Raw genomic sequence first — 72,089 nt, forward strand, 5'->3', positions numbered from 1 at the left:
ACTTATGTTTCCTGTATAAATTAAGACTGAAAACTCCTCAGGGCAGGGCCTTGTCTGTATAGCATTATCCGTAAATCATTATCCATACCTGTGATGCTACATGTATAATAATAAAAATAGGTATTATAGTAATAGTTTTTGGTAACAACTCTCTATGGTTTCCTGATGTATTTCTGCTTGCACTGGGAACTATAACAGCTAAATTAGGATTGGTTTCTTCCTATTAGTACAACCTTAAAAGGGAATGGTCCATTAATTAAAAAAAAAAAAACACCACAACACAACAAGGCCCTGGTTGTGTTATACTACAAACCATGTGTCACAATCAGCCCTGAATCTCAAGTATGTCTTCATTCACCAGTACTGTTTCACCTACCAAGTTTTACCAAAAGTTTTGCCGAAAGTCAAATGAATATGTTTGCCCAGTACATCTAGCATGTGTAAGAAGGGAGCCATCGTGAATCACAACTCATTGGGGCTTTGCATGGTTCTGTGGACATCCTGCCCTCAGATCCCTCAGAGTCCACTTGCACCCAGAGCCTTTAAATAATATTCCCTTCTCCTGGGGTCCAATTTACATAGTTCAAATCAGCTTCTGCCCAGAAAGCTCCATTTTAGATTTTAGGATCTTCCCAGACCTCTTTCTGGGGCAGAGGGGATTTCCTGTGAGGCTTCTCCCTCCTTGGCACAGGTGGCCCACAGCCCATTTGCTGGAGCTGGGTTATCATGTAATAAACTCTCACTCCCCAGATAAGGAGTCCTTGTCTGTCCCCCTGGAACTGGATTATGCTTCAAGCTAGCTGTAGCCCTTAGACAGCTTCTCCCTTAGCTGGCCCCTTTCAAATTCAGTCCTCTAACCTGTCAGGTTGGAGAGGTTAACCGTGACAGTTGTGCAGCTGCTGTTGCTGTCATCTCTGGGAGCTCCTTTCCCTTAGGGGAGCTCCTCTCTAGGAGCACCTCACATCACAAATAGAGGTCAGGAACTCAAAAGGTTCACACCCTGCCACCTCCTGTGACTCTAGGCTTTTTGTCAGTCCCAGTTCTCCTTCAGACTGGAGGGCTCTCAGGCTTCCCCCCAAAGTCCCTTACTAGAGAGTTCAGAAGCCACAAATGAAACAACAACACAAAGTCTACTTGCCTTAGTCTCATGAAAGTCTCATGTGCCTCCTAGGCTTTCCCAGCTCCCTGCCCTTGTAAGGGACAGTGGCCACAGGACCACTCCCCTGGGCCTTCTTCTTGCTCCTGATTTCCTCCTCTCACTACTGGAGCCTCCTGGCTTCTGGCCTGTCTCCTTCTTCCCAGAGAGCACCCACAGAGCTTCCTGCTCTCTGCAGTCTTTCTCCCACTCAGGCAGTGAGAGTCCCACATCTGTTCTCTCGGCACCTTTTCTAACTGACTCTCAGGCCTGGCTCACCAAGTCTATCTCATCTGCTGATCTCCCTCTAGGAGCCAGGTGCCTTCTCTTAAGCCAAGGGTCAGTTGACCAGTAACAGGTACACTGCCTCTTCCCTGTTAAAGGGTCCGTGCCATCATGTGACAGTGTGAAAACATATCCCAGAGCTGGTTGAAAATGTTCTAATGGAAAAGTTTTCCATTAAAGATGCCTTGATTTTTGGTGAGATTACATGTCACACGAATGTGTCGATTTCAATAAAATACGATGGGAAAAGTCTAAACAAAATATTTCAACATTGTCAAAATTAAATGCTTTTACTTTCTTTTGATTCATTTTATTCTGCCTTATATAAAATCTGTTTTAATAGATGTTATAGTTATTACACAATAGATAATAAACATGAAATTAATCAAGAGATAAAATAAAACAAATATTATAACATTGTCAAAACAGAACAAATCCAAGATCCCAAACTGAAATTTTTTAGACTTTGGTCTTTTCTTTTCCCTTAGGAACAAAAAATTTGAGATATCAACATTTCTCACAAAACAGATATTCTAGTTTCCAACCAGTTCTACTTAACACAGTATTGATAAAACAAAGTGTTTGTAGGGGAATAGATTTTATTTTATTCAGCACATATAGGAAACATGGCCCAGGGCCAAATACCATCTATGGAGTGACATGTGGCCCAGAAATTCAAGGTTCAACCAGTGAAACTTACTGTTTCCAGGATGCATTTTCCATATTGATCTAACTCAAAAGGTCAATCAGATCAAAAAGGAATATTGCATGTTGGGACTGCAGTTTTCATGGGTTATATCTCAGGATTAGAAGATTAGATTATTATTAGGATTAGAACATTTACAATGTTACAGTACTTGGCAGTTGCGAGAAAGCCACATGGCCCACAGCTGTACAAATTTTGGTGGCTCCTAATGTACAGTATTTTTTAGTTCTGACATTAACTATGAAGCACATCTCTTCAGGTGGCCAATCACCCATACCTCAGTGAGGAGCAATAAAGAAAACTCACCAGCTGATAATGCTCTTTATCCCATCAGTAAATCTCTCAGTTCTAAACTGCTATTTCTAAGAGCTTTGCACTGCACATGGTAAGTGGGTTTCACTGTTCCTTCCAACACTCTAAACAATTATATTAATAATGGTTACATTTATAGAGCTCTTTATAGCTTTCACAATGCTTAGTTAATATTAATCACATCACAATGGCTGGGCTGCTTATCGTTCCCGTTCTTTACAAAGCCATGAATAATCTGATATATTATTTCTTTAGCTCATATAAACAACTTTCACACTTTTAGAAACATTTTCTGTTTCCTAAGCTATAAAATGTAATATTACCAACAAGCACTATGAAGTTTATTAACCTCTTTTTATCTGAAGTATATGATTACATTTATATTCATGCTGGGGGTGGGGAAACAGAAGCAAGCTTTACTGCAAGCCCTCTCTTCCCCTACCTACTGTACTTTCTAAGCAAATGTAGTCATTACTTAATTTATGGGTGTCTGCTAAGAAATAGGCTTCCATGACTGATAAGATGTGAACTAATTTGTCTGAAACTCCTGCTTCTAATTATTAAAAGGCATCCTGCTTTTATTATTTTAATTGTTAAATATCGAGTGTGTTTGGCATCATACATAGAAGACCGATTCCCTGGCTTAAAGAGCTTACAGGTATGTCTACACTGCAATTAGACACCCGCAGCTGTCCATGCCAGCTGACTCATGCCTTCTCCCCCCCGCAGGGTCCAGAGCTTAGGCCTCCAGTCTGAGACTGAATGTCTACACCACAATTAAATAGTCCCTTAGCCCTAATTAGCTGGCATAGGCCAGCAGCTGTGCTTTTTAATTGTAATGTAGACATACTATCTACTGAGGAGTAGAGCCTAAAAGTCCTAATCTCCATTAGACAGATCAGCAGTGATCCTATTCTTTGCAGGGATCCATCTCCCACTTTGTCTCCAGAGCTAAATCTCTTTCCTCTATTGGTACCAATATTAGGAAAGATGGGCGTGAGCGCTAAGACATAGGCATGATAGTTAGGAGATTTATCTCCATTTCTAGCATTGCAAGAGACTTCTCAGACAAGTGATATCATCTCTCAGTGCCATCACAGTGATCATCACCATCTACAGTAGGGATACTCATACTGAAACTACCTCCTAAGGTATGATGGTTCATTAGTGTTTGCTAAGTGCTTGAGATTTTCAGGTAGACATGAGAAAAGAAAGGATTCATATCATTCACCTTTATCTGGTTTCTATTTTAGGATTTAAGTACTTTCTAAACTTTCATACTAGCTCATCAACATGCTAAAAACTCCCACCATCAGCCCCCCAACCTTATCTAAGAGAGACCCACCCACTGTCACAACAGAAATGCAAAGTTGCTGTTACTATAGTATACAACAGAACCAGTTGTCCCTGGCCTTACTACTGAACCCCCAAGACACAGAACTCATTACTTTGTAATACTGTCCCATGAGTGTGCATGGTGCTTGGTAAGTAGAGGATCACTGCTCCAAAAGATCTTACAATATGAATTAGACATGGCACATGGGATGATAACAAGATTAATGGATTCTAAGGCAGAAGGGACCATTGTGATCATCTAGTTTGACCTCCTGTATAAAACACAGGCCATAGAACTGCCTCCAAAATAATTCGAGAGCATATCTTTTAGAAAAAAATCCAATCTTGATTTAAAAAATTGTCAGTGATGGAGAAGCCACCATAACCATTGGTAAGCAGTCCCAATGGTTAATTACCCTACTGTCAAAAGGTTATTCCTCGTTAGAGTCTGAATTTGTCCAGCTTCAGCTTCCAGCCACTAGATTAGTATTTTTTGGAGTGTGTTTCTTGTTAGATTGAAGAGCCCATTATTGAATACTTGCTCCCATGTAGATACTCACAGACTTAATCAAGTCACTGCGTTGGCCTTCTCTTACTTAAGCTAAATAGATTGACTCGTTGAGACTATTACTATTAGACATGTTTTCTGATCTTTTAATCATCATTCTCATGGCTCTTCTCTGAAACCCTCTTCAATTTATCATCATCCTTGTTGAATTGTGGGCACCAGAATTGCACACAGTATTCCATCAGCATTTACACCAGTGCCAAATAGAGGTAATATCACATCTCTACTCCTATTCAAGATGCTGCTGTTTATGCATCCCAGGGTCACATTTCCTCTTTTTAGCTACAGCATCACACTAGGAGCCCTGTTCGCTGATTATTCACCGCAACCACCACAAATCTTTTTTCAGAGTCACTCTTTCCAGGATAGAGTTCCCCATTTCTGTAAGTATGGCCTACATTCTTATTCCTAGATGCATGCATTTATATACTGGATGAGTGAATACAAGCAAGTGAGTGTTACAGCAATGAAATATCTGAAGATACAAATATAATAAACTTTTCTTTAGTCCAAAAGGGTAAAATTTAAAAAACAAAAAAAAACAAGAGAACTGGGCTGAGAACGTGGAGCAGAGCCATCAATACTGCAACATGAACTGCTTGACAAGTATTCACTGGAACTCGCCAACAGTACCATTGTCAATATGAACTTTATTTTAAAGACAATGCTGTATTTTGCCAATACATGTACATTGCCACCAAAGCAAATATTCATTATTATCTCCGCATGTACCCAATCCCACCCCTAATCCTAATACACTAGAAGAAGATAGCAGCAGACAATTCTCCAAGACAAAGTTTTCTAAAAATACAGGTCACCCAAGTATGCCTGTGAACTTCCTCCAGTAGCCATGTGTGGATTTGTGAACCGACAGCCTCACTCACATTAGCATGGCATAACCATGCTATTGAACCCATCGGCAGCAAAGCTCTAGGCTGTGAGTGAAATGGGATGGGTGGGATCCCAGTAAACACCATGTACTGTGGCTCCAATTTCTCTCCTTTGGCCTATGCAGCATTGCAAAGGGCACCCATTTGAAAGGAAACATACACCAAACATACAAGGCTAATGCTGTGCCTCCACAGTATGCTCAAAGGGGCATCAAGGTACATTAGCACCATCTAGTGATACAAGTAACCATTACAGGTTTCAGAGTAGCAGCCGTGTTAGTCTGTATTCGCAAAAAGAAAAGGAGTACTTGTGGCACCTTAGAGACTAACAAATTTATTAGAGCATAAGCTTTCGTGAGCTACAGCTCACTTCATCGGATGCATTTGGTGGAAAAAACAGAGGAGAGATTTATATACACACACACAGAGAACATGAAACAATGGGTTTATCATACACACTGTAAGGAGAAAGAAAAGGAGTACTTGTGGCACCTTAGAGACTAACAAATTTATTAGAGCATAAGCTTTCGTGAGCTACAGCTCACTTCATCGGATGCATTTGGTGGAAGGAGAGTGATCACTTAAGATAAGCCATCACCAACAGCAGGGGGGGGAAAGGAGGAAAACCTTTCATGGTGACAAGCAGGTAGGCTAATTCCAGCAGTTAACAAGAATATCAGAGGAACAGTGGGGGGTGGGGTGGGAGGAGAAATACCATGGTATTTCATGGTACTATTTCCCCATGGTATTTCTCCCTCCCACCCCACCCCCCACTGTTCCTCTGATATTCTTGTTAACTGCTGGAATTAGCCTACCTGCTTGTCACCATGAAAGGTTTTCCTCCTTTCCCCCCCTGCTGTTGGTGATGGCTTATCTTAAGTGATCACTCTCCTTACAGTGTGTATGATAAACCCATTGTTTCATGTTCTCTGTGTGTGTGTATATAACTCTCTCCTCTGTTTTTTCCACCAAATGCATCCGATGAAGTGAGCTGTAGCTCACGAAAGCTTATGCTCTAAGTAACCATTAAAAAACCACAGTGGAAGACTACAGAATTTTTAGTCTACGTAGCAACAACGAATTATTTCATGAAATCTGTCCTCATTTTAGCCATCATAACTGTACGTTCTCAATAGGATGAATACATATGTCCATATATGGACTTGCCTCTTTAAATATTTTCAGTACACAGTAAAGTCAGGATTCAATGTATTTTAATCCCACAGTGTCTTTGGTCATCACTGGCAGACAGTTGGCCATAAAAACGTTTTGTAGGAAATAATCACTAGATGTACATAAATACTATAGGAGTTAAGAACAGGATAAAGCCATTATTACTTGGAAATGGGGAGGTTTAACCTTATTTATCATGGCTACAATCCTCTTTAATTAAAGGAGAGAGACTTTTAGACATGAGTGGAGGAAGAGAAAAGGGAGTAAGAAGGGATCGTGTCACTCTTGGATGTTCTGGTTCATGCATTACAGTGTTTTTATTGTAAACAAACAGGTACTTTGCAACTTCCTGCAACACTATTAGTTTAGGGGCACATAGTGGCTACCAAAGATGGGAAGGCCAGACTCTCAACAAGAGCAGAAAAGTTGAATAGTGGAAACGCAGGAACAACACTAAGACATGCAAGAAAGACATGAGACAGCCTTCTGTATTTTCTCTACAAGACCTGGACTAAATTCAGCCCATGATGAGCATGGTTGAAGTGTAAGCACAGTGTGTTTGTCCCTTTCTGGATAAGAATCAATATGCTAGACAGTCCAGCATTAAGCAGAGTGTTTTTTTTCAGGACCACCCTGTCTGTTTAGAATAGCACTCACAGAAACCTGAACCAGAAAGCTACTGTAGAAAACAAAGAGAATGCTGTGACTCTTTCAGGAAAGGCTGGTTGCTCTGAAGTATAGGAAGCACTAGCTAATTAGCCATGTGGTTATTTTGTGTACCTACATTGCCACACTCTGACAATTCAAGGAGTACTTGTGGCACCTTAGAGACTAACAATTTATTAGAGCATAAGCTTTCGTGAGCTACAGCTCACTTCATCGGATGCATTTGGTGGAAAAAGCAGAGGAGAGATTTATATACACACACAGAGAACATGAAACAATGGGTTTATCATACACACTGTAAGGAGAGTGATCACTTAAGATGAGCCATCACCAGCAGCAGGGGGGGGGAAGGAGGAAAACCTTTCATGGTGACAAGCAGGTAGGCTAATTCCAGCAGTTAACAAGAATATCAGAGGAACAGGGGGGTGGGGTGGGAGGGAGAAATACCATGGGGAAATAGTTTTACTTTGTGTAATGACTCATCCATTCCCAGTCTCTATTCAAGCCTAAGTTAATTGTATCCAGTTTGCAAATTAATTCCAATTCAGCAGTCTCTCGTTGGAGTCTGTTTTTGAAGCTTTTTTGTTGAAGTATAGCCACTCTTAGGTCTGTGATCGAGTGACCAGAGAGATTGAAGTGTTCTCCAACTGGTTTTTGAATGTTATAATTCTTGACGTCTGATTTGTGTCCATTCATTCTTTTACGTAGAGACTGTCCAGTTTGGCCAATGTACATGGCAGGGGGCATTGCTGGCACATGATGGCATATATCACATTGGTAGATGCACAGGTGAACGAGCCTCTGATGGTGTGGCTGATGTGATTAGGCCCTATGATGGTATCCCTTAATAGATATGTGGACAGAGTTGGCAACGGGCTTTGTTGCAAGGATAGGTTCCTGGGTTAGTGGTTCTGTTGTGTGGTGTGTGGTTGCTGGTGAGTATTTGCTTCAGATTGGGGGGCTGTCTGTAAGCAAGGACTGGTCTGTCTCCCAAGATCTGAGAGAGCGATGGCTCGTCCTTCAGGATAGGTTGTAGATCCTTGATGATGCGTTGGAGGGGTTTTAGTTGGGGGCTGAAGGTGATGGCTAGTGGCGTTCTGTTGTTTTCTTTGTTGGGCCTGTCCTGTAGTAGGTGACTTCTGGGTACTCTTCTGGCTCTGTCAATCTGTTTCTTCACTTCAGCAGGTGGGTACTGTAGTTGTAGGAATGCATGATAGAGATCTTGTAGGTGTTTGTCTCTGTCTGAGGGGTTGGAGCAAATGCGGTTATATCGTAGCACTTGGCTGTAGACAATGGATCGAGTGGTATGATCTGGATGAAAGCTAGAGGCATGTAGGTAGGAATAGCGGTCAGTAGGTTTCCGATATAGGGTGGTGTTTATGTGACCATCGCTTATTAGCACCGTAGTGTCCAGGAAGTGGATCTCTTGTGTGGACTGGTCCAGGCTGAGGTTGATGGTGGGATGGAAATTGTTGAAATCATGGTGGAATTCCTCAAGAGCTTCTTTTCCATGGGTCCAGATGATGAAGATGTCATCAATGTAGCGCAAGTAGAGTAGGGGCATTAGGGAACGAGAGCTGAGGAAGCGTTGTTCTAAGTCAGCCATAAAAATGGCATACTGTGGGGCCATGCGGGTACCCATCGCAGTGCCGCTGATTTGAAGGTATACATTGTCACCAAATGTGAAATAGTTATGGGTCAGGACAAAGTCACAAAGTTCTGCCACCAGGTTAGCCGTGTCCACACAAACTTCCTCGTGGCTGGACTTTACAAAAACTAGACAAGCCATTTACAAAACACACTTTGCTTCTCTACAAAAGAAAAAGGACACTAAGCTATCTAAACTACTATATGCCACAAGGGGCCACAACAATGGTTCCCGTAACCCACCCAGCAATATTGTTAATCTATACAACTATACTCTTAGCCCAGCGGAAGAATCTGTCCTATCTCGGGGCCTCTCCTTTTGCCCCTCCACCCCCACGAACATGATACAGTTCTGTGGTGACCTAGAATCCTATTTCGACGTCTCAGACTCAAGGAATATTTCCAACACACCTCTGACCAACATATTAACCCACAGAGACCTTCCTGCCAACACTACAAAAAGAAGGATTCTAGGTGGACTCCTCCTGAAGGTCGAAACAGCAGCCTGGATTTCTACATAGACTGCTTCCGCCGACGTGCACGAGCTGAAATTGTGGAAAAGCAGCATCGCTTACCCCATAACCTCAGCCATGCAGAACACAGTGCCATCCACAGCCTCAGAAACAACTCTGACATCATAATCAAAAAGGCTGACAAAGGAGGTGCTGTCGTCATCATGAATAGGTCAGAGTATGAACAAGAGGCTACTAGGCAGCTCTCCAACACCACTTTCTACAAGCCATTACCCTCTGATCCCACTGAGAGTTACCAAAAGAAACTACAGCATTTGCTCAAGAAACTCCCTGAAAAAGCACAAGAACAAATCCGCACAGACACACCCTGGAGCCAGGACCTGGGGTATTCTATCTGCTACCCAAGATCCATAAACCTGGAAATCCTGGACGCCCCATCATCTCAGGCATTGGCACCCTGACAGCAGGATTGTCTGGCTATGTAGACTCCCTCCTCAGGCCCTTCGTTACCAGCACTCCCAGCTATCTTCGAGACACCACCGATTTCCTGAGGAAACTACAGTCCATTGGTGATCTTCCTAAAAACACCATCCTAGCCACTATGGATGTAGAAGCCCTCTACACCAACATTCCACACAAAGATGGACTACAAGCCGTCAGGAACAGTATCCCCGATACTGTCACGGCTAACTTGGTGGCAGAACTTTGTGACTTTGTCCTGACCCATAACTATTTCACATTTGGTGACAATGTATACCTTCAATCAGCGGCACTGCGATGGGTACCCGCATGGCCCCACAGTATGCCAACATTTTTATGGCTGACTTAGAACAACGCTTCCTCAGCTCTCGTTCCCTAATGCCCCTACTCTACTTGCGCTACATTGATGACATCTTCATCATCTGGACCCATGGAAAAGAAGCTCTTGAGGAATTCCACCATGATTTCAACAATTTCCATCCACCATCAACCTCAGCCTGGACCAGTCCACACAAGAGATCCACTTCCTGGACACTACGGTGCTAATAAGCGATGGTCACATAAACACCACCCTATATCGGAAACCTACTGACCGCTATTCCTACCTACATGCCTCTAGCTTTCATCCAGATCTACCACTCGATCCATTGTCTACAGCCAAGCGCTACGATATAACCGCATTTGCTCCAACCCCTCAGACAGAGACAAACACCTACAAGATCTCTATCATGCATTCCTACAACTACAGTACCCACCTGCTGAAGTGAAGAAACAGATTGACAGAGCCAGAAGAGTACCCAGAAGTCACCTACTACAGGACAGGCCCACACAAGAAAACAACAGAACGCCACGAGCCATCACCTTCAGCCCCCAACTAAAACCCCTCCAACGCATCATCAAGGATCTACAACCTATCCTGAAGGACGAGCCATCGCTCTCTCAGATCTTGGGAGACAGACCAGTCCTTGCTTACAGACAGCCCCCCAATCTGAAGCAAATACTCACCAGCAACCACACACCACACAACAGAACCACTAACCCAGGAACCTATCCTTGCAACAAAGCCCGTTGCCAACTCTGTCCACATATCTATTCAGGGGATACCATCATAGGGCCTAATCACATCAGCCACACCATCAGAGGCTCGTTCACCTGTGCATCTACCAATGTGATATATGCCATCATGTGCCAGCAATGCCCCTCTGCCATGTACATTGGCCAAACTGGACAGTCTCTACGTAAAAGAATGAATGGACACAAATCAGACGTCAAGAATTATAACATTCAAAAACCAGTTGGAGAACACTTCAATCTCTCTGGTCACTCGATCACAGACCTAAGAGTGGCTATACTTCAACAAAAAAGCTTCAAAAACAGACTCCAACGAGAGACTGCTGAATTGGAATTAATTTGCAAACTGGATACAATTAACTTAGGCTTGAATAGAGACTGGGAATGGATGAGTCATTACACAAAGTAAAACTATTTCCCCATGGTATTTCTCCCTCCCACCCCACCCCCACTGTTCCTCTGATATTCTTGTTAACTGCTGGAATTAGCCTACCTGCTTGTCACCATGAAAGGTTTTCCTCCTTCCCCCCCCTGCTGCTGAGGGCTCATCTTAAGTGATCACTCTCCTTACAGTGTGTATGATAAACCCATTGTTTCATGTTCTCTGTGTGTGTGTATATAAATCTCTCCTCTGCTTTTTCCACCAAATGCATCCGATGAAGTGAGCTGTAGCTCACGAAAGCTTATGCTCTAATAAATTTGTTAGTCTCTAAGGTGCCACAAGTACTCCTTTTCTTTTTGCGAATACAGACTAACACGGCTGCTACTCTGAAACCTCTGACAATTCAGTGGATTAAAATATTACCAGTCATTAAAGGACAACTGACATTTAAGAAAAAAAGTGTTTTATACAGTATTAGACTGTATACAACTTAAATTGTTATTGACGTGACTTTGGTTTGATTTTAATCTCTTTTCACACCTTTGCTTTTTGCATATGTCCTTTAATGAAGCCCTGTACCCTGCCCCTGTTACCCCACCAGATATGTAGCAAGCCTGTTTTTTGAAAGGCTTATCTGATGATATACAGTGGAGCTGGAATTCATCCTACTTCACAGGACCTAAGCAAGGCTCTCAGTGTGCCTTTTCAGCCACCTCCACAGCTACATGAACTCCACTTATCATGCATGCTGTGGAATTCTATTCTACATAGGGTTCTTATACCATGCTCATCACTGTAGTATCTGAGAGACTTCCAATAGTGCATTAAGCAACATGATTACAGATCTGGCAGACGATTGTTCTCTTCACTGGCTACAACAGGTCATGCAGAGAGCAGCAATGATGTCCAGTAAAGGCAAGACCCCAGAAATTATGGCTCTTGACACTAGAGCCAGTTGAAACTCAGAATTTCTACAGTGTGGGAAATTTTGACACAATGAAAATTGTTTTCTTTCTGAATCAGAACAAAAGCAAAATTTTCACACCATGAAATGAATTAGCAAAAAAAAGTGGGTATTCAGAAAAAATTGTTTTGAAATTTTGTTTCCACATTGCTAAGTCAAATTTTTGGTTTCAAAACATTCCACCTCGCACAGGAATTTGTTGATCACCTTTTGTAAAGTCTTTTGATTTCAACAAAACCTGCATTTTTCATCAAAAAAGTGTTTTGATCAAAAATTCCAACCATCTCTACTTAACACCCAGTAAAAGTGGCACAGAGATGCTGTCATGGCTACTTGATGCACAGGCTGGAATAACTGCTTCAGGTGGGCTATTCTGATTCCCTGCCCTCATGTTGGGTGAGCCATTTAGTGTACTCAATCCATGCCCTCCCCCCCCCAAACCTCCAGTCTATAACTTTCCCTTGAAAAAGCCCAATTGTGCTAGTTTTATGCAGTGAAGTGTTTTTCACCCAGGGGGCATAAAATGAAAAGGGGTCAAATAAATGTCAATTTACATGTTCTATAAAATTAAGAATTGTATTAACTATATCTTCATTCAACATCACCTGTATCTTGGGGAATGCTGTCCCATTTTCTACTATTGGATAATTGTCTATCAATTATGACTATATTTTTGAGTAGTAATCTATGTCATCAAAATGACAGGAGGAATTCTTGCAGGAATTGTTTAACTTCCCTTCCAGTCTATTTGGCCTCACCCTCTAGTTATGGATGGTATTTTTACTTCGTACCTTCTGATCTACCCTTTGGCCATCCAGATTATGGTCTACAAACCCTAACAGACTTTCCACTAGTCCTGGGCAAATTGGGCATGGTGACCCTGATTCAAGGGGAGCAGAGGAATCGCTCTTCAGTTATGACCATGGAGTATGCTTACTGTCAGGGAATCTCAACAAGATATGGAGCTTCTGGAGCAGATGTCAAGCTTTTGCTATCCAGCTGGAACTAAACAGATCTCACAGCATGGTCTGTGGGCAAAGTCAAAGCCAGGAAATAAAAATCCCCTCCAGAAATGAGGTTTCTTACCCTGGTGAGGAAGAAAGTCAGGAGACAATAACGCTACTATCACTAATAAAAGCTATGCTTCTGCATTGGATTCCATCTTCCCTTAGGTAACTAGAACCACAGAGTTTAGCATGCTAGTCAAAGAGGACACCCTTGCCAGAGGACTGATGCTCGTGTATTAATATTCCCCAGAGCAGTTCTGTTTGCTGAATTTTTTGGTGTCATTTGAGAGCTCCTCTTGCAGCATCAACTATCCCAGTGGACACTAGATGAAGAAACATCCCAAAGGACATGAATTCCTCCTGTTGGGAATATATGTTACTCTGCTTAGTTTATCATAGATGAATACAATCCAGGAGACTGTTTTTCACGACCAGACGAGAATACATATTGAAAAAAATCTTTTGGTAGGAGGACAAAGCAGGTCCTGCAAACCTGTAAAATCTAACAAGGACCTGGATTAAGTAGGTACTTACACATCTGCAAGTGTCCTAGTACTGAGCCTACTCCAAAGATACAGCTGCTTTTACAGCAGTGTTCCAGGGCAATGGGCCCCTTCATGGAGAGTCAGGACCTGGTCTGCCCATGACTGCCGTCTGAAGGCCCACCTGAGAGTAACTGACTTTCCCAGGTGTCTGATTAAGGGTGATTAGCAAATCAGCACCTAGACTTAATAAATGTTACCCAAGCTCAGTCAGAAAAAGACTCCCAAGGAAACAGGAGGCACCTGTGGAGCAGAGCTCAAAGGAGGGCTGAGCAGGAAGCCTAGAGGCAGTGATCCCATAGACAGAAAGATAATGGGGACCTGGAGGTGGTGCTCCTAGAAAGACAGCTGCAGTGGGCAGGCATCCAGAAGGGCCTAGTCTCAGCCAGGGGATCTCCCAGACACCAGCAGGACACTCAGCCTGAAAGGAACCATGTGCTGTCCCTGGAGAAGAGTGGCAGTGGACGGGCTTCCAAAGACCCCTGACTCCAGAGAAGGATCTTATACTGATAGTGACAAGAGGCCTAACTCAAGGGACAGAGACCTGGGCTGAGAAAAGCCATAGTGAAGCGCCTGGATGAAACTGAGCCCTGGATTCAGGTTGGGAGACAGATGGACTAAGAATGACTTGGTCATTCAGCTAAGATGCTGAGGTGAAAGTTTTGTTTATGTTCTGCATTGACCCTTCCAGTAATAAATAAGACACTCCAACAGGGGATGTTCATTAGTATCTAAATGTTTGTCTGGGCTTATCGATACCCTGGGTGAGGGAAAATCAAGGCAAGGATCATCCACAACACCTGTCTTCAAGGGAGTGCAGTGGAATAGCCTGGATGATGACAAGCAGTCAGCAAGGAATTCATAGTCCCTACTGTGTTTCCTGCTGGTCTGGGGACAGAATTTTTATACCTTGTCACCCCTGATCACCTCAAGACTGGATTACCACAATGCATTCTATCTGGTGCACAATAAGGCAACCTGTTTGTCCAAGAGCAGGGCTCAGTGGCAGCTTGTATTACTAATCCTACATGGACTGTTGGTTTCTGGGTAGAGATTAGTCCTTTGTTGGTCCAAAACACCAACAGTTTGTAACCTTCCAGAATGAGGGACCTCCTCTCCCCCGTTGCCATACTGGTACAATTGCAATCAGAGACCCGAGCTTGATCTTCCACAATATAGATGGGAACAGGCTGGTGGCAGATGTTCTACCTAAAGCCTTTTCCCCTGAAATCCTCTGCCCCCGCTCCCACCTTCCCAAACCTCTGAAGTAGCCCAGATCTGTTAATCTGTTTGATTGGACTATGGGAGGAGTGCTGAGACGGTTGGTGGTGGGATTTGTGCCTACTGGAAGAATTGCGGGGAGAAACTGAAGCAGCCATGTGACTGATGATCAGTGAGATGTGGTGGTGGATGAGAATGCTGCTGCTTTTTGCTCTGTATCTTCTATTCTGGACTCTTTTTTTTTTAAGTATGTAAAGGGCCTCTGCAGCTTTCAATGAGCAACCATTGGTATGGCGTTTGTGTGAGACTACAATCTGAATTAATGGAGAGACTTAGATAAGATCAAGCATAAAATGCCCTATGGTAGTCTAGAAAGCAACACATCCTAGCAGTAAAAAATAAAATGTGGCATTATACTGAAAAAATAGTTGATTTCCTTTGATTGTAAAAATAAGCATTTGTTTTTTGAGGGGAATAAGGACTCCATATTTGTACACTGTGCTCATCACTGTAGTAACTGAGCACCTAAAGCTGAGTGAGTAGTTGGAAATATTCAAATATTTTTGTGAATTCTACATCACATTTGCCCAGTCAAGCAGATTTACTTGATAATATTGTATATATAAAATATGCCTTACAGATTTGTTCTTTATATATATAAAAAGAACAAATCTGTAAGAACCTGTATGAACAAATCTTTAGGCATATTATATATAGTGACAAAGTTCCTCCTATACCTTGGTGGGTCTTGCGCTTATTGGCGGATTTGCTTACCTTGGAGCTTCACGGCAGCCCTTAGCTTAGCCGTTTTCCTGAACCCCAGTCCAGGTCGAGTGTCTGTGTCTGACCAGGAGTTGGGAGGATTTGGGGGAAATCCGGGTCCGCCCTCTACTCTGGGTTCCAGCCAGGGCCCTGTGGAATGCAGCTGTCTAGAGTGCCTCCTGGAACAGCTGTGAGACAACTACAATTCCCTGGGCTACTTCCCTATGGCCTCCTTCCAACACCTTCTTTATCCTCACCATAGGACCTTCCTCCTGGTGTCTGATAATGCTTGTACATCTCAGTCCTCCAACAGTCTGCATTCTCACTCTCAGATCCTAGTACCTATTGCTCTCAGGTCCACCCTCATCCTCATCCTCACCCTCACCCTCACCCTCACACACACACACACCACAAACTGAAGTGAGCTCTTTTTTAAAACCCAGGTGCCCTGATTAGCCTGCCTTAATTGATTATAGCAGCTTCTTTATTGGCTGCAGGTGTTTTAATTGTCTCCAAAAGGTTCCTGATTGTTCTGGAACCTTCCCTGTTACTTTACCCAGGGAAAAGGGAACTTCTTAGCCTGGGGCTAATATATCTGCCTTCTATTACTCTCCTATAGCTGGAAGGTGAGATACCATGATCACGAAGGTAGTTTTCCCAGAGTGAGGCTCATCCATTGCACTGCGGGTGTGCTGACCCCTGCGATTTCCCCAAATGCAGGGAAATTGACTGCATAATTTGTGGTAGTGGGGGACTGCATTTGCGCTCTCCCCTGAAAAAAAAAATTACTCTCCTAGAGCCATCTGGCCCAACACTGTCACTATATAAAGATTTGTTCTTACAGATGTGTACAACCCTTCCCTCCACAATTTTGAGATCCTTGAAATAAAATTAATCTTCTGACTAAAATATATTGTTTTTTAGTGGAATGACCAAAACTCTAATCAGGAAACAGAGAATAGCTTGTTCTAGGTGACCACTGACAGTTTGAACAAGCTCCAAATCAATAATTAAACAAATCCCTGTTCTGAACAGTTGGTGGCCCATCCATAGGGTAAAAATTATACACAGAGTTTGAGGGACAATTTAAAAACAAATCAAGATCTGTTTGTGGATGCAGCAAGCACATCTATAGTTAAAAACTGACTGAGCAATATAATAGAAGTTAGAGTTTCACTCCTAATCACTTTTCAGACAGAAAAGTATATTGTTGTTCAGAAGAGTGAGCTATTAAGATACATTCCCCTCCCCCCCATTCTGGTAATGTGTACAATGTAGCTGTGGGGAATATCTGCATTTCCTGGTTTTAGCTGTGCAGATTTAATATTGTATTCACAAACTTTTAAATCCCCACAGTCAAAAAGTGGTGGAAGAGGGCTGGGGGTGCTAGGGTTGGGAGCAGAGGGGAGGGGAAAAGAACAGTGGGCTGATGACTCAGAACTTTCTCCTGTCAATTCAGGATTGCTCCATATACATATTGATGAGGTAAGCCAACATCAGATGTAACCACTACTTTAGTCTCCCTCTCACTAATTGCTTTGGTTTGGTTTGCCCATCAAAGTAAATTAAGATTCCATTCCTTCCAGGGTAGCAAAGACCCAAATTCTGACGGAAAAACCAGTCCTTCCCCCTCCGCCAACCACAGTCTTCTTCAAAAAATAGTTCCAACCAGCCACTCTTCACCCTTTCTAGGCCACAGCCCTCCTTTGAGGCCTGAGCAATCATCTTCCCTTCATGCAGGGCAGTGAAGCTGGGCTTTCTCACACTCTTTACCAGAAGCCAGAACTCAGACTCATATTTTTCAAGGCCAGAAGGGAACATTGTGATCTAATCTAATCTCCATTATAACATAGGGCATAGAACTTTCCCAATAAATTCCTAGAACAGATCTTTCCAAAAAACATCCAATCTTGATTTTAAAATAGTCAGTGATGGAGAATCCACCACGACCCTTGGTAAATTGCTCCAATGACTAAATTACTCACTGTTAAAAATGTACACCTTACTTCCACTCTAAATGTGTCTGTCTCCAACTTCCAGTCATTGGATTGAGTTACTCCTTTCTCTGCTAGACTGAAAAACGCATTATTTATTCCCCATGTAGAGACAGACTCCTTAATCTTCTCTTTGATAAGATAAATAGATTGAACTCCTTGAGTTTATCACTATAAAGGCACGTTTTCTACTCCTTTGATCATTCTCATAGCTCTACTCTAAACCCTCTCCAATTTATCAACATAGTATTCCAGCAACAATCACACCAGTGCCAAATCCAGACGTAAAATAATCTCATTACTTGACTCAAGATACCTGTTTATGCATCCAAGAGTAGAAATAGTCTTTTTGGACACAGCACTGGACTGAGATCTCATGTTCATCTAATTATCCACCATGACCCCCCAAAGCAGTGACTTTTTCAGAGTCACTGCTTCCCAGGACAGAGTCCCCCATTCTGTGGGTATGTCTACACTGGCAGAATTACATTGCCGGCAGTTACAGTGCCACTGAGAGAGCGCTGAAGGGAAATTGCTGTTGTGTGTGCACACTGTCAGCTGCCTGCGCAATAGCATGTTCACACTTGCAGCACTTGGAGCGGTATTCAGAGCGGTGCACTCTGGGCAGCTATCCCACAGACCACCTCTTCCTCTTCTGCTACTAAGCATTGTGGGAAGGCAGAGGGGGTTGCGGGGCATCCTGGGTCCTGTCCCAGTGCCTCATGATGCATTGCTTTGCATCCCAGAAATCCCGGTGTTTCCATCCGCATTTGGAGTCGTCTTTCAATGGTCTGTGTACTGTGCACTCTGCCTCTTCGGTCTGCAGGAATGGATCCCGAACTGTTGACCAAAGTGCTGCTTGCTCCAACTAACACGTCATGAGTGGCAGTGGAGTTATTCCTTAAACTACAAAGGCGAGAGAAGTGTGACATTGATCTCACCACTCTTAGTAGCTATGACACAAGATTGCTTGTGGCATTCATGGAGGTGCTGACCACAGTGGAACACCACTTTTGGGCTCTGGAAACAAGCACTGAGTGATGGGATCACATAGTCATGCACATCTGGGATGACTAGCAGTGGCTGCAGAATTTTTGGATGAGGAAAGCCATATTCATGGGAGTGTGTGATGAGCTCGCCCCAGCCCTGTGGTGCAAGAACACGAGAATGCGAGCTGCCCTGTCATTGGAGAAGTGCATGGCAATTGCACCGTGGAAGATGGCTACACCAGACAGCTACCAATCAGTCGCTAACCAGTTCGGAGTGGGAAAGTCAACCACTGGACGCATGTTGAAGGAAGTTTGCAGAGCCATTAATTGCATCCTGTTCTGAAAGACCATAACTCTGGGCAACGTGTGTGACATTGTGGATAGCTTTGCACAAATGGGCTTCCCTAACTGTGGAGGGGCGATTCATGCCACGCATATTCCAATTCTGGCACCAGACCACCTAGCCACCGAGTACATTAATTGAAAGGGGTATTTCTTTATGGTTCCCCAGATGCTTGTGGATCATCGTGGGCATTTCACAGACATTAACTCAGGCTGGTCCGGAAAGGTGCATGACCTGCACATATTTCAGAACACTGACCTGTTCAGGAAGCTGCAAGCAGGGACTTTCTTCCTGGACCAGAAGATCACCGTAGGGGAAGTCAAAATGCCCATTGTGATCCTAGGAGACCCCGCCTACCCCTTAATGCTGTGGCTTATGAAGCCAAACATGGGGCACCTTGACAGCAGCAAAGAGTAGTTCAACAACAGGCTGAGCAAGTGCAGAATGACTGTTGAGTGTGCTTTTGGCCATTTAAAGGCCCACTGGCATTGCCTCTATGGGAAGCTGGACCTGGCCAATGACAATATTCCTTTGCTTATAGCCGCATGCTGTATACTCCATAATATTTGTGATGGGAAGGGTGAAAGCTTCACTCAGGGCTGGACCACTGAGTCTCAGCACCTGGAGGCTGAATTTGAACAGCCAGAGACCAGGGCTATTAGAGGAGTGCAGCACAGGGCCATAAGGATCAGGGATGCCTTGAGGCAGCAATTTGAAGCTGAAATCCACCAATATTTGTTGCTGTGCTCAGGAGTGCCGTGCTTGTAATGCTAGAAGGTGATTGTGATTGGTGCAGATGATGCATCATGAAGGTTTAAGAAAATTGCCTGTTGCTTTCCAGGACTCTGTTTGCTTTGAATTAATGGAATAAAGATTGCTTTCAAACCAACACAATTCTTTTATGAAAAAAACAACCACCGGAGGAGAGAGACAAACAAAAAACACATCAGCGCTGTCAGGGATGGAGGAAGGGAGGGTCCCAGGAGGTGGGGTCCTGGGACAGTTAAAGATTTGTGTATGTCCAGGTATCATATAGAACCTTGTCCTTTGGAGCACAGTGCGGTGGGTACTCTGCTTCAGCAGGGCTAAACTGCAGAGGGACGGGTGCTGAGAGCAGTGAGTCCTGGGAGTCCGCAGGGCTGGACTGTGACAGGGCAGGAGTGGAACGCAGCAGGTACAGACTGGAGCCAAGAGGTTGATAAGAGTGTATTGGCGGTGTCTGGGGGCCACATGGGAAAGAGTTTTGTGACAGCGAGGTGCTGCTCGGTTTGCAGTGCTAGTGGCGCCTGTAGTGTCTGTTTTGCGCTCCATAACTTTTAAGAGCCCCTCTGTGGCTTCATTCTGGTGCGCCGTGTTCTCCTTTCGGTCCCTCTTCTCGCTATCCCGCCATGCCTTCAATTCTTATTTTTCAGCTGCAGAGTGCATCATGACATCATGCAGAAAGTCCTCTTTAGTTCTTCGTGGCTGCTTTCTAATTCTGCGCAGCTGTTCAGGCAATGATAACAAAGAGGGAGGCTGGGCTCTCAAGGTCATCTCTGTGAAGCCAAAATGCAACATTTTACAGAAGCAGTATTGTTTGCAACATAGAAACCACTGATTCAGTACTTTAAAAACACAGCCACTCTTCACATACCTGTCACTAACTGACTGACCACAGGCAAGCACACATGAGCCACAAGACCCCCAAAATGGTGAGTAACCACAGGGGCAGAGGAAATCAATGTTCCAGACCATACTGTACACTGGGCATGTGACTCATGGGGAGAGCCAGCACTATGGGGGGGGGTTATAATCATTACTGTCCCCACATTTTCCACAGGCTGTGTTCATTATGGAAGATATCTCACTGCTGAGGGTGAGCAGGGAATCAAGGGAGGGTCTTCTCCAAGATTGTGGCTTCGCCCTGGCCCTTATGCAGCTCACCTGTGTGCAGCAATGGTCCCCCCACCCTCCACAGTGATGGCAGAGTGGTGCGGGAAAGTTACCCTCAATGGGGCAAGAAAGCAGCTCTGCCAAAGAACCTGTGGCAGCGGATTGCCCAGTATCTCCAGGAGAGTTTCATGGAGATCTCGAAGGCAGATACCCGTGAATTGAGGGAGTCAATCAACACCCTGTTCTGCCGCTCACAGTAGGCATGTGGTGGTACGTGCATCATGCAGACACAAGCCTGCTTTCTGCAACCCTCCTGCCCCCAACAACTCACTTCAGCGATTCCCAAAAATCAAAGCCACTTACCAGGGGCCTTCTCTCCTGTTTGCACTTCACCAAGCTCCGACAGCTGTGAATGGCTAGCCTCCTCCGGGGTAGGAAAGAGCTACTGGCTGCATGCATCTCTGACCTCTGAGTAGTCTTCTGCCTCTGGGTCCCACTCCACATCCTCGTCCAAGGTTTCCTACTCCTGGCTCGGTCGACTCTTGACCGACATGTGAGCCACCGAAGTATCCACAGTGTCCTTCGCAGTGGAGGTGGGGTTGCCACAGAGTATCGCATCCAGCTCTTTGTAGAACCGGCAGCTCGTGGGCGCAGCACCGGAGCGGCAGTTTGCCTCCCTCCCCTTGTGTTAGGTGTTCTCCCTGTCCCCCAACCCCCGGAAATAATTTACCTCAAAGAGAGACTCATCTTGGCAAAATAGTGCACAATCTTCAAACTTTGGAAAGCGACAGGCATGAAAAAACAGAGATTTTAATAGAAGCTGTTTTACAACACAGTAGTCACAGCTAATGTGTGCTCTAATACACAGATGTCCCATACAAATACTTCTAAAGTAGCAATATCATCATGCTAAAAATCACATGTAACTCATCCAAATGCCATCTATGTTTTCATTTCAAACATTGCACAGTTCTAACAATAGTTCCAAGATGGTAAATGATGGGTGTATACAAAAGGTGTATACAAAGCAGTTTCCTGTTTTGGATAGTATTTGACTGATGTTAAAAATTAACACTCTGGTTAGGAAGGGTAATTTTCTTCTGAAGTCTCCAAAGCCCATAATCAAGGAAGAGGGTGAAATGTTGATTTTAATTAAGTTAAAAGCTAAAATATGTGCCAACCATCAACCATTTGGAAATGGTTTATCCTCCCTTTCCAGAATGGGCACTCTTCCAACCTCTGAATCAAGATCCAGAAAAACCTACATAGAAAGCCAGCTCAAATCAGTGCATATTCACCTGCCTCTTCACCAAACTTTCCCAGTCAATTTGAAGCCCCAACAGTCTCCCAGTCATTCCCAGACAGTAACCTTCTAAATATATTAGTAATAGTAGTGTTGTGGAAGTGCCTTTTGGGCCCTCATCAGGAATAATGTTGGTTGGGGAAGTGGTTTTCCCATCCCACACATATCTGAGTTTGGAATTTTTTCTTTGTTCCACACTGGGATGAAACTGGGACCTTTCAAGGGTTTTTTTTCCCTCCTCCTTTTTTGGACACAAAAAAGCCAACCCAACAAAACCTCCAGAGAGCCAGCTGCTCCAGAACAGCCATAGGGTTAGGGCACTCACACAGGACACGGGAGACCTGACTAAATCAGACAGCACAGGGACTTGAATGCAGATCTCCAACATATTAGGGGAAGCACCCTGAGCTCCAGGTGATTGGCTAAGCTGGGCTCTTTTGACAAAGCTGGTACAGCTGGAGAAGCTGGTACATCTCAGTGAACAATTTCAGTTTTGACAAATCGGCATTTTTTGATAGAAGATGTTTAGTCAAAAAATTCCTGACCAGCTCTGATCATGGCCTCATTGTGGAAACATGCTACAAGCAACAAAGAGATAATCCCTGGCCCAAAAAGCTGCAATCCAAGTATGACAAGAGTCTGATACCCCTTAAAAATACCACAGAAAGCTTAACAGAAGCAGGAACTCTAGATAGAGTGGGAGAGAGGTCAGGCAGCACCATTCCTCTAGTGCCTCTAATACTGGTGAGGTATGTGTCAAGCCCCCCTATATTGGCTGGAAAAAGATAACAGCTGCCTACTGCTTACAGGTACATATCTGTGCTTTGGGAGCTGAAGGTCCTGGGTTCAGGCCCCACTGATAACCCATGCAGGTTTAATTTGTTTTTCTCCCCACCTCCATCAAATTCCAGCAGCCTCCCGGTCATTCACACCAAAGCATGTAAAAACAGCCATACTGGGTCAGACTAATTGTCCATTTAGCCTAGTATCCTGTCTCTAAACAGTGGCCTGTAACAGAGCTTCAGGGGGCATGTACAGAACAGGATAATTTTGGAGAGATCCACCCCATCTTCGCCTCTGGGCTTCTGGCAGTCAGAGGTTTAGGGTCCCGCTGAGCATGGGGTTACATCCCTGACCATCTTGACTAATAGCCATTGATGGACCATTCCTCCATGAACTTATTGAATTCTTTTTAAACCCAGTTATACTTTTGATTACCATAACAGCCTGTGGCAATGAGTTCCATAGATTAATTATGTGTTTCGTGAAAAAGTATTTCCTCTTATTTTATTAAACCTGAGGCCTATTAATTTCATTGAGTGACCCTTGGTTTTTGTATTGTGGGAAGGGGTAAATAACACTTTCTTATTCACTTTTTCAACATCAGATCTCTATCATTCCCCCCCCCCCCCCGCCAATCTCTTGGGGGAAGGACCCCGTCAGTCTGCCAGGTGAAGCACTTAAAGAGGCTTATACCAGCATGGCTTGCCCCAAGGGCTGGAGAACCTGGAGTTAAACCAACCTTGATTACAGAATGAGCCCCACCTGAGAGAAACCAGGTGATTTCAGTATAAAAGATGCAGGAAGTTACATGAAGGCAGGAAAATTAGAAAATGGCAGCTATGTCTGTAGACATTGCAGGGAGCAGTCAGAAAGCTCCTTTTCAGGGCCCTCAGTCAGCAGAGGGAAGGCAGAAGCTGAGAAAGCCTATGGAGAAGGTTGAGCTCCAGGCCGGAGGTGCTAGAAGCTGACCAACAGACCTTCTGAGAGGAGAGGCTGTGCCCAGCTAAAGCTGTGTTGAAGACAGAGATTGTGTTCTATTTTTTAAAGACGGTGGTATTTAAGACTACTGAGAGAGAGACTGAACTAGAGTTGAGACCTGGAGAGCCATTGTGTACCCAGAGGGCTAAATAAATTGGATACCTTGTGGGGATTGTTTGAATTACCTATGGACTGTGGAGTTCTTCAGGGGCCCTGAAAAGGGCGAACAAAGGGAGAGTGCTGCACAGGCAACTCTCACCATGAGGGGGGCACTCAGAATGCAGCTGCCATATTACAAGGCCCAGCTGACTAGGAAGGTACAGCAGGATTAGTCAGAGCTTCTGGGAGCCAGAGCCCTACCCATGTCCTCACAAAGTCTGAGCACATTTTCACAGTACCTTTTTATCCTAGTGCTCTGGTAACCTAGAAGTCTATTGCCATCAGCGGTCTTCACTGTGCATCGATGAAACACATAGGCAGGGGTTATGGAAGGAAAGGTAAGCAAGTGTTCAAAAAAAAAAAAAAGGAAGTTGTTCCAAAAGGTTAGGATTACCCAGTTATACTGGGTCAAAATGTGACAGGAACACTCATTGGGAGTGTGGAAGGGGATAGAGATGTAAGGCTGAAATAGAAAGTAGCAAGTACGAAAGATGAAAAAATAGAGCACAGTCAAAAACAAACAGCATGTACAAAAGAGGAGACATACAAAATAAGGAAAGCCATAGTGATTTAGAGACACAACCAAGTGTTACAAACAAACAACAGAGGCAGACTGAGATCTCTTCTTCTACTTTCTAATAGCTCTCCATCTGCAACTATAGAGGGAAAAGGATATGATAACCACAGTGCTTTGTCAGGTTTTTAATTAATAGATTATATTTGACAAGCCTGACAGGAACATCAGATCAAACGACTACTGCATATCTGGGAGAATTCAGTTCCATATGTGACCTCACACGATGGAGCCTTCCGGATTGTGGTTGGATCACAAGGCTGTTCTATTGGATGGGAGTGCAAGTCCCACTCCCATAGAAACAGAGAATCTGTGAGGTAATGTTGTGGAATATTCTTTTCCTGACCCCCACACCCCCTGCCACACAAAATAGAATTTCTGTAGGAGAGGGGCAATCCACTCACTATTTTTTAGAGTATACTTTATGGTCCTCCTCCTTTCAATATGAATACATTGTAGTTTCCTTGGTGAAAGTCTCAGAGAAGCAGTACTTTTTATCTGCAATGTGAAAACATCATTCTCTGGATCTCTGCATGTTCCAAACAAGTATTTGCACCAACTGTACATCACATCTATGTTGGCCCCTGAAAGGGGTGATTACACTCTTGGAAAAACCTTAGCTTGGAGACCCCTGTTCTGACACCAGCTGGAATGAGGCTTGTTGGAGCACAAATATATGTCAAGTCCATGAGATGAATACCTGATGCAGAGCAAGAGCGGGATGAAGACCTAAGCCAGGGCAACTGGGGGATGCATATGACAGCCTCACTGCATTCTTTGCTGGTGAAATGGAGCTACTATCCGCAGAACTCTAAGCTGCCCCTTACACTTCATAGGTCCTGAGAAAGCATGGTGGTAGAAACAAGGGCCACTGGGGCATTAATGCACAGTTAAACTATTGTTCTACAGCTGGAAAGTGAGTTCCATTGTCTTCAAGTTTGGGATGCTACAAGGAGCACAGCAGTCTACACTGGCACAGCCACTGGTGGGGTGAATTTGGCTCCTCATGCTATATCCATAAAGTAGCTAGATATCATTTATCTAAAGAATTGCTATCATGCTGTTGCTTGTCTCAAACTAAAAACAGAAGAGCTAAATTTTAGAAAAGTCAGACAGAGCTCTACAGTTGGATAAACCACATTGGGTGCCTTAAGAACAGGAGTATTGATTCATCTGAGCATAAGCTTTCATGGGCTACAGCCCACTTGATCGGATGCATAGAATGGTACATATAGTAAGAAGATATTTATACACACAGAGAACATGAAAAGGTGGAAGTACCCATACCAACTGTAAGAGGCTAATTAAGTAAGAGGAGCTATTATCAGCGGGGGGGGGGGGAAACTTTTGAAGCGATAATCAAGATGGCCCATTTCGGACAGTTGACAAGAAGGTGTGAGGATACTTAACATTGGGAAAGAGAGTCAATATGTGTAATGACCAAGCCATTCCCAGTCTCTGTTCAAACCTAAGTTAATGGTATCTAGTTGCATATTAATTCAAGTTCAGCAGCTTCTTGTTGGAGTCTGTTTTTGAAGCTTTTCTGTTGCAAAATTGCCACCTTTAAGTCTGTCACTGAGTGATGAGAGATTGAAGTGTTCTCCTACTGGTTTTTGAATGTTATGATTCCTGATGTCAGATTTGTGTCTGTTTATTCTTTTTCATAGAGACTGTCCAGTTTGTCCAATATACATGGCAGAGGGGCATTGCTGGCACATATCACATTGGTAGATGTGCAGGTGAACGAGCCCCTGATGGCGTGGCTGATGTGATTAGGTCTTATGATGGTATCACTTGAATAGATATGTGGACAGAGATGGAATCAGGCTTTGTTGCAAGGATAGGTTCTTGGGTTAGTGTTTTTGTTGTATGATATGTGGTTGCTGGTGAGTATTTGCTTCAGGTTGGGGGGGCTGTCTGTAAGTGAGGACTGGTCTGTGTCCCAAGATCTGTGAGGGTGGGGGATCATCTTTCAGGATAGGTTGTAGATCTCTGATGATGCGCTGGAGGGGTTTTAGTTGGGGGCTGAAGGTGATGGCTAGTGGCGTTCTATTATTCTCTTTGTTGGGCCTGTCCTGTAGTAGGTGACTTCTGGATACTCTTCTGGCTCTGTCAATTTGTTTTTTCACTTCAGCAGGTGGGTATTGTAGTTTTCAGAATGCTTGATAGAGATCTTGTAGATGTTTGTCTCTGTCTGAGGAATTGGAGCACATGCAGTTGTATCTTAGAGCTTGGCTGTAGACAATGGATCGTGTGGTTTGTCCTGGCTGGAAGCTGGAGGCATGTAGGTAAGTATAACAGTCAGTAGGTTTCTGGTATAGGGTGGTGTTTGTGACCATCGCTTATTAGCACAGTAGTGTCCAGGAAATGGACCGTTTGTGTGGACTGGTTTAGGCTGAGGTTGATGGTGTGATGGAAATTGTTGAAATCACTGTGGAATTCCTCAAGGGCTTTTTTTCCATGGGTCCAGATGATGAAGATGTCATCAATGTAGCGCAAGTAGAGTAGGGATGTTAGGGGACAAGAGCTAAGGAAGCATTGTTCTAAGTCAGCCATAAAATTGTTGGCATACTGTGGATCCATCTGTTCATTGTCCAAGTTGTGGATCATAATATTTGACACCTTCTAAGTCATCAGTTGTTGGGGAAGGTTTTGGTCATCCTGGAGCTTCTTTAGAAAGATAGGGGAAATAATCCATAAAGCTAGCGAGCATCCGGTTTGCAGTGTCCAATACCCCTCAAGAAAAGCTGCATGTAAGAGAGGCCTTTGTGTCACTGAACTGAAGAGCGAATTTAGAGCACCTTTAACTACCAGATGAAGAGATTATAGGTAGTAAAGATACACAAGGTAGTATGTGCCATTTTAGGGAGGGTGATGGTGGGCAGCCTTTACCGTCCAGAGACAGAAGGACCACATGGAGGTCAGCTCTAGTCCCACAAAGAAGAGTTCAAAGTGGAGAGTCCCTTTGCCTGGTATGAAGAGTGGCTCCTCCCCAATCTAGATAATCCTCTGCCACCCCCACATACTTAGGAAACTCCTGCCCTACACTGAGATACCAGTGCAACAAAACAAAGACCTGGTCCCAACAATCTGAGACGCCAAGTCACCTCAAAGAGCAGTTCCCTAGTCTGAGACAATATGATCAGTAGCTCCCTTTCTTATGAGGCACTGCAGTCATGCTTTAACACAACAAAATCAAACAGGATTACAAGGAAAACAGCAAGAAGTTCCTGTCTCTCAGAGCAGCTAACTTCATGTGAGTGCAGTTTCCAACACAGAATCAAAACATTCTCTGGTAGCAACTAGTTGTAAACATCTGGAAGCCTGAAGGTGATGAACTCATTCTCCAACTATAGAACAAGAGGGGCCTCCTGTTTTAGAGTTTCCATCTAGCAAATTTCAGAGTAGCAGCCGTGTTAGTCTGTATTTGCAAAAAGAAAAGGAGTACTTGTGGCACCTTAGAGACTAACAAATTTATTTGAGCATAAGCTTTCGTGAGCTACAGCATCCGATGAAGTGAACTGTAGCTCACGAAAGCTTATGTTCAAATAAATTTGTTAGTCTCTAAGGTGCCACAAGTCCTCCTTTTCATCTAGCAAATGAAACATGATATGGATATTAACAAACCATTTCAATACAAACCAACTCACATTGTGATTGTGTTCTTCTTTACAAAACACAAAGAAGAGCTCCAAAGCCAGATGGTATTTGTTGTCAGAATTGAATCAGGATTCTAAATGAATTAGGCTTCAGAGTAGCAGCCATGTTAGTCTGTATCCACAAAAATAAAAGGAGGACTTGTGACTAACAAATTTATTTGAGCATAAACTCAAATAAGTTTTCGTGATGAAGTGAGCTGTAGCTCATGAAAGCTTGTGCTCAAATAAATTTGTTAGTCTCTAAGGTGCCACAAGTACTCCTTTTCTTTTTCAATGAATTAGGTTATTCAGGATTATGTTCCTTTTTCTTACTAGTTGCAGTGATGAATGAAAAGACCACATATTCCTCTAACAAGTAAACACAGAACTCAGCCCTCTGTGTCCATAACTTGAAACAATGCACAGCTACTTCATGAAAGATCAGGATGCTGATTTTGAACTGCAATGTAAGTGTAGTCTGACTTGGATATATAAGTTTTTCATAATAAATGTTATTCAGTCATAAGTTAATTATGAATAAATATTCACCTTTTACATTGCACTTTTCATCCATAGATCTCAAAGCACTTTAAACAGGCAGGCGAGTATAGTTATCCACATTTTATAGATGGGAAACTGAGGCAAGGGGAGGTGAAGTGACTTGCCCATTGTCACCCAGCAGGGCAATGGCAGAGCTAGGAACAGAACTCAATCTTCTGACCCAGCCCAGTGCCTCAACCATTGAGCAACGTCTAGTGCAGAAATCCTTTGGCCACCTCTATAGAGTTGAGAGTTAGAGACTGGAATGTAGCAAGAGCTTTCATTCCTGGCAGCTTTTTCTTCCTCCAGCCCACAAATGAAAATAGAAAAATCTCACTTTGATAAAGTCATTAAGTGGCTATGCAATGATTACTGAAAGACACATTCTTTGAGACGGATATTACTTATACAGTATGGAATTACCTGTGCAGCCTGTTTGTGCCCCATAAGCATATTGCATTATTTTTATTAGCTTCTAAAATATGTTCCACAGATAAAGTCTGAATTCCATACCTGGGGCTTAATTTTCATGTATGATTATTAATTATTAAATATCAATATTGCAGTAGTATCCAGAGGCCAGCTACATCGGGGCCTCATTGTATTAGGCACTGTACAAACATAGAAAGTGACAGTCCCAACCCCAGAGAGTTTACAGTTGGCTGTGACTGCACAAACCAGATTATTAGTCCTTGCAAAAGGCCAGATACTGGATCTGCACACACTGCTTCCAGGAAGTTGGTCCAACAAATGAAATTACCTCACCCACCTTGTCTCACAGATGGATGTGTGAGTTAGGGGCACCATTTTGAAAAGTAGGCCCCAAAATGCTCACCATGGTATGGGCTGGATTCTGACCTCGCCCTACCATTGAGTTCAATGGAGCTATCCCCGATTCAGGGTGACCATATTTTCCCAAAGGGAAAACGAGACACTCCCAGGCTGGCCCGAGTCCCCCACCCTGCCACGGGGCCGGGCTGAGGTCCCCCTCCCCTCCAGGGCTGGCCCCAATCCTCCCGCTATCCCCCGATGCATGGGGTAGCCTGAACCCTCCCTGCCTCCCACCTGCGCTGGGCCAGCCTGTGGTCCCACTCTCCACTGGCACCCAGGGCCGGCCCAAGCCCCCCCACCCCCAGCCAACAACGCCCCCCCATGTGTGGGGCTGTCTGAGCCCCCCCCTCTGCCCTCCTGAATGCAGGGCTGGTCCTCTGAAGTCCCGTTCCCCCCACACACGCCTCAAGCATCCCCTCTCCCACACGACTGGTCCAAGCTCCTCCTCTTCCCCTCCCCCGCTCCCCCCATGCATGGGGCTGGTCCTCCAAGCCCCCTCGCTGCCCACCCGCACATGGGGCTGGTGGTCCAAGCCCGACCACTGCACAGCCAAGGCCCCCCTCCTCCCCCTACATGCAGGGTGGGCCGGCTGATCTGAGCCACTCTCCCTAGCACTTCCTCCAGCGCAGGACTGGTGTCGTTGCCAGTCGTGCCCTCCCCCACATGTTCCTCTGTGCCCTACTTTTTTTTTGACAAAACTAGGTATTTGTGCCATCTGATGATCAGTTGCTAAGAGCAAATGGGACAAATTCCCAGTTTTGTCAAGAAAGTCAGGACGGCCAGGACAGGGCTTAAAAAAGGGACTGTCCTGGCCAAAATGGGATGTACGTCACCCTAGCTATAAGCCAAGATCACATTACTGGTTTTGAATTCAACTCATTCTGATTCACTCTTTTGAAGATAGTATAACTCTGTACTTATGCAAAGCAAAAGGCAAACTCAGTGTCACTTAAGTTTGCTTTTTGCAGGATCCCTTGGCTGACTTCATTGAGACATGTTCTGATGACCAATTGCTTCGATTGGCTTCCATCCCAGGCTGAAGCTAAAACCCACAGAAGAGGACAAGGCCAAAAGAGCCTCAGTTGAGAAGGGTATCTAGTCAGTAGGTTGCTTCATCATCACTTCCACAATCTGATTTCTTTCCTAAACACTTTAACTGGTAATTTAGCCATCAAAAGGCTTCTGTGGCTACTAGCATTACCCACCTGAGTCTGCAGAAGTAAAGAAGAAATGTCTTTCTGCTGAGCTGATTCACACTTAGGTACAATGGAGCAGGCACAAAGGACTGAACAGCAGTTAGAGTCCCCAGAAACAACAATGGTTAACCCCAACCAGATTTCCTGGAGACTCCCAAGCAGTGCACACCTCTTGGCAGACTTAATTTGGGTGCAATGTGCACTCCACTCCACATCTGACCAGTTTCCTTGTGCCCTGCCTTCTCCTCCTCCTCCCACTTTGCTTTATCCTAGCAGCCATGGATGCCCTAAGAATGTGTGATGCTTCCCAGGGGTACCCAGGGTTATGAGGAATCTCACATCTTCCCTTAGTGTCACAGGTTTCAGAGTAGCAGCCGTGTTAGTCTGTATTCGCAAAAAGAAAAGGAGTACCCGTGGCACCTTAGAGACTAACAAATTTATTAGAGCATAAGCTTTCGTGAGCTACAGCTCACTTCATCGGATGCATTTGGTGGAAAAAGCAGAGGAGAGATTTATATATACACACACACACACACACACAGAACATGAAACAATGGGTTTATCATACACACTGTAAGGAGAGTGATCACTTAAGATAAGCCATCACCAGCAGCAGGGGGGAGAAAGGAGGAAAACCTTTCATGGTGACAAGCAAGGTAGGCTAATTCCAGCAGTTAACAAGAATATCAGAGGAACAGTGGGGGGGGGGGGGGGGAGGGAGAAATACCATGGGGAAATAGTTTACTTTGTGTAATGACTCATCCATTCCCAGTCTCTATTCAAGCCTAAGTTAATTGTATCCAGTTTGCAAATTAATTCCAATTCAGCAGTCTCTCGTTGGAGTCTGTTTTTGAAGCTTTTTTGTTGAAGTATAGCCACTCTTAGGTCTGTGATCGAGTGACCAGAGAGATTGAAGTGTTCTCCAACTGGTTTCTGAATGTTATAATTCTTGACATCTGATTTGTGTCCATTCATTCTTTTACGTAGAGACTGTCCAGTTTGGCCAATGTACATGGCAGAGGGGCATTGCTGGCACATGATGGCATATATCACATTGGTAGATGCGCAGGTGAACGAGCCTCTGATAGTGTGGCTGATGTGATTAGGCCCTATGATGGTATCCCCTGAATAGATATGTGGACAGAGTTGGCAACGGGCTTTGTTGCAAGGATAGGTTCCTGGGTTAGTGGTTCTGTTGTGTGGTGTGTGGTTGCTGGTGAGTATTTGCTTCAGATTGGGGGGCTGTCTGTAAGCAAGGACTGGTCCGTCTCCCAAGATCTGTGAGAGTGATGGCTCGTCCTTCAGGATAGGTTGTAGATCCTTGATGATGCGTTGGAGAGGTTTTAGTTGGGGGCTGAAGGTGATGGCTAGTGGCGTTCTGTTGTTTTCTTTGTTGGGCCTGTCCTGTAGTAGGTGACTTCTGGGTACTCTTCTGGCTCTGTCAATCTGTTTCTTCACTTCAGCAGGTGGGTATTGTAGTTGTAGGAATGCATGATAGAGATCTTGTAGGTGTTTGTCTCTGTCTGAGGGGTTGGAGCAAATGCGGTTATATCGTAGCGCTTGGCTGTAGACAATGGATCGAGTGGTATGATCTGGATGAAAGCTAGAGGCATGTAGGTAGTGTCACAGCAAGCCTTGTCTGTGCCTGCCAGACATAGGCAGCACAAGAACCCTCCAATTTGTATCCAAGTCCAAAACTGGGCCTTATTTCATTAAAATGCCTTTGGATACTCAGATGGAAGACACTATGCACTGCAGTGTACATTGACATGACATCCAATGTCAATTCAAAGTGATATCACACATTTTAAAAATCTGAGACAGATTTGGGGATATGAAGCTATTCACTTCTATGCTGGAAGATGTTGGAAGCTGCAAGCAAACATCTCTGATCTGTGGGGATTTATAGACCTTGTTGAAGCCAATGGGCATGCTAGCAGCCCTTTATTCTAGCTAAAAGGAAGCAGCAACTAAGCTCTTTTAAGGAATATGATGACAGAAAAACTAGAAGCCGCTGGCCAGATACAAGGCCAGAACAGAGGCTGAGCCATGCATGCTGAGGAGTTTCCATGAGGGAAATGCAGGGTCTGGGGCATTCATTGGTTGGAACTGTGTGTGTCGGGACAGAAAGCAGTGAGAAAGCCAGGAGACAGCAAGAGCATGACTAGTAGCATGGACCTAAGAGGAAGCCAAGAGAGCTTTTTTGGGCAGAGTGCTGGATGGAAAGGCAGGTTTGGAATTGTGAGCAAGGAAACTGCCTTCTGCCGTTTGCTTACAAAGAATGTACGAACAGGATTGTGCCAAGAAATACCCGACTCTTATCAATTTCTCCTTGTGGAAACCACCTCCAAGGTCCCAGATTTTGCCTAGCTACTCAAGTCAAAAGGGGCAACAGTATTTTGTGTCCTAATTCATAGTAGGCAAAAGCCACATTATGTAATCACATTATGTAATCATATGGGAGCTGCGGGCGGTCAATGTAAACACTATCTCATGGCCCAACAGCAGATTACCCTGATGGGCTGAAGGTTACCCACCAGTGCCCTAGTTCCTGTCCATTCTGAAAGGCAGAGGAAGAGACACAGAAAGGAGATATAGCAAATTTGTTGGATTTATTGAAAATGACATAAATGCGGGAAAATACACCATAATTCATCAGATATAAATTATTGAGTACATTCTAAAGGTCATTCCCTCAAGATATTGTCCATATCTTATGTGTAACCTGTTTACTCAAGCATTTCTGGAAGCTCAACATTGGCCATTTCAAAGAACTGCAAAATTCAACACAGCCGGGGGGTGGGGGGGAGAGAGATAGACACATCAAGATAGACAATAGGTGCTTGCTAATGCTTGACACACAGATTCACACTTCAGTTAGCCGGGAGTAGCACTGTGTTAAATTGGTAACCAAAACAAAAACAAAAACCTTGCATGAGATTTTTCTCCAATTTATTTTATGCTGTTTTATTCTCAAAGTATTGCCATTCATGAAGTTGTGACCTTAATTTATTATTGTTATTAAACAGATCTGCTTGCAAAGTCAGTTTGTGAGCACAGTGGAGGAAGGGGGGTGGTCACAGGATCACAGCTAGCAACTCTGTGAATGACACAAAGCATGGCAGGGTGTGATGCAGAGAGCTCTACCCCTTTTATGTCCAATGGGCTATAAGCATGGATGGGCTGCATGAGTGCCTTATAAGTGGCTTTAACTTTAGGAGAAAAGGTCCCGCACTTCCAGAATACATGTACTCTGGGAGACACGAATTATATCCAAAGCTACTGCATTTCAGTGTTTGTCTATACATGAAAAGAAAAGGAGTACCCGTGGCACCTTAGAGACTAACAAATTTATTAGAGAATAAGCTTTCGTGAGCTACAGCTCACTAAATATTCTTTAGATACTTCTTGTAACTTTTTTATACTAGGTTTGGTTTTTAAAGGAAATTAAGTAGGATGAAATTTGTCCTGCTGCCCCAGGGAAGGCATACCTAAATTTACACCTCAGCTTAATTTTGAAATATTTCTCACCTGTACAAATATACATTTTATTTTCTAAACCTATCTGGCAATTTCAATTTATTATCTCTGCAAGCAAAGCACTGAGATTTTCTGACATTTGAATTTTCATCTGCACATACATTCTGAACTCTTTCACACAGCCTGAATAGTTTATGTTCTTCAGTATGAAACACGTGCTAAAAAAAGAAAATCACTAGCATTTTGGTTTTCCTTAGCTCTCACAACAATAATGCAAGTTCTCATGTATCATACCACTGCACTGATACACTTGTGCAATATATTAAGCATTGTCTTGAAACTAGCTAGGAAAGGCACATAGTGGTTGTCACTAAAAGGTCAACATTTGCCAGTATTTAGCACACCAGAGATACTGCGGTTACATCCTTTCTAAGTAGAAAGAAAGCTCATGATACTCAGATAGCACATTCAGACAACTGTTACCAAACATTGATTTTTAACTGTAACAGAAATACTAATCCAATCACATAGTGTACCACTATCACTAAAACCACTCAGCAGAGACACAGTGATCACACATACACCTACTATACAGTCTTTGGGTGCAACCCCCAGTGCAGGTGTGTTATTGAATTGTCCTTTCACTTGAAATGCATTTTCAAGATTATGAACACTAAGCAGCTGTCTGAAATGCTGCATGTAACCCAACCTTCTATCAGTTTTAAATTATGGCATCACATATGAAGGAAACACCTGCAGTATTACAATGGCCCCAGCAAAACATTAAAATATTTAAATCATGGAAGGAGATTTTGGTCAGCATTTTATTTTTCCTAAAATGTACTCTTGTACAAATCCCATACCATATTTGGAAGTACTAGAATTGTGTTCCATGTAATATTTTCAAAATGAAGGCCTTCCACATTACTCTCCCACAGAATGTAGTTATGTATAGTGCTCTGAAGAGTTTAGAATGAAAGTGAATTTTGTCATAAGTTAAGAGCAAGTTTACACCGAAAAAAATTGGAAAAAAAATTGTAAAATTTGATATAGTCAGGTAATGCTGTAATTTTAATATACAATCCCTATTACTACTCGGTATAATGGCTTCTCTTTTCTCTGGAAAGAATATGGGCTTCATTATTATGCTTTCATTTCACAGAATTTCCATGCAAAGGGAATTCAACTTGGAGTATGAAGACATTCCAATAGAGAGGTTTCCCCACTCATCTTCTCTTGTGACAGCTTTGTTCTGAAAAATCATCTTTAAAACTTTGGGCTCAGTTATGCCATCAGAAAAGTAGTGCTTCTCTGAGATTCTCTGGCTAATTTATACACAAGAGATGCTTAAATTGGCTCTCTTGTGTAAGTTAATATGCATTGAGAGTTTTATCACTGGGGAAAATGTCAATCAAGTCAAGAAGATGCACACAGAAAGCGAGCACAGATGGTAGGTGAGGACTGCCGAATTTGGAAAATGAGGAAAGAAAGCAATAAAAGAGCTTTATGCTAAGAGCAAGCAACTCCTGTTCTCTCTGCTACCATTTGATCTCCAAGCATTTGTTCCTCTTTGATGTATGTGATTATAAAGAGAATACAGAAAATGGCCGCCCATATAAATCAGAGTTGTAAGTATTCTGGGCTCAATTGTCTCTTGAATTTCTGCCCACAAGAGCTGAAGACAGAAAGTCTACCTGTGACGGAAAATGTCAGTAGGGTTAGGCACCTAGACACCACTTAGAGATAGCCAGCTGGACCCACTTGGGGCTTGCCCAGAACACATGGGCAGTGCATTGACTCAGCACATTTCCCCAAGATCCATGGAGTACAGCTCCTCTGGAGCACTAAAACAATCTAAAGCTGCACCTGAAGGATAGCAATAGTGTAAATATTGTCACAGACTTTCCAAGAGACTAAGTCTCCCTTCGAGTGCAGTCCCTATGGATGCATTAAGGAGCAAATTACAGCCTTTCTGTTCCAGCAAGATAAATCAAGTTCTTTTCCAAGTTAGCTCCTGTACAAGTCCCTTTTGAAAGTCCAGTACAGCTACCACATTATGTGTCATTTTAGGGTTTAATCACATAATGCGTCATTTTAGGGTTTAATCACACAATGCGTTAGCTGCTTTACTCATCTCAGTCCCCCATCCAACATGCACAGATCCTGTAGCTACAAAGTGAAAAATGATTACTAGAAAAGGTATGTCTGAAGCCAGATAATACATTAGATGACAAATTAAGGTCATATTCTTCTACTGGCTGCTTGAAAGTAATGGTGCCAGGTGGGTACATAAACACAATTTCAAAGATCCCACTCACACGCCTCAAAACTTTTCACAAATCAGCTCAAACTGAAATGTTTTCAAATAGGCCTTTTTTAAAGTCTTTAGGATTAAATATTTTGGGGGTCACTTGCATTATGCAGCATAAAGTAGAACTGACTTTATAAAAGGGATGATTAATTCCAAAGGACTAGATTTAGTTTTGCTTACACAGTGCAAACAAATGCATTGGGTTTGTAAAGTTCTCTAATGTGTTCGGCTCTAACTGTCCTGGGTAGACCCTGCTGGTATGCTTTAAAAGGTACCTAGATCACAAGTCCTGTTTCAAAAGCACGATGCTAACATATGCTAAGTACCTTTTAGTGAGCACCAGTAGGGTGCACACAGGGCAGCTAGAGTTCAACACATGGTGCATTTTGCCAGCACGGTGTGGACAAGCCTGTAGTGATGCACCATTGCTTGAATTCTTGTAAAATCAGGGGCAAACTGTTCACAACTGCACAGTTGATGGATCTGAGGCGGTCTTTACACTTTATCCTCTGTTGGCATCAGTGCAAATCTTTGCATGATTTCAAGTTAGTAATATAATTATTTACCCTTCAGAAATATATCTGACCAACTTCAAGGGCCCAGCTGTGCTTTAATGCAGCATTTCTCAAACTGGGATCCGTGGATCCCTGGGGGTTCACGAGGGTACTCCAGGGGGTCCATGGGCCCCGCTGATCAACGCTTGCTCCCCACCCTCCCAGTGCCTCCTGCACACTGCGGATCAGCTGTTCAGCAGCATGCAGGAGGCGCTGAGAGGGAGGGGAAGGAGCAGGGACAAAGCGTGCTTGGGGAAGGGGCGGAATCATCTCCAGGGCCACTGGCCCCACTGATAAACTCTTCCCCCTCCCTCCCAGTGCCTTCTGCATGTCAGGGAACAGCTGTTTAGCGGCATGCAGGAAGTGCTAGGAGGGAGAGGGAGGAACAGGGATGGGACATACTAGGGGAAGGCAGAAAGAGGCAGGGAAGGGGAGGGGCACAGTGGAGTGGGGATGGGAAGAGGTGGGACAGGGGAGGGGCCTTGGGGAAGGAGTGGAGTGGGGGCAGGCCTGGGGCTGAGCAGGGATTTGGGGGGTCCGCAAAATAATTTAAATCAAAATGGGGGTCCTTGGGTTGCTAAAGTTTGAGAACCACTGTTTTAAGGCATTGATCAGCATTATAAGTGGTGTGGAGCTGCAGTGCCCCAGGAGGAGCTCAAGGAGGGGTTGTGCCTCAGGGTGTGTGCACACACTAACTGCATGCATAGGCTGCTGTACGGAAGGAGAAGTACAGCCAAGTGAGTTGGGCACTAGTATGAAACTTGGAAGATCTGGGTTCCCTGTTTTGCCACAGACTTCCTGTGTGACCTTGGGTAGGTCACTTAATCTCTCTGAGCAACTGTCAATTGGTGATAATAGAACTGCCCTACCTCATAGGAATGTGATAAGGATATTACATTAAAGACTGTGAGGAGCTCAGATATTATTCAAAAGACCTGGAGAAACTGACCACCCAGCAGAAACAGTGTGAAAATGGCTATATACAAAGTGCCATGTAACATGCTGTAAAGGAACCTTACCTCATCCTGCCACTGCATCAGTCTCCCTTCTCCTGCTGCCAAGCAAACCACAACATCTGGGGCTTTGTAATTACTATCCCCTTCTGGGGATGGGTTCTTAACATACAATAAACAGTTTCATTCAAAATTAGAAACTCACAGCCACCTTCAATAGGCTCAGCAGCTCTTTGTATCCTTCATGGGCTCCGCAGCTTGTCTGGTCCTTGTGGGCTCCTAATTCCATCTGACAAGTTTTGTTCCTGCAATTCAGTACAGGTAGTTCCTGCCAGGCCTTTTTTGCTGGCTGGTAGAGAGACCTTTCACCCTGACTCTGGGTCACCTGCAAAAGCCTCCATTCAGATCTCTCTCTTCTTTAATATTTCACCAGGGCATCAGACCCCCAGTTCTTTAAGTTTCTCTACCAGGCCCACCCCAGACTGCTGATTTCCCTTGCTCTTCTCTAGCCTCTGGCCTTCTTCCCTCTTCTCTGATGCCTGATGCCCCAGCAAAACCCATCACCTGGAAGGCCACTAATCAGGCACAGACAGGGCTGAGCCCAGCTCCCTTGAAAGAAAGATCCAACCCTTCGTAAACAAACTGGAAACTGGGGAAAAAATAGAGAACAATATTTTCCTTCTCTAATCTCCTTCAGGTTTCAGAGTAGCAGCCATGTTAGTCTGTATTCGCAAAAAGAAAAGGAGTACTTGTGGCACCTTAGAGACTAACAAATTTATTAGAGCATAAGCTTTCGTGAGCTACAGCTCACTTCATCAGATGCATCCGATGAAGTGAGCTGTAGCTCACGAAAGCTTATGCTCTAATAAATTTTGTTAGTCTCTAAGGTGCCACAAGTACTCCTTTTCTTTTAGCCAATCACTGCCTGTTTTAGGGGGGGTGTTGGTTTCATGCCCTAAAGAGCATGTACTAGTTTATAGCAACTAAGAAAAAGCTTCTCCAATTACTACACTAAGGTGGTGCTTGTTTAAAGTGAGTTTCTTCATGTGTGGCATCTTGCTCAACATCTGTTTCTAGTTAGCTCTTTTTCTGAGGTTTGTGTGTGGGTTTCTGTGCTGAATCCATACTTAATTTCAAAACAAGATAGCGTTTTAATGTAGAAGTTCATTTGACTTGTAATAAGAAAAAGTCCACAACACAAACCTGATATTGTGCAGTTTGTATATTGAGATTTAGGGGTTATCACATGGAGATTTTTTCCCCTAATCTGTTGCTTTGATTCCTGCCAGAACATACTCATCAAGCCACTTTACTATAATAACTATGTTATGGGGTAGGCTGAGGTTAGCTTTCTATTAAATCTTTTTTCATCATGTTTCATAAAGTAAGTTTTCTTGGAAAGTGATTACGTGTAACCTTTGTAATTTACATAGTTTATTAACTAAGAATCAGGCCAACATTTAAAATAAACCATTAACACATTTTACTAACAAATCACACTACAAATGATTGCTTTACATCTGAAATAATCTACTCAAGCATGTGCTAATGTAAAAAGATATACACATACTTTAGCTGATTAAGGCATTTTCACATTCAGTGTAACCATTTTCTTGTTTACCATTGTCAGGGTTCCCTCCCCACTCTGAACTCAGGGTACAGATATGGGGACCTGCATGAAAGACCCCCTAAGCTTATTTCTACCAGCTTAGGTTAAAAACTTTCCCAAGGCACAAAATCTCTATTTGGACTGAGGTATGCTGCAACCACAAAGTGATTTAGACAAAGAATCAAGGAAAGGACCACTTGGTGTTCCTATTCCCACAAACTATCCCCTCAAGCCTACAACCTCTTGCCTAGGGAGGCTTGAAAAACAAACAAGGTGAGAACGAACAGACCCTTGGGTTTGAAGGACACTAAAAAACCAATCAGATTCTAAATACAGAGGATTTCCCTCTAGGCAAAACTTAAACGTTATAAAAACCAGGGATAAACCTCCCTCTAGCAAAGGGAAAATTCACGAGCTAAAACAAAAGATAAACTAACACATTTCCTTGCTTTACTTACAATTTGTATAATCTAGATGCTTAATTCAAGTAGGACTTTGGGAGATGTATTTTCCCTGTCCTGATTCCTTGCTGACCCCAAAAAAACAAAACAAAACAAAAACCTTCCCCTACAGATTTGAAAGTATCTTCCCCTATTATTGGTCCTTTTGATCAGGTGCCAAGCAGGTTACCTGAGCTTCTTAACCCTTTACAGGTAAGGAGGGATTTTATGATACCCTTAGCTGTATGTTTATGACAACAATCATATCCCTTGTCCTATAGCCATACACAATCTGCTTTCCGCAACTCAAATTCTACCGCACCTCAACTTTTCAAGAACACACACAAAGCTAGAATCACTCCCATTGAAGTCAATGGGAAAGCTCCCTTTAATTTCAATGGGAGTAGGATTGGATCCTTAATCTGTCAGAATGATTGTACAATACACTCCACTTGAACAATCCCTTTTGGGGGATGGTCAGTATAGAGTTTGCTGATAAACAGTTTACCAAATATTCTTGTTAATTTCACTAATACAACCTAAACAAATTATTGAGCCTTTATTTTATCTTATTTTATTTCAAGTTATACAGAATGTTTATTACTTCACATGCACATGTTCCCAACTCAATTCACTGGACACCCTTTTGTTATACACTATGACCCATGATGGATGAAATTTTGTGCTTGAATTGCAGTGTTGTTGTGGCTGTGTTGGTCCCAGAATATTAGAGACACCAGGTGGGTGACTTAATATCTTTTACTGGACTAACTTCTGTGGGTGAAAGAGACAAACTTTCTAGCTTACACAAACCCGAAGAAGAGCTCTGGGTAAACTGAAAGCTTGTCACTGTCACCAACAGAAGTTGGTCCAATAAAAGAGAATACCTCGCCCACCTTGTGCTTGAATTAGCAGTTCTAATGACAATTTGAGAGTTTTATTGTGAAATCATGAGTCATGCTTAATTCGGAATTCATGCTTAAAGCGGAATTTAATCACATATGGTTAAATTCGCTCTCATTTACACTAGTGTAATTCCATACATGCCAACTCTCACAAATTAATCATGAGAGCTGCGATTTCCAATTAATATTAAGCATGACTCATGATTTCACAATAAAACTCTCAAATGTCATGATTTTGGGTCCAATCTCATGATTTTTGAGGGTCCAACTCATGATTTTTGATCTCTTGAAGTTGGCAATACTGTAATTCTGGATTTATTCCAATGAAGTCAACATTACTGTTTCCCAGGCTTCTCCTTCCCATTGAACAATGTGTTTTGAATATGTTTCTCCACATTCAATTTCAATTTGTATCTATCTGCACATGGTAATTTCTTTGTTGTAAGTTCTCTTGTATTATTTCTCTGTCCTTACAGGTATTTGCAAGCCTTCCAACACCACCACCATCACTGATTTAATATCACATATGAATTTCATTAACAGGTTGATTATTACACCACTGTCACTTCTGGCCATCCACTGCCCAGCAGATAGCAACTTTTAGTTACTATCAACATTGCTGGACTTGAACGAACCACTTACCTAGAATGGAGGCCCAGATTCACAAAGCTTCTTGGGCACCTAACCCCCAGATTTAGGCACCTAAACTTCACTTTTAGACACTACTGGACTCCATAACACCCCCTGCGCACACACACGCACTTGGCTGCTGCCTAACCATATAAGTGCCTAAACTCAAGCAGCACCCTAAATTTTCAGGGTGAAAGTTCCCTAGGCATCTAAGGATCTGCATGCACAGTGCTGCCTCACTCAGGGCATCCAGACACTCCCACCTAAGCCCAAGAGTGAATCACGAACCAGGGAAAGATAGCTGGAGAAACAAGTATCTCACCCTTGGGGCCTGATCTGGCAGCCATATTCAGCGGCCACCTACTGTTGAAAATCTGGCTAAATGATGGTGTTATCCCTCTTTTAGCCCAGTGGCTAGAGCATCCACCTGGGATGTGGGAGACCACCAGTCCTGCCTCTGCTTGAAGGGGAGAAGGGATTTCAACAGGGATCTCCCACCTTTCAGGAGAGTGCTCTAAGCACTGAGCTGTGGGGTACTATGATGTGGGGAATCCCTCAATCTCTCCTGTGGAAACTATTCCACTGTGTAAAGGACACACTCCTCTCCTCAGCATCTCCCAATGGCTAGCTTAGGTGGCTCCCCATCTAGCACACTGGCTTCTGCAGATCACATTCTTAGACATCTGTCTCTCCCTATTCATTGTAGAGAGTCTAGGCACCTAGCTCAGCCTTCATGGATCACAGTGTTATTCCAGTGATTTTCTAGGCACCCACAAGTTAGGTATTGCTCAGCATTACAATGCCTATGGCCAAGTCTACACTACAGACTCACGTTGTTATGTGAGCAAAGTAGTTATACCAACCCTAACCCTCTGTGTAGATAGTGCTATGTTGACGGGATAACTACCGGCTTACAGGGAGGTGGATTAACTAGGCCAACAGGAGAGCTCTCTCCCATCACTGTAGGAGCGTCTTCCCTCATGCACTACAGCAGCATTTTCAGTGTAGACTGCCCTCAGTCCCTTTGTGATGCTGAGGTCTGAAAGACTAAATTTCCTTTGCTAGCCACTTAAACCTCCAAAACCATTAGGCTCTGATTCAACAAGTTATTTTAAGTAGATGCCTAACTTCACACCTGTGAGTTGTCGCATAATGGAATGACTCATGTGCTTAATGCTGGGCAAGTGCTTAAGTAAGGTCCTTGGGGAAGGGACTGTCTTTTGTGCATTCTACCTTTGTTCAGTGCTTAGCACAACTGGGCTGTGGCCTCTATATGCTGCTGTAATAGAAATAATGAAGTACGTTGCTGAAACATAATCACTGGTTTCAGAGTAGCAGCCGTGTTAGTCTGTATTCGCAAAAAGAAAAGAAATACTTGTGGCAAGTCTCTAAGGTGCCACAAGTACACCTTTTCTTCTTGCTGAAACAGTGGAAGTACTTTTTTCCAGAGGTGCCACTTCAAAGCTTCATGAAGTACTGGGGCAGACATTTCATATAGGCCAGCATTTCAGAATGATAGATTGGTGTGTCTTACACAGCACTGTAAAAAAAAAAAAAAAAAAAAGTGGCGAGAGAAAGTTGTGAATAATAGCTTTTGTTTAAGTGTTAGGCAATCTTTGAAATATTTATGTCTGAATAGGATTTATATAAATATTTCCTCAGAAACAGAATATTTCTAGAGTTTCTCTTTGTTGCTTTGAGTTATTTTATTGCTGTATAATGTTTAATACATAAAACACAGGAATAGTTTCATCCAGACTTTAAGCCTGAATTTCAGCCTTTCTAAGGGCAGACACATACCATGAGATAGATTTGCAGACAGTCAGTAACATGTTTTATAACAGATCCTATTTCAACTATATTCAGATAATAATTTTTCTTAAGAAATGTGAAAGAAAATATGCATACCAAGTAACAGATACTGAAGTTAAAGGCCCACATTCTACAAAGTACATAAGTGCACACTTAAGTGTAAGAACCAAGCTCAAGTGCTTTGCTAAATCAGGGTCATAATGAAAATCTTGCAACTCTTACTCATGGATTGGCCTTAGTTACCCAGGTTAGTACACTGAAATTAGTGAGACACCAGTAAGAAACTGCAGCAGAAGGTCCTTTTTTTAAAAAAAAAACACTAAAAATCTTACAAATAAAACATTTAGGAAAAATTCTATGACTATATTCAATTGTATTAGTTATGGTAAAATGCTGAATAAGAGAGTGGATGAGTTTGTGGTCTCTATGCAAACTAGGGGAAGGAAATCCCCCTAACTTGGCTTGGACTTTGTAGCCTCAGGAGGACTTGAGGAAAACTGGGGAACTCTAGTTTCACACTGGGTGGGGTTATCAAAGAAGGAGCTGCTGGGGGTCAGGGTGGAGAAGCAGGGCCTGGAGAGAGGCTCTGAGATTCTAGTCCCTACAGAGCTGGGCAGTTTCATCTGAAACATCCTCATCCCCCACCAAAGAGAGTCTCTCTTTTAAGAGAGATTTAGGCTCCTACATAGCACAGACTCAGGATTGAGTGGGTTTCCTACATATATTCCCCACCTTGAAGCCATGATTCTCAGGGCATGTCTACGCTACAAACTTCAGCCAGCATAGCAATGTTGGTTTTGGCTGTGATTTTTGGTTGACATAGCTGTGACACTGTACTCCATATTCTTCATAGTGATATTAGTATGATATAATTATATCTAAATTATTATGTATTTTATGAAAGATAAGGCATGTGAGGAGTCATTGGAAAGGTTCTGATTTGCTGAATATGATTATCCTATTTGTATGCATGTATCATTTTTGTAACAAAAGTTATGAATATTGACTATGTATCTATGTCACTTGTAGCTATTCCTGGGCAATGCCCACTAGGCAAAAGGCTCTCAGTCTAGATGGCTGGCTGAGAAGGACCCATTCAGGTCAATGAGCCATTAGGAAGAACCAATAGGCCTTAGGAAAAGCTTATCTCCTACCTGGGGAGCCTTCTGAGGATGCTACAGACAGCCTCCAAGTAATGGCTACTGTGACACTACAGGGACATGTGACTAGGTCACCTAGTGCTGGACTCCATTTTGGGATGTCAGTATTTTTCCACTGACTGGCATGGAAACCAAGCTTTGAAACAAAGGGTTCACGCCATATACAAAAGCTATGTAAGGCAGGGGAGTGACATCATATAGGTTCTTTCATTGACACCCCACCCAAGAAGACTCCTGGAAACACCTGAGGAACAAAGACTAAACGGGGGGAAGTGCTGGACACAGGCTAAAGGGATTTTTAGCCTGTAAATAGAACACCTGGGGATTCCAAGCTGTAAGCAAGTGCAGCTTGCCCCTTAAGAATCTTAAGAATCACTTAGGGTGAGATTTTGCTATTCATATCCGATCTATGTAGTATATTAAGTTTAGTTTGCATTTTTTGTTTATTTGCTAGATAATCTGCTTTGATCTATTTGCTTTCCCTTATAATCACTTAAAATCTATCTTTTGTAGTTAATAAACTTGGTTTTGCTTTATCTAAAACCAGTGTATGGGAATCATAACTCAGGGGCAAAAGGCTGTCACATATTTCTCTTCACACTGAGAGAGGGCGAATTTTATGAACTTACTCTGTATAGTTCCCTGTGCAGCATAAAATGGTATAATTTGGAGTTTATACTCCAGAGGGGGTGCATGCCTTAGGAACTGGGAGGTGCCATATCTGGAGCCTCCCCATGTAGGGGCTGGTCAGAGCGTCTGCATGTAACTGCAGCTAGGTGTGTCCCTACCTGTATATGTGCTGGTGAAAGTGCTGGCTGGAGCCAGGAGAGGATGTGGCAGATTGTCACAGCAGTACAGTGTAAAAGGGAGCCCAGGCTGGTGGGTGGAGGGACTCAGTGGTACCCCAGTTCCAGGTGGCACCCTGGGGGGAATCTGTCACAATAGCTGTACTGGGAGAGGTCCTAGTGCAGACACTGTTATACAGGCAAAACTGTGTATTGGCCAGTGTAACTTGTTTTGTTTGCAAAAAGAAAAGGAGTACTTGTGGCACCTTAGAGACTAACAAATTTATTAGAGCATAAGATTTCGTGACCTACAACTCACTTCACTACAGCTCACTGTAGCTCACGAAAGCTTATGCTCTAATAAATTTCTTAGTCTCTAAGGTGCCACAAGTACTCCTTTTCTTTTTGCGAATACAGATTAACATAGCTGCTACTCTGAAACCTTGTTTTGTTTGGAGAGTCTGGGGCATTTTACTGAACCAATACAAAGTGAAACACTTGGAGCACTTTGCTATATGGTACACTGGAATTCCTGTACCAGTATAGCACTCCTCCTGTAGACAAACCTTAGGCCATGAGGGACAAACTGACAGGACTGACTGGATGGGCATAGCTCAGAAATGTCTCATTGAAACATAAACAGCCAAACCCTGTTCCTGAAAACTGTCAGCACATGAGTGCTAAAATACAAGGAGTTCCCTTCCTGAGTGTGACTCAAGGCAGTGGAGTGTATCTGAAACATTAGCAAAGTTAACATGGTTTTCTTCTTGGATCTCCTTGGTTTTGGTTTGCTTGAGACAGCACATTTTACCCCCTGGTGTCTGGTTTGTCATTCTACTTCCTTTAGAGGCTGCAGGAGTTTCGAATATTAGAGACCATCTTCAATTCTCAGCAAATAATACTTTAAAACCCAAGTGTTTATCTTCAATTTGTATTTATATTTCAATTTCATGAGGACTTAAAGCGACATAAATGTCCCATAAAATTATTTATTGTATTTATTTATAGCATTCCTATCACTGTAATAGAGCAGTTGTTACTGTGGTGGGAGCTGGTAGCAGTAGAAAATGAAAACAACTATTCCTAAAAAAGACAAAAATACATAAATGAGGACTGGTATAATCATCAAATATACAAACTAGGACATCACATCTTTTCCATAAGAACTCCACTTTTCTGGATTATCTGCCTTTAATAAATATTCTAATAAATTGCTGCAAAACTTTGTAAGAAAAACTGAACTCATAAGATTTTCAGCCTATTTTCCAGACCAAATGAGATTTAGATAATTTTTGATTTATATTGGAATATCAGCCTTTGATGTTCACCCATCACTAGCTATGACACCTGTGGGGGTGAATTCCACAGAAACAAGTAAAACAAGAAAGAAGGAGTATTTCACTGCAGTTGAATAACTTTTCAGAACCTACAGTACATTTTCTGATATATAGACAGACTGTAACCAACAAAGTTAAGAACCGACCAAGAGGTAGGAGGATAGAAAGAAAACTTCTAAGAAAATTCCCTGAGAGGGATACACAGATCAAAAGGTTTCAAAGGTTTGTTAAATGTAGAAAATACCGAGTTAACCCAGAGCAATACTTTCTATTTAGAGGACTATGTTAAATGAGAAACAAAAAGGCCAAGATACATGATTTAAAGGAGAAGACATTAGTGTCTTTTGAACCTTGTTTGAAAATAATTTGAGAGAGATAAGGAGAATATAATCTGAAGGATTTGGAATAATTTGTACTGATCTTGCACAAAGATCCAAAATGACTAATGAAATATATGTCCCATTTCAGAAATGCCCCCAAGTAAGGCCTAAATAATCCTTAATGGAATCAGTGAAACACCGAGAATGCGGGGATGGTTCAACATAGAAAGACCATGTGGAAATCAATCCAAGCTGCTAAAAGAGGCAGATCAATGGCATCAGTGCTGAGGCAGAGTGGAGCTGGGGCTGGAGCTGAAGCCAGGAGTGGTGAGCAACTGGGGCCAGCCAAGGGGGGACCCTGGGCAAAGGGCCCAGTGCAGAAAGACACCCCCAGCTACGGGTCCTTGCAGGCCAGACTGAGAGGGGGATCTTAACCCGATGGGGGGCTCACACTGGGAAGAAGGGTCCCACCACCCAAAGCCCGGAGGTGTGTGGTCACCACCAGAGCAAGTGTCCAACCCACAGCATCCCTGCAGTACAGCCAGGGCCTGAGAAGGCGGCCTGGGACCTACAAGGAACAGACTGTGAACTGTCCTGATGTTCCAGAGACACTGTTTGTGAAGTTCCCTGCCACAGAGCGGGGTGATGTGTTTTCCTTTAACCTTTTCCCATTTTTCCTTATTCTTCTTTTTAATTAATTGTTGATTAAATAACTTGCATTTGCTTTAACTTATATGTAATGATCAGTGAGTCAGAGAAGTGCCCAGTGCAGAGAGAGTACCCCAGAGTGGGGACACCCTAACCCCTGTCCTAGGTGACAGCAGCAGGGTTGGGGGTCGAGCCCCCCAGGAATCCTGGGCCCAGCCTTGTTGGGGTTACAAGGACTCTGCCAGATAGGAGAGTGGAAGGGGAGCTGTCAAGGGCAGGGAGACCTCTTGGTAAAGGAAGTGGGAGCGAGGACTCAGATCCTTTTGGTAGCCCACCTCACAGAGTAGTGCAGAAGCCAAGAAAGTTCCCCACAATAGCAGGACCATTCCCCCGCATACAACTATATAGGAACCTTGTACATTTTTATGCACATGAACATGAAACTATGTCACCTTATTTTTGTATGTCAGGTGCATAATCTCTGTAATCATGCCTATAATGAATATTGGCTTTATTTTTTAGAAATCTATCATTTCATTCATTATTGGAAAGACATTTTTTCAAGATTCGCTGGATCAATTGGGGCTTGATCCCACAGACACTTATTCACATGGACAGGCCTTACTCGTGTGGCAGTGAAACACCACTGTGCAGAGAGAGCCAGCACAATGCCTATGCTCCATTTAAATCCCACCTTTGCATAGGGATGAATTTCACCTGTGAGTTAGTGCCACTGACTTCTCTGGGATTACTAGTGTGAGAAAGATTTTGCATGATAGACTCTTACTAAGGAGACTTAATTTTATCTAATTAGTCGTTATGGTGCTAGTACAGCTCTTTTTATTCATAAATTATATTTATGATCATCCAGTATGAAAACTGCACTGTTATTCTATCCAGCATCATGTATTCACTGTTATTGTAAAAGGCACCTCTTAAATAAAAGCATGATGCAAACATTGACTACTTAAGAAAAAATGTTGCACTATTGGGTAGAAGCATCTAATTAGCCACAGAGACAAGGTAGGTAAGGTAATATCTTCTGATGGTGGAAGGGACAAGCTTTTGACCCTCACAGAGCTCTTCCTCAGGTCTGGAAAAGGTAACCAGTATCCAAACTAAATATAATGTGGGACAGACTGTAAGCATCAGGAGTTCACACATGTTGTAGAAGACCGCTTTGTTAGATGAGCCTGGCAACTTAAATTCATAACTCTGCTGGACACTAAAAGCCATGGATTTAACGGAGACACTGGATGTATGGCTCATTACAACAATTATGCTGCTGCCTACTATCCCTCCATTATCCTATGACTGCAGAGGCGTTAATTCCCCACTTCATTTCAAGTAGTGTCCTACAACATGTGTCAACTTATTATGTTTAACTTCTGTCCCACCTGGTATTTTGCTTGGACATTCTGGTTACACTCTCCAGACCTGAGGAAGAGCTCTGTGAAGGTCAAAGCTTGTCCCTTCCAACAACAGAAGTTGGTCCAATAAAAAAAGATTACCTCGTGCCCCTTGTCTCTCTCATATCCTGGGACCAACACAGTTGTGGTAACATTACAAACAATAAATTTCCCATAATCATTCTTGTAATGCAGGGATCGGCAACCTTTGGCACGTGGCCCATCAGGGAAATCTGCTGGCGGGCTGGGATGGTTTGTACCTGCAGCATCCACAGGTTCGGCCGATCGCAGCACCCACTGGCTGTGGTTCACCGTTTCAGGCCAATGGGGGCTGCGGGAAGCAACAGCCAGCACATCCTTTAGCCCACGCCACTTCCTGCAGCCCCATTGGCCTGGAACGGCGAACAGCAGCCAGTGGGAGCTACGATTGGCTGAACCTGTTGTAATGGAACATTAAACTCTATTATACTGTTCAGTGACTATGTGGTGCTGTGTGTAAAACATTTATTTTAATGAACTTCAGCCATTAATGCTCGCAAAGCATTAAATGATCTTATGATGAACATATCTGGTGTGTATAAGCAAGCTCTGTAGCCAGTCCATATATTGTACAGAGGAACATGACATGGTGTCCAGAGTAAACTAAGAATAGGAAGAGAACAAAAATAGCAACAAAGGTTGCAGACAAAAGGAACAAAAAAACCAGAGTGCAGGATCTGATCAACATACCACTCTTCAACGCCCCAGAAAACTTAAGCTTTGACAAACTTTCAAAATGGACAGACTGGAAACAGTATTTTGAAAGATTTTGCATTGTTACCAAGATATACAAAGAAAACTGGAGATATACAGGTATTGTCTTTAATTTATGCTATGGAGAAGCTAGCAGAGCATATATTTAAATCCTTTGACTTTACTGAGGATAGTCACAAAAATGACTATGAAAGCATCTTTGAAGCATACTTTATTTCTCAAAGAAATGTGGTTTATGAAAGAGCATGTTTCCACCAAAGAATTCAAGACCCAGGGGAAGATGTTGTTGAATGTTTTATAAGAATTCTGCCTACATTGGTTGAAAACTGTGATTTGGGGAAAACAATACATGAAAATATCAGAGACAGGCTGGTTACTGGGTTAGCAGATAAAAATCTTTCACAGCAGCTACAACTGTAGAGAGATTTAATCCTAGGCACAGTTTACAGATAACAATACGGTCTAAATTAGTCAAAACACCCCTTTATACACCCTGTGACATTTCACTCCATATGTTTTATGGAACTATGCTTATGAGTGTGAATATGATGTAACTAGAATATGCTTTATTCAAAAGGTCTCTTGTAAGGTATCATAACAAAGGTTATAACCTACTGAATATATTCCTCCTATTTGTATGCATGTATCATTCTTGTATCTGAAGCTAGAAATATGAAGTATAACTCTGAAGTCCTATTGTTATTATGCAAAGTGTGGGCCATTAATGGTGGCTTAAAATCTTGATGGCTCCCATTGACTAGGACAATTGGTTGTAAATGGTTTATTTACCTGCAAGCCTTCCTGTGTACATGTGGGTCAACCCAGGAAGAATGGAGACCAGGGGTCTTACAGTGACATGTGACCATGTCACCTGATAATGAAATCCATCTTAAATCTGGTACTTTTCCATTTAGAAGGAGAGGTGGGGACCCAGAGAGTCAAAAGATTCCTGCCTTGTGCCAAAGCTATAAAAGGGGGTGGAGCAGGACAAAAGGGGCTGCCAGTCATGATTAAACCCCTGCTTACCACCTGAAATGTCTGCTGGAACTAACAAAGGACTATATCGGGGAAAGGATTGGGACCAGACTAGGAAGGAGTCTAGCCTGTGAAAGAAGACTATTGGGTGAGGGTGAGATATTACCTGTAATCTGTTTCTTAATGTATTAGGCTTAGACTTGCGTGTTTTTGCTTTATTTTGCTTGGTGACTTACTTGTTCTGTCTGTTATTACTTGAAACCACTTAAACCCTACTTTTTATACTTAATAAAATCACTTTTGTTTATTAATAAACCCAGAGTAAGTGATTAATACCCGAGGGAGCAAACAGCTGTGCATATCTCTCTATCAGTGTTATAGAGGGCAGACAATTTATGAATTTACCCTGTACAAGCTTTATACAGAGTAAAATGGATTTATTTGGGGTTTGGATCCCTTTGGGAACTAGGTGTCTGGGTGCTGGAGATGGGTAACCTGCTGAGCTGTTTTCAGTTAAGTCTGCAGCTTTAGGGGCATGGACCAGACCCTGGATCTGTGTTGCAGCAGGCTAGTGTGTCTGGTTCAACAAGGCAGGGTTCTGGAGTCCCAAGCTGGCAGAGAAAATGGGCTCAGAGGTAGTTTCAGCAAATGAGGTGACAGTCCCAAGGGGGTCTCTGTGACTGAACCCGTCATACACCCCCAACCCCCTCACACACATAGTCTGTACACACATGCACACATGCTTATTCTTCCTCACCCCCTCACACACACACACACACACACACACACCTTATACACCCCCACACCATTCACACATGCAGCCCATACACATATCCTTAAACATCTCCCACATCCCCTCACACACACAGCCTGTACACACATATATACATAGAGACACACACCTTGTACACCCCCACGAGTATACAAACACAGTCTTTACACACGTGTTCACATAGACACACACATACCCCTTTTATATATACCCACAGACCTCACACATGCAGCTATATATACATACTTTGCACACACACACATACACACACACAACCCTTATATACTTTCACACACAGACACACACACAGACACACACACACAGGTATGCACACAACTTCTGACCTGAGGAAGAGCTCTGTAAGCTCAAAAACTTGTCTATTTCAGAAGTTGGTCCAATAAAAGATATTACATCACTCACCTTTTCTCTCTCAGACCCTGGGACCAACACAGCAACAAAAACACTGCATACAATATTAAAAGATATAAACAGATACTTGAGTGTTAAAAGTCATTATCATAAAACCCATGAGGCAAGGAGCGAGAACTCCTGGGCTAAGGGGGATAAATTCCAGCCTACATGCACAAGATGTAGAAAAAGTCATAGTTCAAGAAATGATGTTTCCACCAACGTAGGCATGTCCAGCTAGAGGCTCACAGTGTAATACATACTTGAAATATGTACATTTGAGTTGCCTGCCCCTAAATCCAGCCCTGTCTGAGTGTGAGAGAAAAAATGAAGGAAGGGAAAGATTCATATTCTGAAACTGAAAACCATGTACAGTATAATGACAAAACACATATCTCAGTTTTTCCCACAATTATGTCTCCACACTCAGGAGACAAGGAGCATATTTACACCTTTATTAGAGTAAAACAGGCTCTAGGACAGTGGTGAACAAGATCCATGAAGTCATAACTTAAGGAATCTGGACCTGTAGTTTTCCATTCACATAATATCACTGTACAAAACATATTTCAACCAGTTTTTCAAAATGTTTTTCCTAAGAATAGCACCAGGCTGTGAGCTCTAGAACTTCTGTAGGTGTGGGAAGTGCCAGGTCATCCTGTTCTGAAGATTATCTCCATGAATCAGATTTCGGAGAGTATCTTACAAATGGAAATAAGAGAGTTATTCATAATTGCAGACATTCAGTACTAACAAAATAGTCTCTTTTAAATTAGCCTCCCTCCTGCACAGACCTCAGAAAATATTGTATTTTGTGGCCTTAGTGAGGCCTCCTAAAGAGAAGTAAGTGGCAGATATGCAATTTCACTACTGCTAAACAAATGGTTTAAAGAATTATAGAGGTCATATTGTACCCTAATGAAAAAGGTTGAGTCATCACAGAACAATGTGAAGTATTTTGCTGGCTAGGACTGCCAACTTATACAAGTATACAATGTGGTTGTAGCCATGTCAGGTCCAGAATAATAGAGAGACAAGGTGGGTGAGGTAATATTTCTTCTGCACTTCAAACAATCCCCCAACCTCATCATCAGAAGCAAGCTCACCAAGACATACCGATTGAATGTGGCACCAGATCTTGCCAAAACAACAGGTGCAAAACCTGCAGACATATCTCCACTGCTACAACAATCAACACTTCCCACAATATATCTTTCAAGACCCATGGGTCCTACACATGCCTATCACAATATGTGGCATACCTCATCCAGTGTCCTAAATGTCCCAATAATAACTGTGTGGGTGAAACCAATCACTGTGCTCTCATATGAACTCACTCAGGAAAATGATAAAAGACAAAAACACATCACCTGTGGGTGAACACTTTTCACATCTGATGAAGTGAGTTTTAGCCCACGAAAGCTTATGCCCAAATAAATTTGTTAGTCTCTAAGATGCTACAAGGACTCCTCATTGTTTTTACTTTTCACAAAGTGATCACACTATATCTGACCTACTAGTCCACATCCTCAAAGGAAACCTGCACAATACTTTCAAAAGATGATTCTGGAAGCTTAAATTCATAACTTTGCTAGACACTAAAAATCATAGTCTTAATAAAGACACTGGATTTATGGCTTATTACAACAATTTATAACCCACTACCCCATCCTTTTTATCCTATGACTACAGATGTGTTAACAGGCCACTTGACCTTGAATGGTCCCTTGAATAGACTATGTACTAACTACTTATGTTAAATTATCTGTTCCACCTTGCATTGAGCTGGGACATGCTGAGGGCAAGATTACAGTTAAAAAGCTGTATTGGCACAAACCACCGATACAGCACTTGAACAAAGATGCTCTAAACCAATGGGAGAGAGCTCTCCTGTCAGCATATCTAATCCAGCTCCGCAGGAGGCGGTAGCTATGTTGGCAGAAGGGGCTCTCCCATCAACATAGCACTGTCTACGTGCGGGGTTAGATAGTTATAACTACTTCGCTCAGGAGTGTGGGTTTTTCACACCCGGAGAGACATAGTTATACCGTTATAGGTCTGTAGTGTAGACCAGACCTCAGTACCTTTCTCAGACGTGAGGAAGAGCTCTGTGTAACTCATAAATTTGTCTCTCTCACCAACAGAATTTGATCCACTAAAAGATATTACTTCACCCAACTTATACAAAGTCTTTTCCATCTGAAATAAAGTAGCAGACTTGGATAACCAAAATACTGTCACATAAAGGTCTTGTCTACACTATACAACTACATCAGCTGACCTGGTTGCAACATGATGTTAATTTGTTGTGTGGACAAGACTTTATCCATGTTCCATTACCACTTTTATGAGTCAGACATGACTTCAACATGGTTACATTACCTGATTACAGTATTGTCTACACTATCAATTGTAACAGGGTCAGGAGACAGTTGCAGAATTAATTATGTATTGATCAATTTGTGCCACACCAACATTTTGCTTGATACTGTACAGAATAGTCCTCACCCTGATGAGCTTCTATTTGATTGTAGTATGGACAGAGGCTAATGAACTCATTCCTGAGGTACAGGAACAAGGCCTCCAGCCAGATAATTTAAAATATCTTCCCAATATAGCTTCAAGGAGGTTGTAAATTGTAGTGTACCAGCCTGATTTATTTTCATGATCTCATAGATCTTGGCCATGAAAGCACCATGAAAATCCTGATTTTACATTCTTGTGCCCCAAAGGAAAAAAAATTAGAAAAGAGTGAAGAGAAATGATGGGGGGGAGGAGGGTGTAAAAGAGAGAGAGAGAGAAAGAGAGAGAATCGTTTTCTCTTTTGGACCATTTGTATTATTCTATGACTTGCGCAATCTACAGCTGAAAAAGACCTATTAGCCTGTCCAGTGTAGGATTTTTCCCTATTTAAGTAATTTAATTTTTTGTCCAATCTATCTTTAAATGTGTCAACCAATGGAGCTTTCACCATTTTCTTTAAGAGGTAACTTCACAGACTCATAGATCTCACTGTGACAAAGATTTTCCACATATTCATAGGCAGTGAGTTCAGTCACACTTCAGGGAGGCTAGCCCGCTGCTCCAGCCATTCGACCCCACTTCCCCCTCCATAGCCATAGCCATGAGTCCCCCTCTGGGGCTGGAGCCCCAAGCCCCCCTTAACCGTACCCCCCCACACACAGCCACAGGAGCCCTGGGCCAGTAGGAGCCCTGAGCCCCCCTGCCCAACCTGCTTGGAAGAGCCCCGGGCTGGCCGGTCTAGTGCAGTTTGTACCACTACACCTGAGCCGCCACAGCCATGCCTCCCCTCCATAGACCCCAAGCCACCCCACAGGAATATTCAAAACCTCTTCTCTTCTTCTCTCTTCCGGGAGAAGAACCTGAGCTTTTGATATGCACCATGCAGGTTCTGGGGCTGCTGAGGAGGCAGTATGTGTTCCTTAGCTTCCCGGGTTCATCAGTAATCTCCCTGGAGTCCAGGGAGATTACTTAGTAACCCAGGAGGCTGAGTAGCACATACTGTTGCCTCAGCTGCCCTGGAACCTGCATGGAACGTAATAAAAAACAAAAAATTTCCCCTGCCAAACCCGCAATTGTGGTCTGGGGGCAGAAGCTGTGCTAGGGGAGGCTGAGCCTCCCCTGGCCTATTATACCCATTACCCATGCATATATTCAGTTGAAATTTTCCTGGTCTTAATTCCATTTCATCACCATGGTTTTCCCCTCTTTCACTACCAGACGCTAAATAATCCTTATTACTTACTGCTTAAACCCTTCAGCTATTTACAGACTGTTGAATGTCACTCTTCCCCACTGGGCCCCCCATCTCACTTGTTGCCTGCTCTCTATGAGCCCCACTGTCCACCCTACACACAACCCTGCCTGGAATCCTTTTACTGTCCAGAGTAAATTCTGGGTCTGTGCCTGGTAGGATGCTACTAATGAGATGATCCAGCTCATCATACAACAGGCATGCCAGCAGGGAATTACTAAACTGGGAATTATGGTCCTTTATCTTTCAATAGGTCCTCTTAATCCCCTTCATCTTCTCCCTACATTATGGTCCAGTAGATTTGATTCCCAACTCAGTCAGTTTATTAGAAATGTCATTGTAAAGCTTTGTATTTCAGTTCTTTCTCCCAAAGCAGTGGTAGCCTCACACTGAAGAACCACCAACACCTTCGTGTCAGCTTTTGGCCAGCTGGGAAGAGTTAGGCACCTAAGGATGGGATCCACAAAGCCAGCAAACTGAGTGGGAAACCACCTAAACTAGACAATAGAAAATGCTGAGGAGAGGGATGTGGCTTAAGCCCTGCCCCTCAAAGAGATTTAGGCACCTCCTTTCACTTGGTGCCTCTCCTGGAATTAGCTGCCTAAGACAGGTCAGTCTTTTTTTTTTTTTTTTTTTTTTTGCAAAAGGAGAGGAGATGGCACCTCCTATCCCTTATAATTGATAGCCCAGGAGTTACAACACTCACCCAGAGATAGTCCTCACTCTGCCTGAGTCAGAGCAGGTACTTGATTACAAGTCTCCTACTGCCCTACTCCTACTGCTCTCACCACGGGTCTATGAGGTATTCTAGGGAGGCAACTCTCCATGTCTCCTGTTGGAACAGCTTCATCAGAAGAGACAGAGTGGGGGATTGAATTTAGGTGTCTCACATCCTGGGTGAGTGCTCAATCCACTAGACTAAAAGTTGCAAGGGAGGTACCGCTGGTGACCACATTTTGTGCAGCATACGATCCAATTGGTGGCCTCTCAACACAATTACTGGATTGGGCTCCACAGATAAGATAGTCAGGGCAATGGCTAGTTTGAAAATCCTGTTACGGGTTGTCCAGCCTGGAAGCTGTTGGAACTGCTGTGACCCCTAACTATTCAGCTGGGTTGGCCTCTCCCCTACTCTGCTGGTGACTTACGGCCAGCCCCCTCCGGACCCTCTGATTACCCAACATGACAGCAGGTGGTGCCACACATCCAACTGAGTCACCTAAGTGCTTTAGCTAAGCCACTCATGGATCAACAATAAAGGCACCAGCCAATTTCCTAGCTCCCCAGCCTTGCACCCCTACTGGAGTATACCAGAATTATAGAATCTTGCACTGCACAGGGTTCTGTACGGTGCAAGCTCATTAAATCAGTTTGTTCCCCACTCAATGTGGGGAAGATATGCACCAAGCCTTTGTTAAAGGAGCTGAGATTTCCCCAAACACATCATTCAAAAACTGGTTAAGAAAAAGCATAAAACAAGTTTTTTTAACTACAGATAGATTTTAAGTGATTATAAGTGATAGCAACAGATCATTATCTAGAAAATAAACAAAAACACAATCTAAGTCTAATATACTCCACAGGATTTGAATCAGTGTTTCACTCTGTTAGATAGTACAAGCAGTCCATCAACCTTCCATACACTGGCTAGAAATCCCTTTAGCCTTGGACCAGCACTTCCCCCAGTTCAGTCTTTGTTCCTCAGATCTTTCCAGGTGTTCTCTGGTGTGGGCAGTGAGTCCTAGTCATGTCGTCACTTCCCCCAGTGTAGTTTTTCCATATGGCAGGAGCCCCTGTGTTCCAAGCCAGGTTCCCAGCCCAGTTTGTGGAAAAGTACAGGTACCAAAATGAAGTTGTGATCTGGTCACAAGCTCTTGCATGCCACGCTGAGTCATAGTAGCCATTATTCATAGGCTGGGTGAAACGTTCACAGGGGAGGATAAGCTCTTCCATGGTCCATTGTCTTTGTTAATGGGCCATTAGCACTGTCTAGCTTCTTCATTGTTGTACCTAAAAGGCTAGTTGTGGGTGTTTCCAACTTCACAACATCTTTCAGTAACACATAAATAGCAAAACTACATAACTTCACATACCATGATAACACATACAATCCAACAGGATATTAATGTTCAACAGATCAAGACTTTTAGAATAAGACCTCACAAAGCATACTTTATACAAAACATATCATAATTCTATGACAGTGGTGAATGTGTGGTGCCAGGATGTCACAGATCTTTCAGGGGCTTTGGTATGAGCTAGGCCAAGCAGCAGAAAATTAGGTGCTTTAGCAATTTTAAGTACCTACAGGGGTCAGCAGAAGCTCAGTGGGGCACGTGTCTAAAGTAGCAGTTAGGCTCCTATCTCGGAGCTGTGGATTCCACTAAGAGGCAGGGCACCTAAAAGACAGGCACTGCAATGGTGATTCTAATACCTTGTCTACACTACACAATTAGGTCAATGTAAACTGCCTTACGTCAACCTAATTATGTCAGTGTAAACACTACAGCCTTGTCCTGCTGATGTAAGTGCCCTACTACACCGACATAAGTCCTCCTCCACAAGAGTCATAGAGCTTATGTCAGTATAGTAAGGATGACACAGTGCTGTGTAGACACTGCATTACTTACATTGGCTGCTGGCCATCTTGTCAATTTCAGCGCTTCAGCATGGAGCGCTGAAATTGACAAGAAAGCCAGGCAGCTAGAGCTCGGCTGACCCCGGCTCACACTCCCAGCCGGGCTACGCACCTGACTCCCCACTCAGAAGGTGAGAAGCCTGGGTGGCTTCCCCTGGCTCCCGGTGAGGAACAGGGAGGCAAGAAGTCTAAGGGGAACTGGGCTCCTGGCGAGAGCCCTGGCTCTTAGACCCCCACACTGACCCTTTTCAGTTGGTGGAAATGCTCCAGGTGAGGATGCACACCACTGACAGGAGGAGGAGAGTGTGGACATGAACCACCACAGTAATTACTGCAGTGGCTGTAAGTCAACCTAACATAGGTTGACTTTAATCTGTAGTATAGACATGCCCTAAGTCTAGCCCTCACTTTTGTGGGTCTAGCCATCACTCCCTACCACCACTCCAGCATGCCACAGCTGTCCATTCCTCATTTAATGTACACTCTTACTGGGGTTGCTCTAACTTCAGTCCTGTAAGGTTTCAAGACTGGGGTTTGGAGCAGCTCAAGGTCCATTGTAGTTAGATTACACATAGTTGAATGTGAGGGGGTGGCCCCAGATGATGCAGGGTATGTCTACACTGCACATTCCTTATGGTGCCATGTAGAGTACATATTCTGCATACACCCCTAGAATGAGTACAAATAGTAGTGTAGACGGTGAGGCGCTGCTCAGGTGAGTAGAGTAAAGACATGCCAGAACCTCAGGGTATGTCCCCTACATGGCTCTCTACATGCCCAGGCAGCACCTCCCCTATCTACACTGCTATTCTTAGCAATGTAATCTAGTGTAGTGTCCCACTACTTCTCCCTGCCAGAGCTACATTTCAGTATGGACAGAGCTTGCTTTTCACTGCAGTGTAGATACACATACTTACATATTGCCACTAGTGGTGTGCAGTGTAGACGTACCCATAGATGGGATTTTTGATTAATTGGTAAAGGGTTACGAAAGGTTAGGAACCAGGGCCTTAATCTTTCATGATACAAATTGAAAACAATTCCAAATTCACTCTATTGTACTCTGTAGGGATCACATTTTCCTTGCCTTTGAGGCAACGTATTTCAAGTCAGTATTTCTCCACAGAATCTATCATCTTATCATAGATTATCAATATATGAATCATCTACACCCACACAGCAAATGCAGACATTGTGCCATATAACTTCATCACGCTAGCACTCACGCAGCTAATAAATCACATTCAGTTTTCACTAAACTATTTATTCCTCATGGGATCAAATACAACTTAATTAGTAAATAAGTTTTAGTTTTCCCTTTAATCCAATGCCACATTATATAATAATTGTTTATGCTCATTTGCACTGCATTACAGCAGGGGTTCCCAAACTTGGTTTGCAGCTTGTTCAGGGTAAGCCCCTGATGGACTGTGAGACACTTTGTTTACCTGAGTGTACACAGGTACAGCCACTCGCAGATCCCAGTGGCTGCGGTTCGCCGTTTCCAGCCAACAGGAGCTGTGGGAAGTGGTCGCCCAGCCTGCGCCTCTTCCCGCAGCTCCCAGCTTCCAAACATTTTCTTTAGGTGTAAACTTTGGCATGCAGGCCAGTTGCAAAGGGTTTTTTTCTGAAAGGGAAGTAGGAACCTCTCATGATTGCCTATTAAATATTCTAAAAAGACAGGTTTTTTTCACAATATATGTTGCCTAATTGCACCATTTTAAACTTATAGGATGTACAAAATATTTTTGAAGACAGCTGAGAAAATGAAATAGGTACAAAGGTAAGAAGATATCACTTTATTGCAAATCCCTCTTTTCTATGCAATGATGGGAAAAGTCCCATTGACTCCAACTAGCATTGAATCAGGCCTTTAATTGTCTTTCAGCAGATGTTAGTTATCTGAAATATCTGCAGAAGTTACAGCTTGTTCCCCAAGTGAACATGAAGTATAGTTGATCTTTTTATAATTTCTTGTTTCTTTTAGAGATGGACTTTCTTACTCTGTAGTAAATATTCAGTAGCTCATGTGGTTAAATTGAAAGGCTGGTACTGGTGCTAACTGGAACATGACATTAATATATCTTTTAAAAATTTAATTTATTTACTTTGGGTGGCTTGGCTTGTGCACATCTTGCTTTTAAAAGTCAACAGGAAATCCAAACAGGCCAAGCAATTTATTAATTTAAAATAAGTTCTCCAATGCAAAGATTCAAAGTTAGTCCTAGGAGGCTAATCACATGGCTTCATTAGGTTCTTGTTGGTGAAATATACAAAGAAAAAGCATAAATACATTCTATACTCTTCCCTAAATCCCTTGGCAAACTTCATTTAGTCTTTGGAGGGATTACAGACATAAGCTTGAGCCTGCAAACACTAATGCATGGGAGTGACTCTGCAAATGAATAGCTCCAATGAACTGAATGAGAATTCACATGTGCATAAAGTTACTCACAAGTAGGGTGACCAGATGTCCCGATTTGATAGGGACAGTACCGATATTCAGAGCTTTTTTCTTATATGGGCACCTATTACCCCCCACACTCTGTCCCGATTTTTCATACTTGCTGTCTGGTCACCCTACTCATGAGTGTTTGCAGGATCAGAGGCCATAGCACAGATCTCTTCCTGAAAGACTGAAGGGTTCAGATTTCCCTGCCAAAAAAACAACTACTCTAAGGCTAGAACAGAAATTCTCCCATTAACACCTGCTTCATACCTATACCATTAGACTCTTACTGTGACAGATTGCAACTGTTCAATGCCATCATGATATAGTATTTAACTATTCCAACACACTAAATAAATCTGAATTACTGATAAATTCCTGTCTTAGAGAAGCAAAAAACACTAGAAAAGAAAGAGAAAGGCATCTTAGTAGGAAATCTTAGTCGATTGAGCAATTGTGAAAGTCCTCAACCACTAACATCATATGCTGGTATGTATATATATTATAAGGGAGCTGGCATATATTTGGGTTACCTGATACTTTCCAGTATAAGAAGATTCTCATGACCTTTCTGAGAAGCTCTTAATATTTTCATTGTTTACAGCAGACCTTTCAAATTCAGTAGGGAGAAAGCCCGGGGGCTGCAGAAGTGCCTTTTCTTTGTCCCTAAAGTTTCATTAGAGTTTGGCTGAGATACAAACTTTTGAAAATTGCCATTCCCTTCCCCTGTGTTGTCAGCAAAAACACAGATCGCATGCCAAAATAATAACTGAACATAAACATTCTAATCTAAAGCCTGGACCAAACTACCATCAAAGCAGCAGTAGTGACTCTCCAGGCAGGTAGGTGTGGGAGACAGAGCTAGGCCACACTCCCTGGCAAGCCTGCCCCTCAGACATATCATATGGCCCAGTAGCCCATCCCCACCCCCCAGTGGGGGCACCACATGGGAAAGGAGTTCCCTCATCTCCTCAGGGTAATAGAGAAAAATGGCCAGGCCAGACCCCTGCTGAACACCTCCAAGAACCAGTACAAGGCCCTAATATCCCGTTCCTCCCCTGGAATAACACCATTCTTTTCCTGCTAGTTAACATAGTTAGTCCTGTGGCTCAAGCTGTGTTAATGTGACGATTCAGGGTTCAAACCCGATTGACAATGCATAATGGTGTATGGCTACATTTGTACAGAATAAAATTTGTTTGAACCTGTTTTCCTTTTACAAAAACCTAGGAAAACACATTTTTAAAAACAGCATTAAGAGAACGTTAAAGTTGCAAAGTCAATTGACAATTAGGAAATGCAAGAATTAAGGTCGCCTATGCAACTGTAACTGAGCCCCCTTGTACGTACATATCATTATACAGCCTTTAATTGTATTATCACATATTGTTTTTTCCATAGGACCTTTGCCTCATTCAGTGCTCAGGAGAATGAATCAGAATTATGCAATGAATGAGGCTGTTCATAGGACTCCTGCCTCATTTCTTCAAGAATGGTGGAAAGTGTGAAAAGAAGAAAGAGGATTACAGGACGAGGAAGGCTAAGACAGGAGAACTCGGGTCCAGATCTAGAAAGGTATACAGTCACCTAAACATCTGGCTGAGGAGCAGGGCCAGCTACAGCATTTTTGCTGCCCCAAGCGACAGCTGAATTGCTGCCGGCGACCGAAGAAGAGTCTTATCCCCGCTGCTGAATTGCTGCCGAGTGCGAAATGCACTGTGATGGAGTGGCCGTCAAATTCCCGCCACTGCCGCCGCCGTCCTGCCGCCCCTTTACATTGGCCGCCCCAGGCACCTGCTTGGTTCACTGGTGCCTGGAGCCGGCCCTGCTGAGGTGCCTATGTCCCAGTTTTAGGCACCACTGTGATACACAAAAACCTCACTCAGCCGCCACTGAATCCTGTAGATGCCTACATTCACTCAGCGTTTAGAGTGTAAAAGTTCCCTCAGACACCTATGTCTCTGCATCTGGGCATCCACACTGTGGGCTACTCTGATGCAAGTCTCTATCAGGCTACGTCTACACAAGAAATTTCAAGGCGCTGCTGTGGGAGCACTCCCAAAACAGCACTTTGAAGTGCGAATATGGTCGGTGCGAGCACTGGGAGACAGCTCTCCCAGCACTCCTGGTGATCCACCTCCACGAAGGGATTCGAGTGCGACTCCCAGCGCTTGGAGCCTGTCTACACTAGCGCTTTAAAGAGCTCAGACTTGCTGCTCTCAGGGGGGTGATTTTTCACACCCGAGCCAGCAAGTTAGAGCGCTATAAAATGTAAGTGTAGACAAGCCCTCAGTCTCTCTTTTTGAAATTATTCAGCTTTAAATAACTGAATAGGAATTGGTCCAGAGAGAGTGAGAATCACTCTGTAGGCCAATGGCCAGGGTACTCACCTGAGAGGTGGTCGAACCCTGTTGAAATCCTTTCTTTGGCAGAGAGAGGAATTGAAGCAGGACTCATCTACATGCTAGATGAGTATCCTAACCACTGGCTAAAGGTTTTAAGGGAGGGCCACCGCATCTCAACTCTATCCCTGGCCTGTTTTGTGTAGGGTTAATTGCCTTCCTTATTCTTTTTTATGAGAAACAACTTGAGTGCTTGACTCCAGGAGAGGGGGTCCCATTCGTGTATCTCTAGGAAAAACAGGTGCCTTCCTGCAGCCCACACTTAGGCACTAAACTCTGCAACAGGGGCAAGGCTTAGGATACACTCCTGTCATCGGCATCACCCATTGGCCTCATTTAGGTAGCATGCTGGCCTTTGTGGAATGCATTCTAAGGCACCACTCTCCCCCCATTCATTGTAGAGGGAGACTAGGTGCTTAACTTAGGCTTTGAGGATCCCATTGTTGTTGTAGTGATTGTATAGGTGCCTAAAAGTTAGGTGTTGCACTACCTAAATCTCTTTGGGGATCCAGACCTCAGTTCCACCCTTGCCTCTGCTACAATCTTCTTATGTGGTGCTGCACACATCACTTTAAACCAAAGTTTTGGCAGGCGGCACCACATGGCGTGTTCTTCATTCATTTTATTTTAATGCGCAAGTGGAGGCACCAGGGGTCTGATGTATACAAATGGGCCATCTGCTTTTGAAAATGCTGGATGCCACAAAACATAAGGAGTGCTGCCTCCTTATAGTTAAGCTGGGTACTATTTTTATTTGCCACCTATCACCAACTGAGATTTACCTGCCACAGTCAGCTGGGAGAGTTTTGCTGAAGTGAGTACCACTCTTTGTTGCACTCACTATTGCTTCTGGCTATGCACACCATTTCCATCACAAGATTTCTCTTTAGCTTCCTCCCATTGACAGTGGTCATTCTAATTGTTGTGTGGCTATGTTTGAGGACTCCAGCCATGGATTGAGTTGGATGGTGATATTCTAAATTGTGGATTTGATAACAATTATCCCTTACATGGCTGCACAGTATTGGGGAGAACATAAGAAGCCTCCACCCTTAGCAGAGCCCATGTAAATGCCAGCCAGAATTGCAGTCCCTGCACTTAGGGGTGCACATAGACTATTATCAAGATGCACCCCTTGGATCAACTAATCAGAAAGAAATTAATGAAGGTGTCACAGACTTAGTTGAGCTGTCCCCCACCCAAGACACCCACCAAAGTGCTGTGGGGAGATCCAAATGCTGAATCCCCATGTGCTTTAAGAAAAGGAGTACTTGTGGCACCTTAGAGACGGCTGCTACTCTGAAACCCATGTGCTTTAAATCTCTAAACAGAGTGCATGCACTGCCCTTGGCTTGGGGTCTCTAGGCACACTCTTGGGATGCAGATCCTCTATCACTCCCTCCTGAAAGCTGAGACCTCACAGTCCAACTGCCTAGCCCCCGAGATGAGTGCTGACCCCTCAGATTTCTCTATTGTTCAGATATCCCCTCTCCCAGAACTCCAGTGGGTGCTCCCGGAGGTGCCACACTGGTGAGTCATCACTTTGCTACAGCTTCAGTCTGGCCCAGGATGACTGATGTAGTACATGTTCCTTTTTTGTTTTGTCAGAGGAGGGTGAATACATAAAACAAGTTTTGTGACACTGGAAGATAAAACCTTCATAAGGATTATATATTCCCTACATAGTCTAGAAGACCATTTAAAATCAGAGACAAACCATAGTTTATAAAGATGTCCGTTAGCATTAGTTGAAGGAATTATGTCGTACTTACCTGAAAGACTATAGTAAATATGTCCTAAAAATTACACCAGATTTATACTGTACTAGTTCCAAATCTCTTTATTTAACAAGAGTTTCTGGAGATGCATTTTGTACATTTCCTCCTGTTTTTCTGTATATAACAGTGTAATACCTTTCTTAAATTACTAGAGATGTTGATTGCAAACTTCAGTTGCCATTGACAATGGTAAATATGGTATCTGGAAAATGTGTATAGTTTATAATGGTCATGTACATTAATGGGATCATAACCAGGAGAAAAAATATATTGATATTTGCATCCTACAATCCTGTAATACAACCAAAAACCAGCAAATCTAATGAGAAAAAAAATCTCAGTTTACTCAAATCATATTTCCATCCTTTATAGCAATTCTTACACAGCAACATGCAGATTTTGTTCCACATATTCAGACAATCCCAGTCTATGGAATTTATTAAAACTCTCCTGTTATGTACATGAGCTACAGAAGAGCACATTGCTCGGTATAACAATAATCTTTCAAAATGTTGCCTAGCTGTCAATCTCTGCTTTCAGACCTCAAGCACAGTTCTTACTGGAATGATTGATAAACCAGTATCCTGGCTTCAGCGATTACCAAAACTTGGTTATTCAGAAGAAGGTGCATAGGTCATGAACAATGCACTCAATCCAATGTCCATTGAAAGCAATGGACTTCAGTGGGCACTGGATCAATTCCAAAGCACCTAGATGCTGCAAAAGGAGAAGAAAAATCTCCATTTTCAATAAAAATGCTGTGTAAACAACTAAAGGCAAATTTTAGCCATCATATTTTGAAGGCCAGATCCTTGGTTGGTATAAATAAGCAGAGAGCCACTGACCTCAGTGTTATGACACCAAATTCCACCAGCTGAAGATCTAGTTCTTTATCTTATAGAATAGGAAATAAAAATATAAAATAATAGTATACATAAACTTTTTAAAGTTCCCTCATTCCTTTATCTTTTGAGTTGGTTCTTGGTTGCAAGGTAAGTTCTTGTCATGACAGATGGCACAAGTCGTGGACAGCCAGAACTAGTAGTCAGAGCCAGAGTTCACAGTCACAAGACAGGGGTCACCTGGGTCAGCATACCAGGAGATCATAAGCAGGAGACAAAGTGGTCAGAAGCACAAATCAGACACCAGGAAATCAAGTAGGAGCAGGAGCACCTATTGAAGGATTGGGGAGGAGTGGGCAGAAGCCTGCCACATCTAAAGGCCTCTTCCCTTAGCCTAAGGGGAGGAGCCACCTAGACCTCAAATAAGTTCAAGGGACAACAAATGAAAAACAGGGACAGGAGTGAAGGTCACAGGTTAAAAATCAGGGATCCAGAGGGGGACACCCAGCAGAGAACCTTGGACAGTGCCCACTGCTCCTTGAAGGTGTCCAGGGAGCCAGTGGACACAGCCAAAAGGAACTCTGCCTGGAGATGTGACTTGAGGAAAGATCAGAAGTAGGCCCCACAGTCGCAGAGCAATCCCATATCCAGCTTCCTCCTCCTGCTATGGTGGATGGCCAAGAGGATGTTGATGAGGATGTGGCGCACAAGCACATACAGCTGTTTCCTGAGTGCGGTTCAGAGATGGACCAACTTCACGTCTGGCAGCCAGCTCAGATGGTGCATGTGGGGTGGCTAGGGAGGCTCAGAGGGCAGGGGCCTGCTGGGAAGGTACAGAGGGCCAGGGATGGGGGGTGGGCAGGGAGCACCCTCACATAAGACCCACTTGAGGAAAACACAAAGGCAGCCCTACCACCCACCACTTATCTCCTTATCTCCTCCTACACAACAGGAGACACACGGGGTGGAGAACTCCCATGCACCAGCCAGGGTCCACCCAGTCCCCCTAGGAACCGGAGCCAGAGGCTAATTGTTCAGACAGCTTCCTATTCCTGGTGCTGCCTTAAGTAGGAAAAGCAGGCCAATCAGCAGTTCTGGGACTCCACCAATAGGACTGCTGGGGCGGAGCCTCAAAATGGGGCTGGGCTTCATAGATCCCAGGTACACAAGTGTCAACAGACTGCCAGGTGGAGTGTTGCTCCTTCTTGAAACACTGCAAACCCAGGTTTGAGACTTGTGGGTCATGAATCTCACTTGCATTGTTTTATACAGGAATCACCATCCATGTTAGCATATACAATCCTAACAGTTTATGTTTCTTGGTTTAACTTTTTTAACCCAAGAGAAGGTATTAGTGAATGGTGGACTCAGCAGGTCAGTTGTGGGCTTTCATTTATTGTATTTATTCATTCAGTGGTAGGTTTCACTGTTTTGTTGCTATTCCTGTAATTTTTCTTGTATTTCTTCTTCACTGATGTCAGTGGAGCTATGCCAATTTACACCAGCTGAGGATCTAGCTTATGTCTTCTTATCTTGATCTGAAGTTCAAAGAGTACTTTGGGGAAATGCCCTCATTTCAAAATAATGGAAGAATGCTTAAATGACCTATTAAAAGCACAATTTACTAGATATCTTTTTCCCTTCCACAGAGAACATCTTTGCCATAGGAATTGTCATACTGAATCAGCAATTGTCCAGCTCATCCAGTATCCTGTCCCACAGTGGCTGGTACCAGATGATTCAGAGAAAGGTACAAAAAAGTCAGCCGTAGAAAGTTATGAAATAATCTGCACACAGGGAATGTTTTTTCCTAACCTTCATTACTAAGAGATGGCTTACGTCCTGAAGAATGTGGGGTTTAATCTCTTCCAAACTCCTTGTTTTCTTGTTTGTTTATTGCTCTCATATAGACTTACTATGGATTAGTTCTTATGACTGTAACTCTGGATGTTTTTGTTATCCATAAGAGTTCAAGCATTTTTGTTCCCTCTGAGCTCTTAGCCATGCTAATACCTTATTGCAATGAGTTCTCAAGTACTAGGCACGTGCCTTGGTTTCTCTCATAATACTACACTTAATAAAATCATGAACCCTTGCTTCACAATATAGTGCTCGTATTCAGACTTTATATAATAATAGTGTCTGTTTCTTAATTTGTGTGAAGGACTATAAATGCCCTTGTAAAGAAAGTAAAAGGACTGATATAACTTTGCTACAAAAATGCTAACCATAAGCATCCCTGTTGTAGCTTTATCTTTAGCTGTTTATGTCACAGTCATTTCTAGTAAACACAGAATTAGCATTCCTTCAATTACTTATCTGTGTAATAAGATTTAACATTCTTTCCAGGATCTTTAGTTCTTAAGGCATTTTATCTCAGCAGGTTTCTGTTGTAAACATGTTCTTTCTTGTTAGGAATGATGCTAATTTTCCAGTGAGCAATCAAAACAAATTATTCCTAAATTTATAGTACAGTCTGCCATAGATATGCATAGTTAAATCATAAATCTATATCACTTCCTTCAAATATATAGAATTATGCATGTGTTTGCCCCAGTCACAGCATGTCACCAGATGGGTTAGTTTTCCTAAGCAATAGATAAAATTTTCTATTATATACGTTGTATGACATCTAATTAAGGAATAAAATTTACTACAGAACCCTCAGAACTGCAAATCTAAAGAAGCGGGTCCACATTAATAAAAAAAGAGAATGTAACTTCACTCCTGAGTTGCTGTTAGTATTATTATTCATGTTACAATAAACATTTAGTGGTGGCACTACAGTGTTTGATCCAGTCTAGCATCAGGTCATTTGTACCTCAGTTTCACCTGTGGCTGGACACTTGATTTGGGGTTTGTTGATGATTTTGTGCTTTGGCCAAAAAAAGTCCTTACCTTGCAGAGTACAACAAAATAATTCAAACAGAACCACGTCTCAGCCCTTCCGGAGGCTCAACAGGCCTTTGTCTCCTCAGTGCACGTGCTCTGCACTGCTTACTTAAGTGTCACCGTATGGCAGCCCATACCCTCCCTCAACCATGTGTCTCAGCCCTGGGACTCTAAATTGTGGACAGCATTCTGCCCTAATTCAAAACCGCCAGGCTCCACTGTCTCCCAAGGCCATTTCCTATGGTGCCTGTTGTTAGTCTGACCTTCTCTTCTGACTTTCCCAGTACCCAAATCTTTCCCTGGAGTTCTTCTATAGCTCACCTCTAGGCCTCTTGCCTTGACATATATTTCTCAGGATCCTTTGCCAGCTACCTCTCAGCCAGGTTCATTTCCACATTTCTGGAAAGCCTCCTAGCTAGTATTTCCCCTATCTGAATTTTCCCTGCTAAGGGACAGGCAGTGGAGCTGAGCTTTGTCAACAACAATTGTTTTCTATTAGAAAATCTCATGTTTTACTCAATTTTTTCAATGGGAAATTTTGAAACAAACTTTTTTTCAATTTTAAAATTGTATTTTGTTTCAGTGTTTGAAAAAAATATGGGATGTTTGTTTTCGCTTCCTTTCCTCCTTTTATCCTTTCCCTCTTCTCCCACTCCTCCTCTGAAAGCAGTGGAATAAATGATGTCTAGGGTTTTGGGGCATGATTTTTTTCTACTTTTGTCCTTTCCTTTTTCCACTCTGCCACTCTACAACTTTTTTCCAAAGTTGGAGAAGTTTTGAAAAGATATTGAGTGGAAAAAGAAAAAAGTAAAAAAGAAAACACCTTGGATATCATTAATTTTATTGCACTCATTGGCGAAAGGGTAGAAAGGGGGATATGATGGAGGGTGTGAATTCAAATTTTGAAAAGTGAAAAAAAATTGCATAAATGTTTTAAATGAAAAGTGTTCCATTAGAAACCACTTCACAATTTTGAATTCTTTTGCAAGGTTCCGCTGCCCTCACTCTCCCTCCCTCCGCCCCCCAACCCCACACACACTTTTTGATCAGCTCTAGCAGGAAGCACTTATACTTCCCAGCAGACCTGCTTTTAGGCACCTGTTCAGTCACATGATTTCAGCAGGTAGGCGGTGCCAAGCTCACACTGAAACTGGGACTTGAACCCCTTAAAATCTGAGCTCACGGTGTGACAGAGGAAAATACAGTAAACAAGATAGACTTGGAGAGTGAAGTATATTATATGTAATTTTCATAAATTTACACTTTCTAAAGCAAATTCTCTGTACCAGCCCAAGTAATTGGGCTTTGTGTAGTGAAATTGTGCAGGTTGTGGTGTAGAGGGCAGAAGAAGTTTTTGCCCTTATCCCACATAACGGGGAGGAGCAGAGCTGGAGCAGGAGCCCACCCCAGTGATAGTCATCCTTACTTACTGAATCATGTCTGAAATTTAACTTATGACCTCTTTCTGGCGGGGACCAAGCATAGGTACTAGAACTAGGGGTGCTGGGGGTGCTCCCACACCCACTGGCTTGAAGTGATTTCCATTATACACAGGGTTTACAGTTCAGTGGTTCTCAGCACCCGCACTATAAAAATTGTTCCAGCACCCTTGGGATCAAGTCTTTCCATGTTTACTATGAAGTACCTATCACACTTCCGGGTGCCATAATAATAATATAAAAGTAATTAAACATAATTCATAATAAAATAATCAACATATGTAAACAGAGGGTGAGAATTGCAATTGTTCTGCAATTTTAATTATAGTGTTCACAGGTGCAACCACTATAGTATGGTTGAAAGATGAATATGACCAGGATTTATTGAAAGGATACTTTGATAGAGGGGAAGAAGGCACCAAAAATTTAATTCAAAACATTATAGAAAGGTCCAAGTTTCTCTAAAATACCAGTTCTCCATTTTAATGCTATCCAGGCCTATGTAAATTCTAAACAAGACAGACCAGTGAGTTCATCTGTCACCGGAAGAAGTTCATATCATAATGAGTGAAACATCAAAAGTAATATAAAACAAATTATTACAGAGAATGATGTGTGCATTGATATCTTACTAATTTACCCAAAGATAAAATGGCAATCATCACAAAGAATTACTATTGTATTTTCTTTTGTGATCATTTGCTAATGCTTGAAACATCAGTTTCAGAGAGCCAGGGCAGACTGTAACATAATATAAATAGCTAATCTTTGCAGGGGAGACTGTTCATCTTTTACTATGACGTGTTATTATATGTAAGTATTAAAGCTGAATTTCTGATATATTTTGATTGGACTTGTAATTCCCAATTCTGGACATATGTACATACTTCATAGATTTCGGTACCTCACTATCCTTCACTGAAAGATAAATGATTCTTACTCTTTTTCTTTTTGTGTGCTTTGAAATTCTTAATCGAGGTAACAGTTTCATTCTAAAATTGGACCCTCTTCATGGGAGTAAATTTATTATGGAGGGGCTGGCAAGAATCCATAGTTAAGGTTACGTTGTGAAATGGTTTTATACTGAAGCATAAAATCTTATGTTTCTTTATATGTAATGGCCTCTAAGTGCGAACATTTGCATAATGTTAGTTTTTGTTCTTATTGAGTTTTCTGTGCAGTTTATTACAAAATGTATGAAAAGAAATAAGTATATGAAATTGGTCTCTTATTGAAATTGTCTATAGCAGTCAAGCTTTTCTGTTGATAGGCATCTTTACAAAATATTGTTTGCCTACTCAACAAGTGGAAGTGAGGTAAAACTTGAGTAGTTCTGGTATAACGTGTAGTTTTTAAAAATATAGAGTTCAAATTTTTTGACATTATTCTTCATAAGTGAATATTTGTTGTCAGAGGCCGGTGAAAAATTTCTTTCAGAGAAACTCAAGAATTGCCTTCTTTCAAAATGGCTGTTATCTCCCACTGTTATCAACTGGACAGTGGCCACAAGCTGGCTTTTGTTAAGATATTACGTGAGTAGCAACCTAACCTTAACACAATTTTTTGTGCAATAGTGTATGTATGTTTGAAGTGATAGCAAAGAATGAAAAATCAAATCTGAAAGTAAAACAGGATTAATTCAAAGTTTACATGAGACATTGAGGTAATCGCCACAGTTTTTCTAGGTAGCCTACTCACTACTAAGTAAGGATTATTCCCTTAATTATGTTACTGATAGTTCACACATTGTGCATTAGAAAAACTTACCATTTCTTTCCCTGAGAGCAATACATT

General features: G+C 42.9%; 1 long non-coding RNA gene and 1 other non-coding gene across 2 annotated transcripts; both read left to right on the forward strand.

Annotated features, from left to right (window-relative positions):
* The first annotated feature begins 16,234 nt into the window (after window positions 1-16,234).
* On the forward strand, window positions 16,235-16,394 carry LOC119850254. Its single transcript, XR_005290791.1, has one exon. It is a non-coding gene; the product is annotated as a U1 spliceosomal RNA (small nuclear RNA).
* A 15,298-nt stretch (window positions 16,395-31,692) lies between these two features.
* Window positions 31,693-57,227, forward strand: LOC122456567. The gene is made up of 4 exons (XR_006275502.1): window positions 31,693-31,704; window positions 31,809-31,827; window positions 37,525-37,527; window positions 57,116-57,227. It is a non-coding gene; the product is annotated as an uncharacterized LOC122456567 (long non-coding RNA).
* The last annotated feature ends 14,862 nt before the right edge of the window (window positions 57,228-72,089 follow it).

This window comes from Dermochelys coriacea, chromosome 1 (genome assembly GCF_009764565.3).
Source record: "Dermochelys coriacea isolate rDerCor1 chromosome 1, rDerCor1.pri.v4, whole genome shotgun sequence".
NCBI lineage: Eukaryota > Metazoa > Chordata > Testudines > Dermochelyidae > Dermochelys > Dermochelys coriacea.